The sequence below is a fragment of the Aristolochia californica genome, unplaced genomic scaffold, assembly GCF_029961685.1.
Source record: "Aristolochia californica isolate CCGP_79_NKW_82.1479 unplaced genomic scaffold, dmAriCali1.0.hap1 SCAF_5, whole genome shotgun sequence".
Classification (NCBI taxonomy): domain Eukaryota; kingdom Viridiplantae; phylum Streptophyta; class Magnoliopsida; order Piperales; family Aristolochiaceae; genus Aristolochia; species Aristolochia californica.
Genome location: NW_027182214.1, coordinates 134,913 through 206,364, shown reverse-complemented (window position 1 = coordinate 206,364; position 71,452 = coordinate 134,913). Strand labels below are relative to the sequence as shown.

Sequence of the window (71,452 nt, the reverse complement as noted above, 5' to 3'; positions counted from 1 at the left end):
GTTCCTATAATATGTGGTAGAATTTTTTTTTAAAGTAAGACGGGTATTTCAGAAATTTATCCTACTCCTTGAAAGATATAAAAAAAGGTTTATGATTTTACTTTGGAAATTTTTATAAACTTGTTTGAGGTACAAATTGGTAAAGAAACTGCATGATGTTCGATGTAACTTCAATTTGTAGCTCCTCTTATTGTTTGAGGCACTCTGTTAATGATAACTTTATTCAAATTTTTTAGAAGAATAGATTGGTAGCGTTTCATAACTGATGCTGAATGAATCTATGTTCCGAAGAAAAAACAAAAATAGACATGCGATTAAGTCATCCAAAACTATTTTTCTTAAACTTTTTCTCCGTTTTCCAGTTTTTGAATCAGAACGATCTGATTGAATATAAATGGACAAAACTAGTATTGTTTTTATGAATAATTTTATACATAATATATAAATAATTTTATGCATGGTTAATATACACGGGTTGTGCTCAATTTTATGTAGAGGTTATAACCAGTTTTATCTAAAATGTGTGCATAATTTTATATATAATATATTTAATATATATTTTATACAAAAAGTTATATGTAAGTTGGAATTCGAACTCAAGGTTAAACTCTGACTTCGGTTAAAATTATTGAGCGAGCTCCCGAACACGAACTAAACTGCAAAATATTTAAATCTAACCCGACCCGATTGCCTTCGCCGAGGCCATCTTCGTGTATAAGCTGGAGAAGCGAATCGAGCGCTTCTCCAATCCCTCTATTTGCATCCGCGCTAAGACGTGACGGACGAAGAAAGCCACGTCCTCCTTGGACGACCCGCCGGTCGGGTGGGAAAGCACGATAGCCGCGGCGGTAGAAGAGAGAAGCCCGGATTCGAGCAAAAGATCGAAGTCGGATTGGGCCTGGAGCTTCCCGATTGAGGGGCCCGCGGAAGGCTGTTCCACGCAGCAGAGCTGCTCGAGGTAGTCTTCTGTAGGGTGGAAAGGAGGTTGGGTAGCAGCTGCTGGAAGAGAGGATTGCTCTGGGTGGAGGAGGATTGGGCGTCGATCTGTGATAAGGATGACTGGAGATGAGAAATTTGGAGCTTATGGAGTGCCAGCGGGTAGTGAAGGCCCTGGGGGAGAGGGATTGAAGGAGCAGGAGAGGTAGAAGGTGGAGGATCAGATCCAAAGTGGTCGCCGTCGAGGAACACTGCATTTGCATTCTCCGGCCGCAACTAGAAGGGCAGAAGAAGAAGAAGAAGAAGAAGAAGACGACCAGTGAGAGGAACCATATGGGGAAATGAAGAACTACAGCAGAAGAAGGAAAAAGAGTAAGCAAGGGAATGCTGGCTGGTGGTGGCGTTGCAACGACCGACCGGCGGAGCAAGACGGAGATTGCTTGGTTGGAAAGGAAAGGAAAGGAAACGAAAGGGAAAGGAAAGGGGAAGAAGGAGAGCGGGAGGAGGAGTTTCTTCCGTCTGACAACAGAGCGTTCCTCGCATTAAAGCGAAACGAAGCCAGACAACTTGACTGAATGAGAGAGAAAAGATTCGGATTTGGGATTCTCGCCACACGCTGAACGAGTCTGGGCTTCATGCTTATCAGACGGACTACAGCTACACATGGGGCCCAAAAATTTGTCATTAAGTAACCCATCTTATGATTAATTGGGTGCATTGACTTAGTGGACACATCCATTGGGAATAAGGAGATGTATCTCTCTTGAGGGAATGTATCTCTCCTAAGAGGATGTATCATTATGAATAATCATTAGTGCTACACCCTTTGGAAATCTATAAATTCCTTTGTGGTCTTACAAGTGAGGTTAATGCTATTTGCACACCCACTCTGGCTGAACAGTAACTCCTCACCACCTACCTGGATGACGAGGTGGTGGTGTCTTCGTGCTCATCAAGGAAGGAAGCAGCCTCTTAAGCTCCCTTAATTAGGCTTTTCTTGTCAGTTGATTAAACTCACCTACCTGGATGACGAGCTGAGGATATCGAGGTGGTGGTGTCTTCGTGCTCATCAAGGAAGGAAGCAGCCTCTTAAGCTCCCTTAATTAGGCTTTTCTTGTCAGTTGATTAAACTCACCTACCTGGATGACGAGCTGAGGATATCGAGGTGGTGGTGTCTTCGTGCTCATCAAGGAAGGAAGCAGCCTCTTAAGCTCCCTTAATTGGCGACACGTGTGTGTTTTTTTTGGCCCGATCTTCTTCGCTTTGATGAGATGGCAAGGGATGATGAAATCATGGATGGGTGCATCGAACGGGGGAGGGATTAATAATGGAAGGACGGAAGACTCCCATATCTCTATCGCTAGCTTTTAAGCAATTTGCCTAAAAAAATACCCCCCTCCTCTTTCTCCCTATCTCCGTCTCTTGATTTTGGTCTCAAAATACTTCTTTCACGTCACGTAAAAGAAGACTAAATAAGGTTCATAAACCTTAATTTAATTTCATCGACGAATACATCTGAATGTTTTCCACTAATATGACACTTAATACTTGATTTAAAATTGAAGAAAGATTAATCCCTCTCTCTCATTGCCCCATTTACAACAAAAAAACACACGTATCCCAACAACTCTTCCACATCTATCACAGTTTACGAATGTACACAGACGGTTCACGTAACTTAAGTGAACTATCCGTGGTCTACTTTGATGGAGAGGAGCATAAAAAGACGGTTCACGTAACTTAAGTGAACTATCCGATGGTTTACTTTGATGGAGAGGAGTATAAAAAGGGGTCTAGTCTAGCAAAGGCATTTTGACCAATCTACGGACAATCGTCATGAAATTCTTCCATGTTGTTCTCAAGATCATTAGGTACTCCTTCGCTCTCTCTTCTTTATCGTATGTTAGCTTGCAGCTCGCCGCTTGGGATCCTTATCTCGTGCCCAGTTTCCTTGAAAGGACAGTACCGCAACAGAGAAAGACCGTAAGTCTCATGATTCTTCCTATTTGGTTATTGCAGAGGCGTCTGTGGCGAAGGGGGAAAGGTTGCCGGTGAATCTCCCAGGTTTATGTTCGAGAGATGATATCGGTTGAATCATTTGACCTGTATGAAATAACTCGGTCTTTCTTCTGCCGACGCACCGAGTCGATTGGTCTTGACTCGGTCTTGTTGCCTGCCGTTACGTAGCGGGAAACCCGTTATGAGTCCGTTACATGCGCCTCCGCTCTCTCGGCCGACTAGAATTTATACGAATTTAATAAATAAATAAATTTGGAGAAAATAGATTATTTTTTATATGATTTGAAGATATTTCCAAGATATATAATTTTTATACAAGGAATAGCCCCCCTTGAAGATACCGATCACGAATAGTAATGCTCAGTCATGGCTGCTCACCACCTACCTGGATGACGAGCTGAGGATATCGAGGGGAGACGGTGGTGGTGTCTTCGTGCTCATTAAGGAAGGAAGCAGCCTCTTAAGCTCCCTTAATTAGGCTTTTCTTGTCAGTTGATTAAACTCATGTGAAGGAAGAATATGGTATGAATGGTATGAATATTACGGGAATCACTTCCCCTTCTGCGTCAGTGGCACATGCTTTTGTTCTTCCTACGACTTTCAATAAAAAAAAATTTGAATATAAAGGGAAACAAAAAACAGGGTAAAGCTATAGGGTTTGTACTGTTCGCACTGATTAATTGAGATGTCAACATCACAAAGAAGTGTGTTCCCCATTGATGAAGGTATATGTAGCCTTTTGTTCCCTCCTCCTCGCACGTCTGAAGACAGTAGCATTTGAATGAATATGTCACTGGAAGTTTCATAGTCCCTCAAACAACTTTTATCTTTAGGACCACAGGAGAACAACCTTTTAACTGCAGCTTCCAAGCACAGCTTTACAGGATGACAGGATCACAGCTACCATCTTGCTTCTCTCAAGTCTTACCTGTAATAAACAATGTTGGGTAAGGGAAATGTGTAATAACTTTTTACAGAGTAAAATATGTCCTTGGTTCTTCTTTAACATTCCACTGTAACCTAAATTCATGCATAAATTGTATTTCAATCAGCTACAAATGAATGTTCTCCAAGCTTTCTATGAGGAGTTGGGAAAACTAACAAGGAGAGAATAACATAAAGAGTTTCATTTTTTGTTTTCTGAATCTATAAGGAAAAATCATTTTCCTTTTTCTTCTTCTTTGTAGGAGGCAAGTTATAGTTTGAATCTATAGTGCAAAAGTTTGACACAAGCTTTCTTTGCTATTGAGGTAGTTATAGTTTGAAAGATATAAAAAAAGGTTTATGATTTTACTCTGGAAATTTTTATAAACTTATTTGAGGTACAAATTGGTAAAGAAACTGCATGATGTTCGATGTAACTTCAATTTGTAGCTCCTCTTATTGTTTGAGGCACTCTCTTCATGATAACTTTATTCGAATTTTTTAGAAGAATAGATTGGTAGCGTTTCATAACTGATGCTGAATGAATCTATGTTCCGAAGAAAAAACAAAAATAGACATGCGATTAAGTCATCCAAAACCATTTTTCTTAAACTTTTTCTCCGTTTTCCAGTTTTTGAATCAGAACGATCTGATTGAATATAAATGGACAAAACTAGTATTGCTTTTATGAATAATTTTATACATAATACATAAATAATTTTATGCATGGTTAATATATACGGGTTATGCTCAATTTTATGTAGAGGTTATACCCAGTTTTATCTAAAATGTGTGCATAATTTTATATATAATATATTTACTATATATTTTATACAAAAAATTATATGTAAGTTGGAATTCGAACTCAAGGTTAAACTCTGAGTTCGGTTAAAATTATTGAACGAGCTCCCGAACAAAATATTTAAATCTAACCCGACCCGATTGCCTTCGCCGAGGCCATCTCCGTGTATAAGCTGGAGAAGCGAATCGAGCGCTTCTCCAATCCCTCTATTTGCATCCGCGCTAAGACGTGACGGACGAAGAAAGCCACGTCCTCCTTGGACGACCCGCCGGTCGGGTGGGAAAGCACGATAGCCGCGGCGGTAGAAGAGAGAAGCCCGGATTTGAGCAAAAGATCGAAGTCGGATTGGAGCAGGAGCTTCCCGATTGAGGGGGCCGCGGAAGGCTGTTCCACGCAGCAGAGCTGCTCGAGGTAGTCTTCTGTAGGGTGGAAAGGAGGTTGGGTAGCAGCTTCTGGAGGAGAGGATTGCTCTGGGTGGACGAGGATTGGGCGTCGATCTGTGATAAGGATGACCGGAGATGCGAAAGTTTGGAGCTTATGGAGTGCCAGCGGGTAGTGAAGGCCCTGGGGGAGAGGGATTGAAGGAGCAGGAGAGGTAGAAGGTGGAGGATCAGATCCAAGGTGGTCGCCGTCGAGGAACCCTGCATTTGCGCCAGCAACTAGAAGGGCAGAAGAAGAAGAAGAAGAAGAAGAAGACCAGTGAGAGGAACCATATGGGTAAATGAAGAACTACAGCAGAAGAAGGAGAAAGAGTAAGCAAGGGAATGCTGGCTGGTGGTGGCGTTGCAACGACCGACCGGCGGAGCAAGACGGAGATTGCTTGGTTGGAAAGGAAAGGAAAGGAAACGAAAGGGAAACGAAAGGGGAAGAAGGTGAGCGGGAGGAGGAGTTTCTTCCGTCTAACAACAGAGCGTTCCTCGCATTAAAGCGAAACGAAGCCAGACAACTTGACTGAATGAGAGAGAAAAGATTCGGATTTGGGGTTCTCGCTACACGCTGAACGACTCTGGGCTTCGTGCTTGTCAGACTTGGACTATAGCTACACATGGGGCCCAAAACTTTGTCATTAAGTGGCCCGTCTTATGATGGGCCTCATGTTAATAGAGTCAAGCGTAAGGCCTCCAATTGGGTTTGGTATGGGGTTTAACTCAATATAAGAATAATCAAGACAGTTAATAATGGATCTACGTTCGGGTATACCATCAATAACCCATCAAATTTTACCTGATTTAGGATACGATATATTGGGTAAAACCAGAAGATCATATCGGGTTTTAGGGTAAAATCCGATATGTAAAGAAAAACCGATACACTTCATGAAAAAATGAAAATGAAATTTACCTTATAGGTAAAATGAAAAACCCCTCCTTATTTGGAGCCACCGAAGGAGGGATCCTTCTTTATTAAATTTGCTCCATTACCCACTAATTTTGATACATGCAACTGTCTCCTTTGAATGAGAACTTTATGTAACACATTTATTTATGAATGAACTTTCATAATACTTATTCAAGATCTCCTCTTTACGTGGCATTGCCTCACCTTTCTTCTCCCGAAGGGGAACCTTAGGTCTCCTCTCACGTGGATCCTGATAGCATCCGAAACCCATGAGGATGGGTGGCATCTAAACGAGCCCGTTCACAAGCGGTTCGAGTTCGGCTCGGTTCCAACTTGGTTCGATTCGATTTATCTACATCTCGAATCAGATAAGTCTCGACCGAACTCTCGCAAGTTGGTTAATTTTACATGTGTTATTACTTAAATGCCCCTCCGAAGAACCTTGACCCGTTTGGTCAAGTTATTACGCTCGAAGAAACTTTTTGAAAATATAATTTATTTATTTTAAGAATTTAATATTTTGAGAACCTATATTTCAAGTCCTTATAAATTATTTCCGAAAGACTTGTTTCTAGTTAGAAGATTTATTCAGAGAGAAGGAAAGAAAGGAAGAAAGTTGTAACATAATGAAAGTTGTTGGTCTTCAAGCTTTATCATTTTGTGCATCGGGATTGCAAAAAAGAGAGTCATGCACAGAAGAAGATTTTTTGCCTCCTCTTGCAGCAAGAAGTGGAAATTAATTGTAAACCCTTACCATTTGGCTTTGACTCCGCACAACCATCTCTCCCTTTTTAACCCCAACTTCTCTCATTATTCTGCATTTATTCATGTATATATAGCCAATACGAAACCATATAATGCCCACGCCCCAAATTTCATGAGTTGCGCCAGTTTTTCATCACCTCGTTCTTCACAACTCTCATGTAAACTCTTCTCTATTTATTTCTCACACAAGTTCAATTGTACTGTATATTTTAGTCTATGTTGATGACATCATTATTATAAGAAACAATAATCAAGTTATGACAATGTTCGTCTACCTATTTGTTTGAAAATTCTCACTCAATGACCTTGGCTCTTTGACTTACTTTCTGAGTATTGAAGTTGTTCCTTATTCTCAAAGTCTATTTTTGTCTCAACGTCTGTATATCTCTGATCTCTTTGCTCGCACACGTATGAGAAATACAAAGCCTGTAGCTACACTGTTGGAATTATGGTTTCAAATATATTATTTATGAAATAAAATTACCATGATTTTATAAGTGTGGGGCCCACTTCTAGATGTTTTGTCATTGGATGTTCAGTACAGGGAATAATGGCCAGCACATTCCCCTGTAGAGGTAGATTAATTGGGTGCATTGACTTAGTGGACACATCCATTGGGAATAAGGAGATGTATCTCTCTTGAGGGAATGTATCTCTCCTTAGAGGATGTATCATTATGAATAGTCATTAGTGCTACACCCTTTGGAAATCTATAAATTCCTTCATGGTCTTACAAGTGAGGTTAATGCTATTTGCACACCCAGTTTGGCTGAATGGTAGCAACTTTATCACTTGTAAACGAATTATCAAAGGTTATCTTATGAACTTCAAGTTTTAGGTGGGGGGGGGGGGGGGGGGGGGGGGGGGGGGGGGGGGTTAGTCAACTTGAAGGACGAGATGATTTTCATCCGCATAACGCCCTTCAACACTAGAAGTCATTAGTGGAGCGCAGATGAAGCTTCATCTCGATGTAGGGGATGAAGGGGTCCTTCATCTCCACGGTTTAATTTTGATCATCTGGAAGAAGGCCTTGTTTGATCTTCTTTGAATTGAAGGACGGGCGACGCTAGTTTTTTTCCCTCTCTCTCCTCGTACCCCCCCCCCCCCCCCCTCGCGCATCGTCATTTCTCTTTTTTTCTTCCTCTCTCCTGATTTCCCTCTCTCGTCTCCCTGGGCCCCCGACGTTCCGCTGCCATAAAATCGATCAGATTTTCGTCTCCGGCCACCGTCTCCGCTCCCTCTAGTCTCCGACCGCATCTCTCGGTTTTCTCTCAGCCTGACCCTCTCTCTCGCACCCCCTCTCTCATCTTCGTGACTCCCTTTCTTCTCTCGGACTCACTTCTCTCTCTCTTATCCCTCCTTACCTCCCTTTCATCTCTGTCTTTTCCCTCTCTTCTCTCTTTCGGCCTCCCACTCCCTTCTCTCTCTGGCTATTCTCCTTTCCCCCGAAAATACCTTCTGATTTCGTTCGATTTCCCCATTTCCATTTTGATTTTATTCGATTTTGGACATTTGGGCATCAATTGCTTAATTTCTACTTCAATTAGGAATGGATTTCCCCATTCGGCATCAATTTCACCCTTCGCCTTCGGTTTTCCCCAAATTTCATAAGGTATGTCTAAACCCTATTTTTTTCATTAAATTAGTGTTTTATTTTATTTAAATTTATTTTTAGTGCCTAATTGGGGGTTATTTGTGCATAATTGTGGGATTTAGGGTTACGGTTTAGGGTCTAAATGCTTGATTCGTGTTAGGGATTATTTTTAGGGTTTGGTGCTCGGTATTTAAGGGTCTTGTAATTAGGGTTTAGGGTTTATGGTTAAGGATTTAGGGTATTTAAGGGATTAGGGTTTTAATGTTTAGGGGATTTAGGGTTTTTAAGGTTTTGGGGGTTTTGTGTTTTTAATCTCTAGGGCTTTATGGTTTAGGGTGTAGGGTTTAGGGTTTAGGGCTTTTAAGGTATTAAGTTCTGGAATTAGTGTTTAGGGTTTAGAGTTTAGTACGTGATAGGGTTTTTAAGGTTTTGGAGGGTTTTGTGTTTTTAAGCTCAAGGGTTTTTTTGGGTTAGGGTCTGGAATTATGGTGTAGGGTTTAGGGTTTAGGGCTTCTAAGGTTTAGGGTACCGTGTTATGGAATTAGTGTTTAGGGTTTAGAGTTTAGTAGGGTTTAGGGTTTAGGGTTTTTTGGGGTTAGGGTCTAGAATTATGGTGTAGGGTTTAGGGTTTTTTGGGGTTAGGGTCTGGAATTATGGTGTAGGGTTTAGGGTTTAGGGCTTTTAAGGTTTAGGGTACCGTGTTATGGAATTTGTGTTTAGGGTTTAGAGTTTAGTAGGTGATAGGGTTTGACTTTAGGGTTTGATGGTTTATGGTTTATGTTTTATTAGGGGTTTTTTAGTCTAATTCAAACAAGGTTGAGTCGCCTACACGGGCGTCCATTAGTCAAGGAAACCCGACCCCCTTCACTGACGAGGTACAGTTCGTAGTGACTGCGAAGTTATATTGGACTCTACCAGGGGTGTTCGGTGAATTTGGACTTGTTGTGTGTGTTTTCTCATTGCTTAGTGCATATGCAGTAGTGAAAATAGTTTAATTAATTTTGAAATATTTTAGAATGTGGTTGAGGATTTTTGAAGTGCTTTGGAATATTTTTGCCATGTGGTGAGGAGATTCGGGTGTTATACATATCCACCACATGGTATTTTCTTTTTATTGTGGTTTCGATTTAACCCTTCAGCTTTGATTTTTCTCAAATTTCATAATGTAAGTCTAAGCTCTATTTTTTTTTTATTAATTTAGTATTGTATTTGATTTTCCTTATAGACAGCTACTTGTGATTGATCTATCCTACTTTTGATATTGTTGAGAACTTATTGACCAATGCCATTTCAACCATTGTTCTAAGATTTTGTTTTCCAATCTTTTTTTTTTGGAGTAGGAGACTTTTGAGTCCGGAGGCCTGCTTGCGGGCAAGATTCATAATTTTTAGATTGTTAAAAGTAAACTAGTAAAGAATTGGCCCTTTTTTTTTTTACCATAATCACGAATTTATTCTGGATGTTCTTACTTGCATGCCAGGGCAATGCGAATGATGTAACAATTGCAGTATTGAAGGAGTTGCCTCCTCTACAAGAGAAAGATCAATCAAGGGGAAGATTTGGAGATCAGTTCATAAGGGGAAATGGGCGAGGAACAACTAGCATGAAGAGAAACAATTATAGTTTTTAAATTTATAATGGATTTATAGTTTTTATTTGGGCGATTGTAAATTGATAGTGATATTTTATTTAATTTTGTTGTGTTTGATTATTGTATGGAGTTTATTTATAATGTTATGCAGTGTATGGAGTGTTTAGACTATTTTATGGAGTGTATATAAACAATTCCATGGAGTTTTTATGGAATGTATAGACAATTATATGGATTGTTTATGCAGGTATTATGTATATTGATTATGCCCAATTTTAAGTAGAAGTCATGCCGAATTTTATACAGTTATTATATGCATAGATTAGGCTCAATTTTAAGAAGAGGTTATGCCCAATCTTATACATATATTATATATATAGGTTATGCCTAATTTTATGTAGAGGTCATATCCAATTTTATGTAAAATGTATACAGACAACGACGATTGCGATGGTCTTGAGGATGTGGGTAGCCAAGTAACATGTTTTCGGAGGCAAAGTGCATTAGAATCCACAAGAACCGCACAATTTCAAGATGCCATATTGACTTCCATGTGGAACGATAAATGATGGTTGTATCTTATCACTTTTGAACATACGTCGTTTATATGTATTAACCTTGTAACTTGATGATTTTAATATTAAAGGCACGAACTCGTTATTAGAACAATATTTTTTTAGGTTATTAATAAAGTTGTATTTGTATTTATTTATTATTTTTGTTCAATTTTATTACTATATTAAACTTCATATTTAAGTCTCTGGTAAATAAAACATAATTAAAGTATGCATTTGATTAATTAATTAATTTTAATTTTGTCAAGATATATTATTAATTAATACCATGTAAAAAATCTATCTTATGTTATTAATATAATATTTTTTTATTCATTAATCATATTTATTTTTTATTTACTCTATTGTATTAGTGATTTAATAGTGGTAATTAAAATATTGTTAACTCAAACACTTGGTTTAATTAACTTATTTTTATAATTTATAAAATCAATGGTTTTAAATTTCGAAGATGAAGATGAAGATGAACTTGTCCACACTAACATCTTATTTCGAAGATTTCAAAGATGAACACCCATTTCGAAGATGAAAATCATGTAGATGGATAAGATGAAGATCAAATTTCCAGTTTGTTGACTAACCCCTCCTTATATTCTTCAAGATGAAAGGTATGTTCTTTTTATTTTTCTTATTTCAATTTTATGATATATGTATGGCTCTCATGATAAGGAGAATTATGGAGAATTTAATATCTATTTCTATGATGTTAATTTTATTATTATTAGACGTCAAGTCTAACATACCCCGCTAGCCACAATATCTACCCTCACATATCAGTCTCACACGATACTCTCTGATGCATTTGAATATTAAACTGTTGTTGGATTTATAATATTTGTCTCTTACTTGCCCTGACATTATTTATGTAGTAAATAATTTATCTCACTTTATGTATTACCTACTACTTATCATAGGGATATTATTAAACTATTATTATACTATCTCCGTGGGACTTTAGATCATAGTATTATCGTGTAAGGGCGATCTTTTTTGTCGATTCGAAACGGGAGGGGCGGTGAAAGAAAAGGGAACGTGAAGAGACGTAGAGACAAAAAGGGAAGGCCTAAATCGCAACATTGATTTAGCGCATCATCAAGGCGATAGCCTTATCGCCATCTTTCTATTTCTTGTTGAAGAGAATCGTGAATCGTGGGAGCGCCTTAAAGCTTTGACCACAGGCTTCAAGTACTGTTGTAGTTGTCATGGCGTACTCTAGTTTTAATCATAAGGCCATCTTCGCACGACATCATAGGATCTTGTCGCTCTGATCTTCTTTTTTTCCTTGACTTTTACGTACCTCACTTAATAGGGGTCAATTGTCAAAGCTATTTTTCTTAGATTACGCCATGCCACCTCCCTCGCTTCACATCACTGGAATCAGCACTAGGGAGAGCGCCACAGAGCTATCGAACGCGACGGACGAAGGGAGTTATCCGTCGTCTACTCGTCGCCGGCCTCCGTCACAGCCTCGACGTCGTCGGCATAACCCAGCATGTACCCACCGCCGGCCGACGCGGGCAAAAGCCGGTCCGGCTTCCTCTTATGAATGCACGACTCCGGTGCGAGAACCAGATGTCGGGTGATGCCATCGCATCTTCTTCTTCGACGCACGGTGCCGGGTTGCGAACCGGCGGCCGACGCGTGCAGAGAGCACAGTCGATGCTCTGGCGGGCAGACGGCAAGGTCGGAATAGCCGGAGAATGAAAAAAACGGCGCTCAGGAGCTGGCTTCGCTCTACCGAGAGCCTTCCTAATGCCCAGCGCGCACAGCGCCGGTCGACTTCCACCGACGCACGACGCCGTACGCATCTTTTGGAGGTCACAGCCACGACTCCTATGTCTTTCGGCGTTCGTCGAAAAATCGACATCTGCGCTCAAATGGGTGCGCCTTTAGTGCGTCTGGTTTTTCAACCATCGGCACACTGGACGCTTCCCTCCACAGAAGAGAGTCACGCACAGAAGAAGATTCTCTGCCTCCTCTTGCAGTAAGAAGCCGAAATTAATTGTAAACCCTTACCGTTTGGCTCTGCTTCCGCACAACCACCTACTATGAAACCATATAACTGATAGAGGGAAAGATTTCTGCATTTATTCACATACATGATAAGAAACCATACAACTGATAGAGATAAATATAACGATGAGAGAAGTTGACATTCTCCCAGCCAGTCGTCGCCAATGGAATCTCACCCACTGTGTTTCCTTGCTAAATCTTGCAGAGTTTGAGTGCAAAGCCTGTGCACACAATTATCGACATCGACGCTATGGTCACTGCGATGATAATCCTTATGCTTGAAATGGGTGGATGAGGATGTGGATGGAAGGTAGCGAGAATCAGCAGGGCTCCACCGGATATACAAGAGGCCAACATTGCCAACATACATGCTACTGCCAGTACCAATTCTACCAGACTATTCGCTTGAAAGCCAGACGACCCCATGAGAACGGAGATGAATCCAGCGATACAGATCCCAGTTGCCCATATGCCAATCTTCTGTGCCGTTTCCAGAATTTGAGCGTGATCATGTGCTGCCGTAGCGGCACGTACTTGGACAACTGCTATCTGTAAAACAAGCCGTGCGATGCTTCTTCCCCTCTTGCAGTCAGAAGTGAAAATGAATTGATGAGATTAATGCTGGGCAGCATCATATGAGCACAAAGTAGAAGATACTACTTACAGGCTGAGGATTTTCTGCTGCTTCTGCGCGTGGTGGGCAACTGTTGGGTGCTGCTGGAATCCATGCGAACGTAGAGTCTCCGAATCGTACTCCGGCCTCAATATCCATCGATTTAGGATTTGAGGGAGGATAGAAACACAAGATAAGAAGAAACTGCTTGAAGTCTTGAGTAAATTTGAAGTGCTCGAATAATGGTGGATCATTTTTATAGAGCTCCTTGATCACCTTCTAGAGAAGGAACTGGTATGAATAAGAAGAAGATGACGCCCAGATCTTCTAGAGAACGAACAAAAATCAACATGGTGAAAAATTCCACTTTGACCGGTCCACTCTACATCTGTACAGCGTCACCAATTCGACCCGTCAGCAGCTAAAAAAGATGCCACATCATGACAAAAAATGTGAATAAACAACTTTTTTATTTTAAAAATCGAATTTATCAATACGCTTTTTATTACCTTATATTTAAAATAATTATTATAAAAAATACAATAAATAATTTAAAAATTAACTCTTACCTATTTAATACCATTTATTATCAATAAAAATATTTATTAATTAAAATTATATAAATATTCTATATAAGAGTTTAAAAATAAAATTTATCGTTACACTTCTTTATTATATTATATTTTAAAAATAAAAAATAAAATAAGTATTCTAATTAATTTAAAATATTACAGACATATTATCGATTTAAAATATTTATAATTTTAATATATTTATAAATAGAAAAAATCTTACTCTTACCCATTTATTATCGATTTAAAATATTTATAAATTTAAAATATTATAAAAAAAAGTTATTTTAGAGTTTAAAAATAAAATTTATCTGTACACTTTTTATCACCTTATTTATAAAATAAAAAATATTAAAAAATATTAATTAATTAAAAATCTTATAACACCTTTTATTACCAATTTAAAATATTTTAAAAAATTAGAGTTTAAAAATAAATTTATCGGTACACTTTTTATTACCTTATATTTAAAACAATAAATTATTAAAAATTCTTACTCTTACTTATTTAACATGATTTTCTTATCGATTTAAAATATTTTTTATTACAAAAAGTTGAAAATTTATTTTTGAATTTAAAGATAAATTTTATCAGTACATTTTTTCCAAATTTATCGATACACATTTTATTATCAATTTAAAATATTTTTAATAGAAATCATTATTAAAAAAATTTACTTTAGAGTTTAAAAATAAAATTTATTGATACATATTTTGTTACCCCATATTTACAATAATAAAATATAAAATTAGCATACAAATTAATTAAAAAATTTACTCTTACCTATTAAATACTTTTATTATCGATTTAAATTATTTATTAATTTAAAAATGTTTTTATTATTTGAAAAGAAAAATTAGAGTTTAAAAAACAAATTTATTAATACACATTTTATTACCTTATATTTACAATGATAAGCAAGGATGGATGTAAAAGGAAGTTATATATTAATAAATGATTTTACATCAAAATTTCAAAGAATATAAAAATTTATGTTTTTTGCCACTTCCTTCCTTCCAACAAGGACTTGGTAGTCAAATAACTATAATTACTAGTATGGCTTCTTTTTTCTATATCATGACTTGAATTGGTGTTCTCTCGCTGCTTAAGCCTAACATCCTCACGAATTACCAAACGCCCTTGAGTTGATGATCCAAGGGTTGCTCTTGTCTTTTGTCGGTGTAGGAGGTTAAGTGAGTCATTTTCCAATTGATCGAAAAGGTCTTCTGCCAAACTCTTACCTGCTAGATAGGTTCTACAAATTAATTTGGAGGACCCATTCGAGCTTTTGATTGATTATTTCTAGATGGGGAGATCAAATATGGAACCTACATGAAAGGAGGAAAAACAAAACTTAACGCATTCAACTAAGTACTTTATATGTTGAAATGAAACAAAAAATATAGAGGAAATGATATTGGCAAAGAGACAGATATAAGTGATCAAACCAGTTCGTTGTAGAGATCAAATGCAGTGATAGAAAAATAAAATTGGGAGGTAAAAATGTTATTTGAGTTTGACAAATCAAATAAAATCTTCGAATACCCCAGGAAGAAGCCCATATGACTTCGCAATCACTAAAAACTTTTCCTCATCAGTGATGGGGGTCGGGTTTCGTTGGCTAATGGACGCCCCTGCAAGCAACTCAACCTAGTTTGAACTAGACACAACCCACCCTCCATTACCCAACCTACTCTTAATCGGAATCTCTACCCATCCCTAGGGGCAAATGGAAACTCAATAAAACATAGACAAAAAAAATACCATGTGGTGGTTATTTATAATACCCGAATCTCCTCACCACATGGCAAAATCATTCCACAACACTTCAAAATTATTCTACAACATTCTACAACATTTAAAAATCAATTGAACTAATTCTATTGCAGATGATTAGTCCTAACAATGCAAAAACACCCCTGGTAAAGCCCCATATGACTACGTAGTCACTACGAACCGTACCTCGTCAGTAATGGGGGTTGGGTTTCATTGGCTAATGGACGCACCTGCAGGCGACTCAACCTAGTTTGAATTAGACACAAGCCAACCTCCATTACCCAACCTACTCTTAATCAGACTCTCTACCCATCCCTAGGGACACATGGAAACTCGATAAAACATAGATAAAAGAATATCATGTGGTGGTTATTTATAACACCCGAACTTCCTCACCACATGGCAAAATCATTCCATTGCACTTCAAAAGTATTCAACAACATTCTATAACATTTAAAAATTAATCAAACTAATTATATAGCAGATCACTAGTCCTAACAATGAAAAAACACACCTAAGTCCAAATTCACCGAACACCCCTGGTAGAGCCCCATATGACTTCGTAGTCACTACGAACCGCACCTCGTTAGTGATGGGGGTCGGGTTTCGTTGGCTAATGGATGCCCCTGCAGGCGTCTCAGCCTAGTTTGAACTGGACACAACCCACCCTCTATTAGCGAACTTACATTTAATCAGACTCTCTACCCATCCCTAGGGATACATGGAAACTCAATAAAACATAGACAAAAAAATATCATGTGGTGGTTATTTATAACACCCGAACTTCCTCATCACATGGCTAAATCATTCCATAACACTTCAAACTTATTCAACAACATTCTACAACATTTAAAAATTAATCAAACTAATTTCATTGTAGATGCCCTAAACCCTAAACACATTCATCAAGTCCAAATTCACCGAACACCCTTGGTAGAGCCCTATATGATTTCGCAGTCACTACGAACCATACCTCGTCAGTGATGAGGGTCGGGTTTTGTTGGCTAATGGACGCCCGTGTAGGCGACTCAGCCTGGTTTGAACGGGACTCAACCCACTCTCCATTACCCAACCTACTCTTAATCAGACTTTGTACCCATCATAGTAACTAGGGCTAACACAAGAAAACATAAACAAAAAAAAACAAAAAAAACATGTGGTAGATATTTATAACACCCAAATCTCCTCAGCACATGACATGATTATTCCGTGACACTTCAAATTTATTTAACAACAACTGACAACAAAAAAATCCTTCAAATCTTATCCCAATAGAGTAAACTGCAACTTCATAAATCAGAAAATTAAACTAAAGTTAAACTAATAACTTCAGAAAATATAACATTCAATGACATAGGAATCCGTAAATTAAAATACAAAAAATAAAAAAATACGGAGAGGGAAATTCAATCAATTTCAATTAAACTTTACAATAATTTTAATTTAGCTACAATTGACAAAAATTTCATTAACATAAAATCAATAATTAAACAGTAAATCACAAAAAAAATCAATATATTAATTAAACACCTAAATTCAAATAAACTTCATAATTAAACAAAGTAATTAGACTCAATTAGCAAAAACCCTAAAAAATCACCTTGCTAGATCGGCTTCTGAAATTCAAATTCATGTTTGGAGGGTGAGTAGGGCTTCGATTTTGAGAGAAGTGGCGGCGAAAGAGTGAAATGATAGAGTATTAAGAGAAGGGGACCTGAGAGGAAATTATAGGGTTCGGTTTTGAGAGAGGGGGCTACGAGGAGATGAAATAATAAGCTTCGATTTTGAGAAAGGGGTGCATGAGAGGATGAACCAATGGGGAAAAGAGAAGAAGAGTGAGATATGTGGCTGAGACGAAGTCTGGGTAAAGAGGAAGAGAGGGCGGTTGAAATGGGGGCGTCGAGGGCGAGGGATAGGCCGAGCAGCGGCAGCAGGGGAGCAGTGGGGAGCGGCGTCAGTTGGCACGGCGAGAGGGCAAGAGGAGATGAGAGGAGAGTAGAAAGATCGAGCGGGGAGAGAGAGAGAATGAAAAGAAAAAGTGATAAGGGCTTACATGGCACGAGATGATGTGGCATCTTATCCGGCATATGACATGTTTGAATGGTGACATGGCAGTCGATGTGTCTATCTACCCATGTGGTATTGATGACATAACGACACGTAATCAGTCAAAGCTTATGTGTCACCTTTTGACTGTACACATGTATAGTAGACCGGTCAAAGTTAGGTATTTTTTAAAATAAGTTTAATGTGATGTCATTTATCCAAATAAGTTTACGTCCACTTGTTGATAGTATGCACTTGCATTAGAATGACCGTGTCGCTCAAAGCTATCAACCGTTACACTCTGGAAAGTGAGATTTATTCATGTATATATAGCTGATATGAAACCATATAAATGCCGACTACCCAAATTTCTCATTATTCTCTCATCCAGTCGACGCCGATGGAATCTCACCGTGCTTGCTTGCTAAATCTTGCAGAGTTTCAGTCCATAGTATGTGGACACAATTGTCGCCATCGACGCTATGGTGACTGCGATGATAATCCTTTTGCTTGAAATGGGTGGAGGATGATGTGGATGGAAGGTAGCGAGAATCAGCAGGGCTGTAGCTATGACCACCGAAGGATGCGTCCGACGTCGGTTAATGCTATCATAGTCGGTGATGTATAATAAAGGCATCTAAAGTGTGTATCTTTTTTCGTCATTGGTATAGTAATTCGGGAATTTATGACATCAGCCAAGGGCAGGTGCGCGAGAGGAGAGATGTGCGTCCGTTTTCGATAATCACCACTTGAGAGAGTGGCACATCATGTAATATCGAGATCAAATAATTTTGGTCTGGATATTGAAGTTTTGGCGGTTTATCAAACATCAATCGAGAATTCAAATTGGCATGTGAGGTCATGTCCTAGCGCCGTCCATGAAAACGTCATGTTCATGTGCGACCGCCGTCCATAGCCGCCTCACTCAAAACAATATCTCCAATTGAACTGCGATTTGATCACATAGGGGGTACACGCAATTACACTTCCCGGGCAGGCGAGTCAACGGACCCTTCTTCTCCCCAAAGTCGTTTCAGAGGCTAGACAAAAGCAACTTCCGTCCAGGATAAAGACGGGCAAAGACGGGCCTACAAGTTGTGATTATTGAAATCTGATATTTACCTTCGTTTTTAATAGTGAACGGAATGGTCCTTATTTTCGCCCACTCCAAGTGCATCGGAATGGTCAGCTCCAAGCAAAATAGAGAGTGGCACTTGAACCGGCCGTGCGTGCCCTTCTAGAAGGAACTGGCCATAAAAACCGTGTTTTTATGCAAAAATCATCTCTACTTCCAAAAATCATGTTCTTCTTATTCACTCTATTGCCGGTGGTCTTTAGCGACAATCGGTCCGTCAAGACCTCCCGTCTTGGACTGTTCAAAATCATGTCTCACAGATAGAGGTGGCATCGAGCCGAGCTGAGCTAAGCTGAACTTTATTTAAATATTTTGAACTCGAGCTCCCGTCGAGCCTAGGCTCGAGCCTAAAATTGTTATCGAGCTCGAGCCTAATAATTTTAACCAAGTTTGACCCGAACTCGAGCTTCAACATTCATTTAAAACTATTCAAAAAATACAAGTCTCGAGTTCGTGATCTAACATACATTTAAAACTCTTCAAAAAATACATGTCAAATAAATTGTATATAAAATTATACATATATTTTATATAAAATTGGGAATGACCTCTACTTAAAATTGGGCATAAAGGTGGCATCGAATCCAATTGAGTCCGAACCTTGTTCAAGCCGAACTTGATTTAAATATTTTGAACTCGAGCTCGGCCGACCCTAGCCTCAAACCTAAAATTGTAATCAAACTCAAGCCTAATAATTTTAACCGAGTGCGACCTCGAGCTCTAGCTGAGTTCGAGTTTAACCTACATTTAATACTCTATATAAAATATATGTCAAATAAATTAAATATAAAATTATGCAAACATTTACAAAAAAAATGATAGGGGAAGTTCAGGATTGAATTTTAATAATGGATTAGAACGCACTAATATTAATCTTTTTTACTCCAAATGTTGTCTAACTTATTTTGTAATTTTTTAATCTGGCTATAAATTTACTATGGCCTCCTTAGTGCCCCCAGGTGAAAATTTATATTCTAGGAAAACTATAAATGTTTTTTCCTAAGATACATATTTCCAAAAAAACGTTTAAATAAAATCCTATCACTATTAGTGACTTATTAGAAAATTACAAGAAATATTTTAAAATTTTATTAGGAAACTTAAATGGACCTCTTATTGCCTCTTTTAGGGGAATAAATAAAATTTAATAATCAATCTAATATATTACTATACTTATTGATAATTTTTTAATCAAATAAAATGTCAAACACAAAATTGCTATGAAAATTGTCTCATGCTAAAATTATTACAGCATCAACTGACAAATACTTATTCAAAAATTTTCTATACAGTTTTTTAGCCCATCTTGGCAAGAAAATCTTACTTAGAAAATTAAATGATTTTTAATAAGAATTATCAATTAGAAAAATGTTTACAAAAAAATGAGACACTAATAGTCCTTAGAAACTTATTTATACTAAAATGTACTGTCAATTTCTTTAAGAGCCATGAGAAAGGAGAGTTCAAGATTTTTTTTTCTTTTTTTTTGCACTTTATGATCTCGCACATGCGAAAGTCGCACGAGCGAAAGTCGCACGTTAAAAATACATTACAATGCATTCCCCTTTTTGTTTTTCCTTATATTAGCCTTAGCAAACCCATCATCAAAGGGAAAGGGGAGGGGGGGGGGGGGGGGGGACGAGGAACGACACCGGCGATCGTCGGGGATAACGGCTGCGACGACGAAAACAAAGGCGAAGGCAAACGAGGGGGAAGAAATCGAGCGGCGAACGGAGGGGCACGACAGTGATAAGGGGAGGAAGAATTTTTTACCCCTCGCTCTCGCTCCCACTTCGGTCCGATCCTGTTGCCCGGATCCGAATCCCGCACTGCTCGTTAAATTAATGAGCCAAACCTCGATTCGGTCGAGCTCGGATCATTAATTCAAACAAGCCGATCCTGGATCTAGAACTCGGCTCGAGATTCAGGTATACCGAACCGGAATCGAGCCGAGCTTGAGCCACTCATGAGCCGGCTCAGTTCGAAGCCACCCCTAGTCACGGAGACGATGGTCGCATGATTTAATTTCCTAACTTAGGAAGCGGCAGTGGCGCAAATTGGACCCGACTTGGACTTGCCATAGACCAAAACTTTACTCAAACAGGACCTGTGTCTTTGTTCATGGTCGATACTAACTTCCAGTTTAGTGAATCTTCATCCTCCTCTAGTCTGGTAGAGTTGACCGAGAGAATGACTGAAGCTTTGAGCGAAGCTTCAGCTCCAACCCAGACCACCAATATAACAGCACCGTTTGGAATCAAGTTGGATGACACCAACTATGCACTTTGGTCCCAGCTTGTCGAAGTGTATATCTCAGGCAAAGACAAACTGGGGTATTTGAATAGCGATTTCCCTCAACCTCCTCAGACGGATCCTACTTTTTGACTATGGCGCACTGACAATGCTATTATCAAAGGATGGTTGATTAATTTTATTCATTCTTCCATCATTTGCAACTTCATTCGATTTCCGACATCCAAGATGGTCTGGGATGCTATTGCTACTACATATTTTGATGGCAATGACACCTCTCAAGTATATGATATCCGAAAACATGTGACACATTTCAAACAGTTTGATGGCTCTCTTGAAAGTTTCTACTATAATCTCTAGGTTCTTTGGAGTGAAATAGACTTATGTCGACCAAATTCGATGGAGTACCGAGTCGATATACAATGGTATAATAACTTGGTTCAAGAAAAGCGAGTATTTGTGTTCTTGGATGGTCTTGATGTTCGTCGAGATCATATCCAGAGTGATGTTCTCCAAATACAACCTTTTCCAACCATGTAGCAAGCCTATGCTCACGTCCGCAAAGAGACTAATCGTCAAGTAGTGATGATGACAGGTAACTCTGAAGATTTTCCAGGAGCAGTTTTGACATCTAAAAGCGTCAAACATGGTTCACATTCTCCAACACACTCCGAGTCTATCTCTCTGCATAGTGGCAAGTCTGGTTCAAACTTAAAATCATGAGCCACTTCAAATCATAATGGAACTAGATGCTCTCATTGTGGGAACGCGAAGTGTACCCATGAGACCTGCTTCAAACTACACAGGTATCCTGATTGGTGGCATGAACTCTAGGCTAGAAAGCGCCGAGATGCGGGTGGGAATAATGACAACACGGGTAGTGCTGCAATGGCTGCAGTAGAGCCGAATCTTTTCCTTAATCCAGCCAACAGTTCAAACTCTACTCTAGGTAATGTTCTTCTTGGATCTAATAGAGAGGTTAACTGCAATACTTGATTTGGGAGCAACATAACATATGACGTTTGATGCAAATGACTTCTGTTAGAACTCTCCTTCCCCACGAACTAACATTAACAATTCTAATGCAATTATTTATTTGGTAACAGAGGCAAGAGCTCTGATGTTGTCACCAACCCTACCTTTCTCTAATACTTTACTTGTGCCCACTCTGTCTCACAAGTTATTATTCGTAAGTCAAGTTACCAAATATTTGAATTGTATTGTGCTTATATATCATGCATTTTGTCTTATTCAGGATATTTTCACCAAGGAGATCATTGGGTGTGGTCGTAAGAGAGGAGGGCTCTATTACATTGAAGATTTCAGTATGGGCCGAGCATATCACATGCGCCACCTGAGTGATCTCAAAGTGGAACAAATTTGGTTATGGCATCATCGGTTAGGTCATCCTTCGTTTGGTTATTTGAAATATGTGTTTCATGATTTATTTTCGGACTTGTCAATTATGGACTTTAAATGTGAAACTTGCATTCTAGCTAAAAGTCATCGAGTTCATTATCCTCTAAGTTCGAATAAAAGTAAGGTCCCTTTTGCTTTGATTCACTCTGATGTGTGGGGTCCCCCTAAAAATACATTGTCTGGTTTTCATTGGTTTGTGATATTTGTTGATAATTGCACTAGAATAACTTGAGTTTATTTGTTGAAACATAAGGATGGGGTCTTTTATAGGTTTTAATCTTTTTATAAAATTATTCAACCTCAGTTCTCTACTAGGGTTCAAATTCTTTGATTTGATAATGGTGGGGAATATGTGAATCAACAGTTCTATGATTATTTTCAAAATCATGGACTGATTCATGAAACATCATGCCCCCAAACTCCTCAGCAAAATGGTATTACAGAGCAAAAAAATTGCCATATTCTTGAAATTACTCGAGCTCTTTTACTTGGAACTTATGTGCCTAGCCACCATTGGATTGATGTTATTGCTACAATTGTCCATCTTATTAACTACATGCCCTCCAAAGTGCTTAAGTTCAAGACTCCACTACAGGTCCTGTCAACCTATGTTTCATTACCTACGGTGTTGATGCTTCCACCTTGATTTTTTGGTTGCGTTGTGATTTTTAATCTCCAAAAAAAAAAAAAAAAAAACAGTGCATAAACTTGATCCTTGAACTATTCAATGTCTTTTTTAGGATATGCGGTCCATTAGAAAGGGTACCGATGCTACGATCCAACTACTCAATGTACATATATGACTATGGATGTCACATTCCTGGAATCCTATCCTTTTAACTCTCTCACCGCATCTTGTTCTTCTCTTAAGGGGGAATATCAGTGAGGTAAGTACTCATGCTACATGTCAAAATTCTAATGATGCAATTTTTGTTAGTGGCTATGAATTACCTGTTAGGCATAATCGGGGAAAACCACCGAACATATATTCTCTGAAGTGAAGGAACAAAAATTGCCAACTATGTATCTACAAAAAAATTGTTTGAACCCCTCGTGAACTTTGTAAGTGAATTCTCCTCACACCATATTCCCACATGTGTTGATGAAACACTAAAAGACCTAGGTGGGTTCAAGCTATGAGGGGAGGGAAGGATGGGAGGGGTGGGGGGTGGTTCGTCGACATAAATTAGGAGATTAAGTTCATCCACATTACTTAGGTCATTCAAAGAAGTTGTTAATGGTGCACCAACGTCGGCTTTAATTGAATGAAGCCCGTGATTGGGATGAAGCCGCCCCAGGCCTAAAGTATGGAATCCGCCCGTTTTTGTGAGTCAACCACTTGAAGTCATCGGGACGCGACTTTTCCTCCCAAATTTTTTTTCTTCTCCCACTCGGTTTCTTCGTCTACGCACTCTCTTCGCCCTGTTGAACTCGCTTCTCCCTTCTCTCCTCCTCTCGGCCTCCCTCTCTCTCGCTCTCCTTCTCCCTCTCGTTGCTCTCTTTTCCCCTAAAAATCCGCCTGATTTCTTTCGATTTCCTTCGATTTTCTTCAATTTTCCCCATTTTGGCGTCAATTTCTTTGATTTCGCCATTGTGCTTCAGTTTTCCCAAAATTTCATAAGGTAACCCTAAACCCTATTTTTTTTTCAATTAATCTACTATTGTATTTGATTAAATTTGAATTTATGTGTAAAATATTTGTATTGATTGTTTAGTTACTGCATAATTTTGGGATTTAAGGTTAGGGTTTATGGTATTTAGGGTTCAATTTCGTCTTTAGGTTATACTTTTTGGTTTAGGGTTAGGGTATTTAGGGTTTAGAGTTTTTTTAGGGTTCTCGGTCTTAAGATTTAGGGTTGTGGGTTTAGGGTTTTGTAATTTCAGGAATTCGAGTTTAGAGTTTAGTTTACTTTCTGGAATTAGGGTTTAGGATGTTGTACTTTTTGGAATTAGGATTTAGGGTTTTGTACTTTCTGGAATTAGGGTTCAGGGTATAGGGGCTAATGGAGGGTGGGTTGCGTCTAGTTCAAACTAGGTTGAGTCACCTACACGGGCGTCTATTTGCAAGCGAAACCTGACCTCCATCACTGACGAGGTATGGTTCGTAGTGATTGCGAAATCATATAGGGCTCTACCAAGGGTGTTCGGTGAATTTGGACTTGATGAGTGTGTTTAGGGTTTAGGGCATCTACAATGGAATTAGTTTGATTAATTTTTACATGTTATGGTATGTTGTTGAATAATTTTGAAGTGTTATGGAATAATCTTGCCATGTCGTGAGGAGATTCGGGTGTTATAAATATCCACCATGTGGTATTTTTTTTTAGGATGAATCAAACTGTATTTTACAAATTGGCAGAGATACTTAATAGTAGAGGATTTTTGTGAGCCACAAAGACAATCTCAGTGGAATAACAACTTGCATATTTTTTCCTGACTGTTAGTCAACAACAAGCGTATAGTATCACAACAAAGATGTTTGATAGATTGAATTGGGCAACAAGTAGGTATTTTAATAAGGTGTTGGATGCTATTCTCAAACTTCGATCTTATTACATCAAATGGCCTTCGGAATGCACTCACTCGAAGATTTTAAACAATTCAATGTTTTATCCGTACTTTAAGGTAACATCACTTGCCCTCTAATGAATAATTTTAGATTAATATACAAAGTTAGTATACTAATTGAAATAATATAATTAAGATTGTATTGGGGCTATTGATGGAACTCATATCAAAGCGAACATCTCACTTGAATACTAACAAAGGTTCTGGAACAGAAAGGGCTATCTCTCACAAAATATGATGGCAACATGTACATTTTCTATGTAATTGACTTATGTACTTGCTGGATGAGAGGGATCAGCAACCGATTCCCATGTACTGAAGAATGTATTGACTCGTCGAGATAAACTCTTTGTACCTGAAGGTAAATAATATATTTTTATGCATTACTTTTTTATTTATTATTATCTTCAATTATTTTATGTGAAATATATTTTCTATTGTAGGTAAATATTATCTAGTCGATGCTGGTTATGCAAATCTTCCAGGATTTTTAGCTCCATATCGAGAAATTTGTTATCATCTACAAGAATTTGGAGATAATCTTCCTAGAGATGATAAATAATTATTCAACTGAAAGCACTCATTTTTAAGGAATACTATTGAGTGAACTTTTGGTACTTTAAAAGTTCAATTTCAAATTTTGAAAGGAGCTCCTCTGTTTTCTTTTAGTATCTAGATAAAAATTGTGGTTGCTTGTTGCATATTACATAATTATATGCGTAGAGAGGATTACAATGATATGTTTGAAACGAAAGATGATGATTCGGGTGATGAGCTTGGCGGAGGAGGTGATGCAGTCCAATTAGTAGGTGTAAATAATTATGTAGATAGAAATGATAGCGATGATCTTGTGGATGAGGACAACCAATCAACAAATATTTTGAGGCAACGTGCATTAGAATCCATAAGAACCGCACAATATCGATATGCCATAACGACTCACATGTGGAATGATAAATGATGGTTGTATCTTATTGCGTTTGAACATGTATCTCGTCGTTCACATGTATTATGATAGTAACTTGATGATTTTAATATCAAAGACACAAACTCGTTATAGTCCAAGGCATAAACGTTTTATGTTGCAAATTGTGGACTACTATGAGTAACTCCGTTTATTTTCAAACATGTACTAAATTTTTTTATTTTATATATATGTTATTAATAATCTATCTTAGGTTATGGATAAAATAGTATATTTATTTATTTATTGTATTCATAATTTTATTATTATATTAAATTAGATATTTAAGACTAGTAATTAAAATATAGTTAAAGTAAGTATTTGATCAATTATTATTCAATAATTATCCTATTTTTTAAATAATTAAAATAATCATTTTTTTTATTTAGTGGAAATAAATTATGAGTTAGTACTACGTAAAAAATCCATCTTGTGTTATTAATAAATAGATTAATTAATTTATTTTTATTTTTTATATTATTTTTACTTTGTATTTATTTATTAGTGCACAATTAATTGTCACTCGTAATTACTGTGTTAATATACAATAAACTACAATCATTAATTAATATAATTTAATATTTAAATAATTAGTATATTTGTATATTTTAATTCTACATTTAATTACTTATTTGTGTAGCAATCATGTTTGTTTTGGTTAAGATGGTGTTTAAGTATACATGTTCTATTTAAGTATATTATTACAAGTTACTTATTCTCTTGTTTTGGTTTTATTTTTTATTTTTGGGTATTAACACTGGAATCTATTTTCCAAGTTACCTCATGTTGACTAACACCCAACTTGAAGTTAAAGTTGAATTAGATCATTCAAGTGAATTTGAATTTGAAGTTGAAGTAGTAAATGTTGACTAACCCTCCTGAAGGAAGAAATGGAGGCAGTAATGAAAAATAAGATATGGAGTATTGTTCAGTTATCTGAAGGTAAAAAAAGAGTTGGGTGTAAATGGGTATTATCTTTCAAGTACAAATTCGATGGATCAGTTGAACGATACAAGGCAAAGTTAGTAGCAAAATGATACACACATATATACAACGTAGATTATCAAAAGACATTATCACCGGTGGCCAAATTAAGTATTGTGAGAGTATTGCTATCTCTTGCAATTAACCTTGATTGGCCATTACACCAGCTTGATGTTAAGAATGTTTTTCTCCATGGAGATCTTCAAGAAGAATTCTACGAGGATGTTCCTCCAAGATATATCGCAAATTCAAAAGCAAGAGTGGTGTGTAAGCTACAACGAACGTTGTATGGCTTCAACCAATCTCCTAGAGCTTAGTTTGGGCGATTGAGATTGGCAATGATGAAATATGATTTTTGACAAAGTAATTAAGATCATACGTTATTCTTAAAGCATCAACGGGGTAAAGTAACAACTTTGATAGTTTATGTAAATGATACGATCATTACAGGATATGACATAGAAGAAATAGCAAGACTTCAAGAACAACTGGCAACAAAATTTGAGATGAAAAATTTAAGAGGGCTTAAATATTTTATGGGAATTGAAGTTGTTATATCTAAGCAAGGGATATTCCTTTCACAATGACAATATATCCTAGATTTATTATCTAAAGTTAGACTACTGGAGTGTAAGCCTATAAATACCCCAATAATCCAAAATCATTAAATTAGAGAATACCCAAAACAAGTGCCAATAGAAAAAGGAAGGTACCAGAGGTTAGTTGGAAAACTTATGTATCTCTCCCAAACACGACCTGACAATAACTATACAGTAAGTGTAGTAAGCCAATTCATGCATTGTCCAAATGCAAATCATATGAAAGTTGTGAATCAAATTTTAATGGAAGGGTTAGGGCAAAATGAGGGGAATATATTAATTTATTAAATTTTGATACAAGGAATTTTTAACTTTGAAGCGTGTTAGAAATAAAAATATAATATTTGTAAAAGATCATTAATAGGTTGTAAGGTTGTAACCATTTGTAAACACGTAGTGGCACAACTCTTTGTAATCTTTGAGAGTGTTCGAAACTATTATTATGTAAGTGTGGCACAAACCCTTTATTTTTATTTTTAATAGATAGTACATTCTTTTCTTGTTGCTCTGAACTTTTCACTGGAATTTGCAATTTTCTTCTCTCATTTTTTGTCTTTTTCTTTTATTTTTTTGGGTGGTAGTAGGAGGGAAAGAGGGGATGAGGGTAGGGTTCATCTATTATTATCTTCGATACATAAAATTATACGTATATATATATATATATATATTTTTTTTTTTTTTTTTTTTTTCGTGTTTTTCTACTCCATTAACGACATTTGTATATAGACTTTTGTACCCCTTCAACTATCTTGTTATTTTAAAAATAATGAATATACAACATGCCATATTCTAATTTTTATTTGGTTTTTGGGGTGGGAGGGAGATTCCATTACTATTTTCTAAATATAAATTATATATTGTTGCACATTATTTTGAATTTACATTATGTTTCCTATTATTTTTATTTTTCTCCATCGACATCATCTTTATCTAGATTTCTTCACCCTACAACTATTTTGTTAGTTTAAAAATAGATAATTTACAATATGTCATCTCTTAAAATTTATTTTATATTTTCATACTATTTATTTTTCTACATAAAACTCCTCCGTACATAGTAGCCCTCGATCGAGAACTCTAATTATTTTGTTGCATCTAATGATATTTCTTGATTAACATTCCTCCCTTAGTTAAAAATAACAAAAAATCATAGAAATGTATAGTTAGAATTCTAAATATAATAATAATAATTATTATTATCATGTATTCCCGAGTATTCGGTTTTTTCAAGTATTTAAAAAAATATTTTAAATTTCTCAATGTAATTTAAAAAATATAAATTCCCATTAGTTTTTGTTAACTAGAATTTCCTCTTTTGAAATTCTCTGGACTTCAAACCCTTATTTGTGCAATAGATCAAAACTTGCTTATCGAAGCCAGTTTTCTCAGGGACTGAGCACTGAGGGCGCCTTGCCGACCTCTTTCGGAATCGTTCTCTCCTTGCGCGAGCTGGGACTTCCATACCTAGCTCAACTTTGGGCGACTCTTTCACCCTTTTTTCCCAGATACAATCCGTGTCTCTGCGCTCAATTTCCTTCCGGTCGTTTTCGTGCGCGCAAACTGACCCAATAACCTATCAATCCGTCCGGCTGTGGGTCCTTTCTGAATTTTCTGCTTGCGATCTTCAGCTTAGGAGTATCGCAGGTGAGTGTTCTTCTTCCATCATTCCATGGGTAATAATAATTTTGAAGACCGTTGGATCTACAACGGAGTGTAGTTCTTCTTTCTGTTCCCTCTTATTATTGTTCGTTTCTATTGTCTCCTTTGATTGCTTCAATAACGTAGTTTCTGGAGGGGTTGGGTCTTGTAGGAATTAATTCTCGACTGTTTGATCCGAATGTCTGTGTTGTATGTATCGAAGGGTGTATACTGAGGTGGTGAGTGTTTGTGCCTTTTGTAGTGTTAATGAGCAAATGAATTCATTCTCAGTCACAAGGAAGAAAACCCCTTTTCAGAAACACAGAGAAGAGGAGGAGGCGAAAAAGAAGGTCTTTTTTTGGATAATTCACGTTATTTTTATTTATATTTTTCTGGGGCACAGATGCCAAAATGGGTATGGTTGGGTGTGATTCATTCGTTCCGCTTATGCAGAGAGCAGAGGATGAAACTGCTCGATTGTATGCCGAGTTTGTCGAGTCGTTCCAAGGAGATAACGCACCTGGTTCTAAGGCATTTGTTAGAGGAGGAACGATTAACCCAAATGAAAAGCCGAAGGCTGATTCTGAAGGTTAGTTTTAGGAACCTTGTTCCTTTTTCCTGTTCTTGTCTTTTCAAAAGAATTGCTTTCTTTGTTTTTATTCTCGATGGATATTCGAGTTCTTTACTTTTGTGAGGCAAAGTATTGAAAATATGGCCGTTTCTATTTATTCAACGATGGCAGGTGGAAATTCCAAAGAAGGGGTAAACGTTCCAAAGAAGGGAACTAGGTAAATGAAATGTGCTTACTGGTTTTTTAAAGATGGAATTTTGTTCTTTAATCACATTACACTTTAAGGTCAAAGGAACTTGCAATTTCACTCAAAAGAAGAGCATTATTTTCATTATTAAACTTTGGCAATATTAACTCGTTGCTTTGAGGTGGCATATAATGCTCTCTCATGGGGCTTGGGTTTTTCCACTCTGTAGTCACAAAAATCTGTAATAATGTAAATGCTAATTAGATGGATATTTCAGTTCGTTTCATATTTATGTACCCCGTTCTGCAATCTAGAGAGCCCATGGGAATGAGATGGGTGGTTGCTGATTTAAGCATGACATTGAGGGAAGGGATATAGTTTTCCGTATGTCGGTTACTGCTCTTTTCCATTGACTTTCGAGAGAATTCTTTATGCAATGCTGATGGGGGGAGGGGCTCACATTAAAGAGGTGCAAACTGTGCAATTTGTTTTAGTTGACATACAAAAGGAATGTTAAATTGGTATAATCTGTGTCATTGGTATAGGCAAAAAGACCTTGCCACTTGCATTAAAGGAGTACTTGTTATGCTATTATCATTATTATTTTCACCAGTTCAATGTAGTACAAAAAAAAAAAAAATTAATAATAATAATTATTATTATCATCATTATCTTAAATTTGAGAATCTTATTGAGTGGTGTATTCATGTAAAAGAAGAATCTGATTGAATGGATGGATAATAAATCCCAAAATTCGATTGCTACTTTGCATCAAAATTTATACTCAGGGATTCTAAATTGTCTCAGCTCTCTGCTAAAAACATCATTTATAGGAAGGAGCAGGTAGCTTATTTTTCATGATTTTTATGCTTATGTTAACATGTAACATATATATGCATATATATATATATTGTTTATAAAAATTGTATACATATACATATTGTATATAAAAACATATGCATATACACATACATACATAAGTTTTTTTTTTTTTTTTTGAAATGACATACATACATATGTTAATACACCCATATAAAGAATTATGTCTATGAACATTAATGACAACTTTTTGTGGATGTTATTCACTGCACTTGTTGTTTCTGGCATTTGGATGCAGACAGAGCAAATATATGGCTTAATATTAATTGTATGAACTCTCAACTAGATTATTTCTTGTTTGATTACTGCCCTAGATCATGAAGTGGGTTGTTGAGACTTGTGTAGTTTATCTTTCAGCTAAAAGATGCTAGTCACTTCCATGGGCCACTGGGCAATTTGATGCTTTTTCAATGTCCTTGCTGATGTTGTTCACTTTTATTGGACATCAGTTCTTTGGTGTTTTGAGCCTAAATGCAACATCTAACTCTCAATTGTGGGTAATGTCTTTAAAAGTTTTCTGGCTTGCTTTTTATTTTCTCAGTGCACATTGTAGTTCTCAGGTTCTTTGGTGTTTTTTTAGAGAGAGAAAAGAAGTGAAACAAGAGAGATGAGGGAAGAGAAGGAGAAAAAAAATGCTGCCAAAGAGTACAGTGTCATTAAGAGTTAGACTTGATGCCTGACCTTAAGTTAAATTGTCCAACACTTCCGCTCCAGTTGGAGTGTCTATACAAGGAAAACCCTTGCTTGTTACTAGATGACATAAAGTCCCGCTTTGGAAGAGCTTTAGCAAAGACATTACCAATATGATAGCCGACGTTACATATGGTGTGCCAATTGTGCCACTCATTACTGCATCACAAATAATTGGCAATCCAATCTTAATCTGTTTAGTCTGTTCATAGAACACATACACTGGGTTATTTGTAATATATTGCCCGATTGATTATCATAATCTACATCATGGGCTCTGTATCATTTAATCCAAATCCTAACAACATCAATTTCACCCATATTAGTTGACACAGAATGTGATTCATTGTTCAACACTCAACTTTACACTAAATTTGGCAACCACAAACTGTTGCTTAGTCTTCTAAGACACTAAATTACCTCCAACGAAAGTACTATATATTGTAGTTGAGTTTCTATCCACCTTTGACTTGGCAAAATTTGCATATGAAAATCCCTCAATCTCTAGATGTCCATGAAATTTATACAGTAACCGTTTACCAAGCCCACCATTTAAATACCTTAAAGTTCTCTAGACTGCCTGTAATTGTACCTTTCTTGACATCTCCATGAATTGGCGTACAACTCCAATAGCATATGAAACATTTGGTTGTGTTATAGTAGCATACTCAACTATAGTTTTCTCTTTTAAAATAACAATACTGATCATCATGAAGGATCAAATTAGGATCCATAAGTGTCTCAATCTCCTGAGCTCCTAGAAGCCTATACTTTTGCAATGTAGCTATAACATACTTCCAGTAGGATAGAATAAGACCTCTCTTGCTTCTCACCACTTCAATTCTTATAAAATACCTCAATTGTCCCAAATCCTTGGTTTGAAAATGTTTTGCATATGTTTCTTCACCTCTTCAATACCATTCAAATCATTGCAAGAGATGACTATGTCATCTACATATATAATCAAAATCACTATTGTATGTCGTCTAAACACAAACACCTGGTCATAATGGTCACATGAGAATCCAAATGGCGTGACACCTTACTGAATTTCTCACACCATGCTCTTTGGCTCTATTTTGATCCATAGATGGCTTTCTTTAGTTTATATACTTTCCTTTTCTCCCCTTGTGCAACATATCTAGGGTTTTTTTATTTTTTATTTTTTTTTATGAACATTCTCTTTAAAATTGTTATAGTGAAAGATGTTCTTGACATCAAGTTGAAACATAGACTGTTGTGGACTCAATAGCACACCGAGTCACACAACGAAGAAGACAACAACAACTCACTCAATAGGATTTAATTCTTATATTTCTTTGAGTAGGATTTATTTCTTATATTTCTTTGAGTAGGATTTATTTCTTATATTGTTTTAAGTAGAAGTTATTTCTAATTACTTTATATGTAAGGGCATTATGGGGAATTATTATAACCCTAACCCTAAAACTCCCTATTTAAGGGATAGGTATGAATGAAATAGGCAAGCTTTGAGATTTTAGAATAACCTAGTCTAAATAGGTTGAGATCACCTCTTGATCTCGAGTTTAGGGTTTACTCCAAAAATCCAACCTATCCTTCACCCTCCATTGCCATCCATCTTCACCCAAATTCATCCACCATCACCCCTACTAAGAAAAGGAGCTTCTTGCCCCTTTTCCAAGCCCAAAGAAGAGGTCTATCCTCCCTCTTGGTAGCAGCAGCAAGAGAGGCCGAATTCCTCCCTTACCAAGCAGCAAAGTGAGGATTTTTATCCTCAAATCTTGAGAAAATCCTGTGCAACGTGGGAGCTGATCATAGCATCAAAGAAGAGGTATTAATCTATCCCAAACTTGTGTTTCAAGTTATTTAAGAAAGAAGGATTGCATTCTTAGCTAGAGCAGCAACAAAGAGGGCCAAACCCTCTTTGCCGTGACCAAAAAAAGAGAGCACCTTGCTCTAGCAAGGACAGTATTGCTGTGGGGTCTTCTACCTAGCACAACAACTCGGTAGGACCCTCAAAAGAGGATCTTTCCTCCTGGCCAAGCACTGGTTAAGGAGAAATACTCGTACACAGACCCTTGACGTGAAGTGAGTAAATTCTGAGTGCTGGATTCACAAATCCCACGCTGTGTTACTCGATCCATGACCCGGGACCGTAACAACTTGGTATCAGAGCAGGGTAACATGGGGGATCATATCAGCAATGAAGAAATCCAAATCAGGATACAAAAGATAGAAGATAGCCTTGAAACAACACAACCAGTGTTGGGAAAGGTTTGTGGTTTGGAAGAAGAGATGAGCCGAATCATTAGCATGCTACAGGAGTTGAGGACAGAGAGACATCAGAGTCCAGAGGTGCGAGAGGTTGCTCAACCATATCACAGAAGAGGGGAGTAGTGGCCTGGGCGCACTGCTGTCCAAGCACCTCAGCATGGAGGCACAATCCCAAGGTACACCAAGTTAGAGTTTCCCTCTTTCAATGGTTCTGTGGATCCTGTAATTTGGTTGCATAGATGTGAAATTTTATTTTTGAACCAAGGGACTACTGAATGGGATAAGGTGCAACTAGCCTCTTTCCATATGACAGATGAAGCCATGTTATGGGTGACTCAAGTAGAGAAAGAGAGACCGGGAATGACTTGGGGGGAATTTAAAAATCTATGCACAGTTAGATTTGGGCCTCCCGCCAACAGCAACCCCTTGGGCGAGTTGGTCCTATTGAGACAAACGGGTTCGGTGGAACACTATCAAAAACTCTTCCAGGAAAAGTTGGCTCGTGCTGGAGAGAGGGTATTGGTTGACCAACAGGTTTCCTTATTCACAGCAGGTCTCAATGAGTATTTACGGCTAGAGGTAGAACTCCTTATGCCCACGGATCTAGCTCATGTCATGAATATGGCCCGAGCAATGGAACAACGACAATAGTTGCAGCACCGTAAGCCGGGTTGGTCGAGTGAGAGGAACACTTCCTCCACGTGGCAAGGGCGCCGCTATAATTCATCTCAGGGAGCATCTACAACAACACCATCTAGACACACTCCGACTACGACTCGGGTAGCCGATCCCCGCCCTGGTAATTCCCTACCGAGCTTTATAAAAAAATTGACGAGTGCGGAGATGGCAGAAAGGCGGTCCAAAAATCTCTGTTATAACTGCGATGAGCAGTATCGGGTCGAACACCAATGTAAACGATTATTTTGGCTCGAGATGGAGGATTCAGAGGATCCAGAGGAACTAGAGGATATTATCGAGGAGGAACCACCAGAGATATCCTTGCATGCTATTACTGGGCAGAAATCGCCTACTACAATGCAAGTCCGAGCTCATGTCATCGACCGAGAACTGGTGGGACTAGTTGACTCAGGGAGTACACACAATTTTCTGAGTTTGACAACCGCACAACATCTCCAGCTCCAGATACACACTCATCCGACAACCACCGTCTCAGTGGCCAGTGGCGAGAAGGTCCCTAGCTATGGGATTAGTACGGCGGTAACTTTTTCCATTGGATTTACTTCATTTAATGCGGAATTTTTTGTTATTCCCCTAGCGGGATTTGATATGGTTTTAGGCATTAAATGGTTACAAACATTGGGGCCCATTCTGTGGGACTTTTTGGCTTTAACCATGAGCTTTGATTTGGCCGGAAGTCGGGTGCTCTTACAGGGTTGTCAGGTGGACAGGACCCACCGCATACACACTTTGCAGACACAGGATCAGCCTGCCAGTACTAGTGATGGTCTGGTTGAGGAGTTCTATGACCTCTTCCAGGAGCCTTCGGGGTTGCCTCCCATGAGGCACTGTGACCACAAGATCTGTCTGAAACCAGGTTCTGAGGTAGTGGTCGTGCGACCATACCGTTACCCACACCTTCAGAAGGACGAGATAGAGCGTCAGTGCCATGAGATGTTGAAACAGGGTCTTATTCGTCCCAGCCGCTCCCCGTTCTCTTCACCCGTCTTACTTGTGAAGAAACATGATGGGACATGGAGGTTTTGCGTGGATTATCGGGAGTTGAACGTGCAGACAGTAAAAGACAAGTTTCTGATTCCGGTAGTGGATGAGCTTCTAGATGAGTTACATGGGTCGTGGTTATTCACTAAACTCGACCTCCGTTCGGGATACCATCAGGTCCGGATGCACCCCTCTGATATCGAGAAGACGGCGTTCCGCACGCACCATGGCCACTTTGAGTTCGTCGTCATGCCGTTCGGGTTATCCAATGCACCCTACACGTTTCAAGCTTTGATGAACGAGGTATTTAGCCCCTATCTTCGAAAATTTGTTCTTGTATTTTTCGATGATATTTTGATATATAGCAAGTCGGTTGAGGAGCACTTGGCACACTTGAGGATTGTTTTCGACTTGTTAAGAGCACATCAGCTCTATTTGAAACACTCCAAGTGTTCCTTTGCGGCTTCACATGTGGGATATCTGGGACACATTATCTCACATGAGGGGGTTACGGTGGATCCCGAGAAGATCCGAGCTATTCACGAGTGGCCGCAACCACAGTCGTGTTCTGCATTACGGGGTTTTCTGGGTCTTGCGGGCTACTACCGCAAATTTATTCAGAACTATGGGCCAGTGGCAGCACCATTGACGAGTTTACTCAAGAAAAATTCCTTTATTTGGAATGAGGGGGCCACCACGTCATTTGTGGCACTCAAAGCTGCCCTCGCATTCGCACCAGTATTACAACTTCCCAACTTCGACGAATTGTTCGTGGTAGAGTGCGACGCTTCGGGCGTGGGCATGGGGGCCGTTTTACAGTAGCTGGGCCATCCTATTGCTTATTTTAGCAGACAGTTGGCAGTCCGCCATCACAAACTGGCAGCCTATGAGCGCGAATTGATTGTGTTGGCCAAAGCGGTCCAACATTGGAGGCTTTATCTCTAGGGCCGGGCTTTTCTCATACGCATGGATCACTACAGCCTTAAATTCTTACTAGAACAACGTTTGACGACGTCGCCACAGCAGCACTGGATCAGTAAGTTGTTGGGGTTTGACTTCTCGGTGGAGTATCGTACGGGGAGATTAAATAAGGTGGCAGATGCCTTGTCACGGTGTTTTGAAGATCAGCAGTCGGTCTATTCTATCAGCCAGCCAAGATTTCTCATTATGGACTTGGTGCGAGAAGCACATGCTACTAACCCTGCACTGCAGGAACTGCATCAGCAGATCTCAGAAGGGACAATGAATGTGAAGTGGTCCATCCAGGATTCACTTATTTATTACAAGCATCGGATTTTCCTTCCACCTGAGTCCGAGTTGATTCCAGCTATTCTCTTGGCCTACCACGACAGTACACACGAGGGGATCCAGAAGACCTTGCATAGAATTCGAGCTGATTTTTACTGGCAAGCCATGAAACCCTCTATTGCGACTTATGTGGGCGACTGTCAGGTATGCCAGCGCAACAAAGCCGAGCACTTGAGTCCAGCCGGTCTTCTCCAGCCTCTGGCCCTTCCTACGCAGGTTTGGGCCGACATTTCAATGGATTTTGTGGAAGGCCTACCCCTGTTAGCCGGCAAATCCGTACTTTTCGTAGTGGTTGATCGATTCTCCAAGTACGGGCATTTTATACCGATGGCTCATCCGTATACAGCAACACGGGTTGCTCAGACTTTCCTGGAGCAGATAGTCCGCTTACATGGCATTCCAGAATCCATTGTGAGTGACAGAGATGCAGTTTTCACGAGCACCTTTTGGCGGGAATTGTTTCGCTTGAGTGGGACGAAATTGAAGTTCTCCTCCGCCTATCATCCACAGACAGACGGGCAGACTGAGGTGGTGAATCACACCATCGAGATGTATCTACGGTGCTTGGTGGGGGATCGTCCGCAATAATGGGTTCAATGGCTTCCGTGGGCCGAATACTGTTACAACACTTTGTTCCACTCTGCATTGCAATCCGCTCCTTTTCGGGTTATATATGGTCGGGATCCACCTCGCCTCCTCTCGTACAACCCAGGGTCCACCCGCGTGGACACGATTGATTAGGCACTCATAGACAGAGATCTATTGCTACAGAATATCATAGAACGGCTAAGACGTGCCCAAGCTCGGATGAAGGATGTATACGACAAAGGCCACCGTGAGGTCTCTTTTGAGGTTGGAAAGTATGTGTGGCTACGGCTCTAGCCCTACCGTCAGTAGTCTCTAGCGGGACCTCCACGTCATAACCTCTCACCCAGATTTTTTGGGCCGTTTCCCATTCTTCGACGCGTGGGACCAGTCGCCTATCAACTCAAATTACCGGACACAGCCAGAATTCACGATGTGTTTCATGTCTCTCTTTTGAAGCCGCATTCCGAAGCACAGCCTACATCCACTCCATTCCTACCACCGGTTGATCATGGCGAGGTTATTCTTAACCCAACTGCGGTGTTACGTGCACGGTTGACCAATGATCATTGGGAGATTCTCGTTCAGTGGACTCAATAGCACACCGAGTCACACAACGAAGAAGACAACAACAACTCACTCAATAGGATTTAATTCTTATATTTCTTTGAGTAGGATTTATTTCTTATATTTCTTTGAGTAGGATTTATTTCTTATATTGTTTTAAGTAGGAGTTATTTCTAATTACTTTATATGTAAGGGCATTATGGGGAATTATTGTAACCCTACCCTAAAACTCCCTATTTGAGGGATAGGTATGAATGAAATAGGCAAGCTTTGAGATTTTAGAATAACCTAGTCTAAATAGGTTGAGATCACCTTTTGATCTCGAGTTTAGGGTTTACTCCAAAAATCCAACCTATCCTTCACCCTCCATTGCCATCCATCTTCACCCAAATTCATCCACCATCATCCCTACTAAGAAAAGGAGCTTCCTGCCCCTTTTCCAAGCACAAAGAAGAGGTCTATCCTCCCTCTTGGCAGCAACAGCAAGAGAGGCCGAATTCCTCCCTTACCAAGCAACAAAGTGAGGATTTTTATCCTCAAATCTTGAGAAAATCCTGGTGCAACGTGGGAGCTGATCATAGCATCAAAGAAGAGGTATTAATCTATCCCAAACTCGTGTTTCAAGTTATTTAAGAAAGAAGGATTGCATTCTTAGCTAGAGCAGCAACAAAGAGGGCCAAACCCTCTTTGCAATGACCAAAAAAAGAGAGCACCTTGCTGTGGGGTCTTCTACCTAGCACAACAACTCGGTAGGACCCTCAAAAGAGGATCTTTCCTCTTGGCCAAGCACTGGTTAAGGAGAAATACTCATACACAGACCCTTGACGTGAAGTGAGTAAATTCTGAGTGCTGGATTCACAAATCCCATGCCGTGTTACTCGATCCATGACCGGGACCGTAACATAGACCATCATTTGTTCACAATAATAGATACCAATATTTGAACAAAACTAAGTCGCACTAGAGGAGAGAAGTTGTAAAAAATTCAGCTCCTTAAGTTTGTGTATCCTTTAGCTGTCAACCTGTCTTTATAATTTTTTATAGGTCCATCGGGATTATGTTTGATAGTATACACCCACCTACATCCAACCATTGCTGCCACATTTCTTAGTCTGCCGTATTACTCTTGCTTGTATTGCTTTATCCATTTTTTTTCACTCCAGACAACTCAAGTCTTCTTACAAGGACTTGGGAATAGATGAACAAGATAATCTTTTCTTATAAAATTTAAAAAGTTATAAAAAAGAGATGGATAAAGTAGGACTTATATGTAGAAGATAGAAACCATGGGATTAGGGGTGGACACGGGTCAGGTTTCCCGAAACCTGACCCTGAAATCCGAACCTGAAAAAAATCTATAAAAAATCCGATACCTCAAATCCGATCCTAACCTGATCCTCATTCTAGCTACCCCATCCCCGCCTCATCCCCTCTTCGAGCCTGCCCCGTTCCCATAAACCCGACTTAAACCTGACCCATCCCCATAAACCTGACGTAAACCCCACCCATCCCCATAAACCCGACGTAAACCTGGCCCATCCCCATGCTGTCCCTATCCTATTTAATATCCGCGCCTCATGCCCGTGGGTTGGGTTTGGGGAAACCTGTCTCCGATCCAAAACCCATCAGTTTTTTTTTCCTGCCCTGTGAAACCCGAAGCCCAAAACCTGATTTGAAATTCGATCTGTGCCCACCCCTACATGGGACACATACTGAGAGATGGGACCAACCCCTTTTGAAAAGGTAGTTGGTATATCCAAATAATTGTTTGAAGGGATCCTCAAACGCAAATGACAATGGTGGGGATAAAGAAGAGGACTCAACAACTGGCACAATGTCCTTCTGAAGGAGAACTTTGTTTGCTGAAATTTCTGGTGTCTTGCACTGGCATACTTATAGGGGTTTGTCTATTAGTAACTTAGGCAGTGCAGTTGGTTGATCCCTCCCCTGAGCAAGTAAAGGCCCAAGCTCCTGGATATTAGACTTTTGAGGAGATACATTAATCTAGGAGAAGAAAGGAGTTCCTAAAAAAGTATGATATCAGCTGATATATACATTTTCCTTGATTTTGGATCATGTCACCTTTTTGTTGACATTGTCAACCCAAGAAATGACACTTAATAATTTGGGAGTACGTATCTGTAGAATAATCAAGGATCACAAAAGAATCCCATGTCCTCTTCCACCCCACACGTCCTCCAGATCCATCAATTTTGTTTTAATTTGGGGTTGTGTTCTGGGCTCTGACTGCAGTACTTTAGACTGATTGATCAGGAGCAGGTGTAATGGCACTTTCTGCTTGTATTACTCAGTTTGCATCTGTGCTCCGATGACATCATACTCAAGTCCTAACCCATTGAGAAATCTGTCGGCTATATTACTCTTTTCTATCTTATGCCGTTCTTCCTTATCTGTGATAAAAAGGATGCTAAACACAAATTTCCGGCAATATCCTTTTCATCTTTTGCTGAAGTACTCAGTGGCACTTTAATTAACACGTCTCATATTGAAAACATATGTCTTTCTTTCTTATGCAATTCTTCCTTGTCAGTGACAAATGATTGTAAATGCTAATTTCCTGCGATACCCCTCTCATTTTGCCAAAGTACTCAGTGACACTTTTGTTACCCCTTTTCATATTGAAAAACTTGTTGTATTTACAATTCATACACCCTAGAAAGATTATTCTCCTGTGAGACAATAGAAACCCAGTGGATTTTATACAAAAAAAGAGAACATAGAAACCCAGTGGATATGCATATGTCCGCAGCAGTATACAAATACGATTTGGCTGCTGATATGAGGTTCCATGCTGTTCGTTAACCATATCATAACCTGGAAGTTACTTGACCCTCATTTTCCAGTCATGGTCTGGGGGGTCCTCTTGAAGATACATTAGTTTCTTTGAGCACCCAAAATATATGAACAGATCAAGACCACAACAAATAAATTATTGTTCAATTTAATGGTAGTAATTTGAATGGCTGACAGGTTCTTAACATCAGAGCTCTCTGAATTTCAGGTTGGAGTAACCACTTCCCTTTGATTAGCTATTGTATGATGCTAAATACCACAACAGGACATACCTAATCTCCCTACGAAAAGAAGTTTGCATAGATTGTATGTCAATCCTCTTCACAACTACTTAGTTTAGGCAAAAACTGCACTCAGTATCAAATTAGGTCGGCTAAGATCATGCCAAAGTACTTCTATTTTCAAACTCACAGTATAACCAACCACTTTAGGTACCCAACCAGACAAACCAGCAGATTCTATGTCGACTGAAGGGTGCAATCACATAAAAAACTGATTAAACAACACAAGAAGCCATTAACCAATTGATTATGGCACATGAAAAGAGAGGAATCTGCCCTTAAAGTTTCTTAAGCTGAAAAAATCCAATTTTTATCTTTCTAGAAAATGACACAGGCTTAGGGCAGGGTATAGAGTGAGAAAAATTTCACTTGACTTGGTCTTATTGCTCTGATATAATGTCGGAAATCACAACTAGAAGATTTAAGGATTGAAAGACAGATAAACAAGAGGGGTGAGAAAAGAGGACAAGAAGAACAAGTGCTGTAAAAGTGTAAAGTGTCGAGCGCTGTGTTGTTAGGAATTGTACCCTTAACCTGCTTTTATTAGTGGCTTAAGTGAATTACATAAAAAGACAAAAATGCTCCACTTACCTTACATGTCAATATAACGATGAAGAAAATAAAGACAATACTTAAACACCACTTAGTGGACTGGACAGATGTATGCAAGCCTGAATGGCTAGGGGGATTGGGAATTAGGACTATTAAGGAAACCAATAATGCTGTCCTTCTAAATTGGTGCTAGAGATGTAATATTTACGAGGAAGTGGTGTAGAGATGGATATTGACTAGTAGTTAAGCATGCAAGAAGGAGACTGGTGGCTGCAGAGAGGGAGGGAGGGAGAGTGGGGGAAGGGATGTGAGGAATCTCTCAGCCATTTGTACAGCTCTTTTTCCACTGCTTCAGAAATTTTAAAAGGAAATTAAGTTCTATGCGAGGAAAGGGAATTCAGTTAGATTCTGGATCTATTGGTGGCTGGGAAAGGTTGCATCCAGAGTACATAGTGACCCATTGACCTTGAACCTCACTTTGAACCCATTACCCATTTCTGTTAGTTATTGACACTAGAAGATTGGACAGGCACACGGCTGGCTGGCACCTTCACTTTGCCATGGGGGGGGGGGGGGGGGGGGGGTAAATCTGAATGAGATTAGTAGACACACTCATTTTAAAAGAAGAAGACAAGACTAGTAGATGCACTTTGCAGCTGGATGGGATCAAGTTTAAAAGTCAAGAGGAGATAATTTGGACTCCATCAGAAAGTGGTGATTTTTGCCTATCAAACATTGAAAGGATGGGACAATAGTGAGGCAGCTTGCGCTTGAAAGTTATCTGGCCCTTCAAAGATCAGATTTGCTAATTTGGAGTGCAATCCATGGTAAAATAATCACGTTTGACAACCTTAGAAGAAGAGGAGCAAATGTTCATGACAGCGTTTGCACTTCATGTGGAAGTGAAGATGAATGAGAGTGAGCCATTTGCTGATCCACTGACCTTTCGCTTGGAATACATGGATGCATTTCATAATCAAGATAGGAATCCACATTTGCTTACTTTACTTTGTGACTGCTGAATCTTCTCAAATGGGGAAAGGAATCTCCCTCCCAAAATTGTTAGACAGCTGTTCTCGGCCTGCATTCTGCATGAACCTTGGGCGCTTGAAAGGAACAGGCAACACTATAACAGCAAGAGTAGCAGCCAGGAGAGGGCGATTGAGGGTATTTCTGGGGCTGTTCAGGTCTGTATCAGAGAAGGAATTCAAGCCTGGATCAGTTCCTGGAAGGAGTTTCAGTGTATTAATGGGGGAATAATTGGAGTCGGTTGCTTAGATGTCCCTTCATGAGAATGTCCCTTCATGAGAAAGTTCAGGTCATTGAGTGGGTGCCCCCTCATCAGGGTGTAATCAAATTGAACTTCAAGAGGAGTGCTCATGGTAACCCTGGTTGGGTGGGGATTAGTGGTTTTTTCAGAAATAATGAGGGGATCACAATTTCTTCCTACTCAGGCATGTCGGAATTGTTTATTGCACAACTGCTGAACTTCAAAGTCTTCGGAAGGTTATTCTCTTATTCAAAATATTCCATGTGAGATCAGCTTGGGATTGAAGGGCATTCAAGCATGGTCATTTGTTGGTATTTCAAAATGGTCGAGCCATCTTGGAGGCATTGGTAATCCTTTCATGGACATTGCTTCGGAGTTTTGTCGTTTTTGGAGCAATGCACTGAGATCAGTCAATCAATAACTAAGCAAGGAGTGTCCCTCCAATTTCTAATTGTAAAGGGACTAATGAAATGTCCAAACTATCACTAGTGTTACATTTTTCAACACAAGTTTCATAAATACATGGGATTTTCATTAAAACAGATACATGAATCTGTTGTTCTTGCACTCTCATTGAAGCACTAAAAGTTTGATGTCGATATTAAGGTGATTTTTGCTTTTTTAATCTTGCAAAATCTGTCAGTTCATAAAAAAATGTAACCTACTTTTCAGGTATGTGCCGTCTTTTATACCTCCTCCTTTGGCTGCTAAAGGAAGGGATTCTGAGAAGAAGGTTAGATTTTGTTTCTTATAATCTTTTACCTTTTGATGGCTATGCTATATATTTCCATTTTCTTGATTAATTTAATTACTGGTTTTGTTATTCTCTTTTGACTGCTTTTGGCTCCTTTCTTTTGATATTAACATTCTTATGATGGAAAGTAGGCAATGTTTTTGTTATCTGAGTATCCATAACCTTCTTCATTTGAGTATACACTGCTTTTTTCTTTTGGCTGCTAAACTTTCTTCCCCCTTCTGTCAATTGCATGCCTTAAAAACTTCGGTTCAAGTCTACCTTGAAAGACTTTTTTGGCTCATTAGCTCACGAGTTTTCTTGCTACATAGTACTAGTCTTTGTAACTGGTGCTTCATCTATGGACATGGATTTTGATGGTGGATTTTCTCTTTTCCTTTTCTAAATTTGTCGATTATATCTTCTCAAAATTTTTTTGTCGATTATCATAGATTGTAATGATTTTTTTCTGGAGATAAACAGCATAATTTGCTCTAATTTGGTGCGCTGCAACTTGCAGAAGGAGGAGGAGAAGCCAAAAGAGAGAGAGAAAGGGAAGTCACGGAACATAGACCATTTTATGGAAGAGCTGAAGCTTGAACAAGAGTTGAGGGAGAAACGTAATCAAGAACGTGAGCATTGGCGCGAGGGCCGGCACAGTGATAACTCATTGGTACCAATGAATCAATAATCATTTTTTCTTTGTTAGTTGGCATAATTGTTAGTGGTTGGTAACCACACCAAGTTGTGATTTTTTGAGCCGTCTGTCCATGGTAGTGCACCTTCATGAATTTATTAATTAGCAGAATAATTTGTCCAACAATGAACCTACTTTATTCATTTGTATCTTTAATCATTATTAATAGGTCCAAATTGTGGACTTAGATGTGTGACTCTTTAATGCATTTAACATGTAAAGTACTTATTATGTATTTGTTTTCCTTTTCTTTAATATAATTCTTACTATATATAAAAGAACATTCACCTTCCCAACATTATATATACACATGCCCGGTTTTATTTGACTTTATGTCTTTTAATGGAATTTAAGCTTTGAAAACCTGAAACTGGCATGTCATGCAGCCGGCAAGTCGGTTTGATGAGCAGCCAGATGACTTTGATCCAAGTGGTAAGCTTCCTGGATCATTTGATGATGGGGATCCACAAACAACTAATCTTTATGTTGGAAATCTCTCACCCCAGGTGAATTTTAGTCATAACTTGTTTTTTCTTTTTTTTGCAAATTTGTTATGTATCTTTTATGGTAATGTATCAGATAGTTTTTTCTAACATCTCATTCCTATGTCATGCCAGGTTGATGAGAATTTTCTTTTGAGGACATTTGGTCGATTTGGCCCTATTGCTAGTGTCAAAATTATGTGGCCTCGAACTGAAGAGGAACGACGGCGACAAAGGAACTGTGGCTTTGTTGCTTTCATGAATAGAGTAGATGGGCAGGCAGCAAAGGATGAAATGCAAGGTCTGGGGATCTTTCTTACAAATGACATTTCTCAATCTCCATATTTAAGGCTGTTAGAATGCTTTCTGAGAAAAAAACTATTTATTAACAAATTTAAGTATTTCCAGGGGTTGTCGTTTATGAGTATGAATTGAAGATTGGGTGGGGTAAATCTGTTTCTCTTCCTGCACAGGCTCTGCCTGCCCCCCCACCTGGGCATATGGCAATTAGGAGTAAAGAGGTTGGTTGATGTCTCCATTGTTTCTTGTAAAGTTTAATCACATACTCTCTCTCTTTCTCTGCTTCTTCTTTCTTCTTCTTCTTTCTTCTTCTTCTTCTTTTAATAACCTAGGTTGGACACTCAAGGTTTTCCATGTCTGAGTAATCAGTTTGAAATGTTAGTTCTTCAGTGTCCCCAAATCTGAAGTGAGAATGTTGTAAATCAGTTGACTTGTTTTGTAACTAGAGATTGTTGAATGCTGATCTGACAGGGTGCCACTGTGATCTTGTCTGGCCCGGATGCGCCTCCAGTTGCTTCAGTGACAAACCAAAGCTCTGAGTTGGTAAGCCAATTGCATCCTTTATTTTCTTTAGTTGTTGCAACTTACAAATTTTCATCAAATATTTTTTCTCTCATTTGTTCTATCTTCTTAATTAACTGAGTAGAGTTGAATCTGGTTTTTTAATTACTATGTTTGTATGTGTTCCTGGTTCTTCAACAATTTGTTGACAGGTACTTACACCGAATGTTCCTGATATAATGGTTATCCCTCCTGAGGATGGTCACCTCCGCCATGTAATTGATACAATGGCTCTTCATGTCCTTGATGGTGGATGTGCTTTTGAACAATCAATTATGGAGAGGGGTCGTGGGAATCCACTTTTTAGTTTCTTGTTTGAGCTTGGATCCAAAGAGCATACTTACTATGTGTGGAGGCTTTACTCATTTGCACAGGTACTTAAAATCATGAAGACTGGTGATAGACCTTAGTTGTACAATATTCTTTTTTTAAAAGGTTGTTCAATATTTTCTTCAAGGAGGAGTCTGAAAAGAAAAAAAAATTCAGTTGCATTTCTTTCCATTTACGAGTGCTTCTGGTCTTCTGACAGGGGGACACTCTTCAGAGATGGCGGACTGAACCATTCATCATGATAACTGGAAGTGGGAGGTAATTCACTCTCAGGAGATTCAACTCCATCACTCATAATTTTCACCAGTTTTTCTTCAAAGCTTGATCCCTTATTTGATTGTTGCTGTGCTTGTGATCTTCTCATAGATGGATGCCACCGTCTCTACCAACAGTTAGAAGTCCTGAGCATGAGAAAGATTCTGGCAATGCTACATTTGCAGCAGGAAGAAGCAGGGTAAGTAGTTTTTGGTGGATTTTGTTTGGGGACTATTGATTTTTCTAGGTATTGTTTTTGGACAAAAAAGGAATACCGATCTTTTTAACAGAATTATTCTTCCAAAGTTTTTCTTCTCGTCTACAATCGGCTATGCAATCCTTTGTTGAGTTGAAGATTTTCTTCTAATTCAACCTTTATTGATTTGCTGTTCAGCGAGTAGAGTTGGAGCGCACACTGACTGATAAACAGCGAGATGAGTTTGAGGACATGCTGAGGGCACTGACTTTAGAAAGGAGCCAAATAAAAGAAGCAATGGGCTTTGCATTAGATAATGCTGATGCAGCTGGCGAGGTAATTTTAGTGTGGCCACTTTGAAATTTTCCTTGTAATGAAGTGACTTATGTTGTTTTGCTGTATAATCAATCTCTCTGGGAAAAGGTAGATTTCCAATTTCCGTTTAGGCAACTGCATCTAAAGTGTCTTATTGGAGAATAAGACCTGGAGTTCTGTGCGGATGACTGATCCAATAGTAATTATTATTGCTTTTAATGCATGGCCCCTGCCCTGACGTCCTTCATGTTAAGGTGATTTTTTTTGTTCGTTACCGATTATGTTTTTCAAAATTTCTTGTATTTTGCAGGTGGTTGAGGTTCTTACGGAATCTTTGACACTTAAAGAGACTCCAATACCAACAAAAGTTGCTAGGCTAATGCTTGTGTCTGACATTCTTCACAACAGTAGTGCCCCTGTGAAAAATGCATCTGCATACCGTACAAAATTTGAAACTACACTACCTGACATAATGGAGAGTTTCAATGACTTGTATAGAAGCATCACTGGGAGAATCACTGCCGAGGCCCTTAAGGTACCTACAAATTGTTTTATTTCATTAACCTTTCCACAAAGTATGCTATTGCATTCACACGCACTTCATTTTTCTATGTGGATCTTAACATTGCCTGCTACATTGTTCATGAAATTATGTAGGAAAGAGTTCTCAAGGTCCTCCTGGTGTGGGCAGACTGGTTTCTTTTTTCTGATGCATATGTAAATGGACTTCGAGCAACTTTTCTTCGATCTGGGAATTCAGGTGTCATTACATATCATTCTATATGTGGAGACACCCCAGAATTAGAAAACAAGACCAGCTCAGAGGATTCTGGTAATATAAGCAAACCTAACCAAGATGCAGCTTTGGCAATGGGAAAGAATGCAGCCATGAGGGAGCTGTTAAGTCTTCCCCTAGCTGAGCTTGAAAGGCGCTGCAGACATAATGGACTCTCTTTATGTGGTGGTCGAGAAATTATGGTTGCAAGATTGCTTAATCTTGAAGAAGCAGAAAAACAGAGAAGCTATGACCGTGATGATGATATAAGATATGGGCAAAGCCATTCTAATTCTGGTAAATATGCAAATAACTTTGGTCATAAAGAGACTGGCTCTGCAGGGGAGCTCATAGGCTCATCTGGGTGGAATCAATTTGCAGATGAAGGGACAAAATCACAGGGGAAAATTTCTAATACTACTGCATCATTGGCTCAAACTCTTGCAATTCCAGCACCTGAACTGAAAGCTTTCACAACAGGTAGGAAAGAAAAATCTGATCCTGTCCTGCCTGCTTCTAAGTGGGCCCGTGAGGATGATGGCAGTGATGATGAAGATGGGAAAGGTGGGCATGGTCTGGGTTTAGGCTACTCGTCCTCTGGTAGTGAAAATGCAGCTGATGGTCCCAGCAAGGCTGATGACCAGGATGCGGCTACTAATGCTGTTACTCCGGTCTACCTGGACAGTAGCATGAATGAAGAATACAGGTAGTCTTATACCCTTGCATTGATATTTTTGTTGGCATCGTTCTTCTATTCTTTGATGTACTGTTCTGGACAAATGTGGGTTCTAGTTCCACTGGTTTTAGTGCATTATTTTTACAAATTATTCCTGAATGTTTATTCCTATATGTGATTTAAATGCAAGTCGTTTCATAACAACTACTTGTGTAAAAAGTTTTCTGATGCATGGAACTTGTTTGCTCTATACAGAAAAAACACAGGTAATATGATTTACACTTCCTTCGTCAATTCAATTTTATTTTGCTGAAAAATTTATGCTCCATGTTTTCCTCTAGATTTTGAAGCATTTTATGGAGGCATTGGATTTTAATCTCCCTATTGTGGTTTAGTTGTTGAAATTTTTTGACATGGCATTTACTTTCATTGTTAAAATTCTGTGCTCCTTTTGGGTAGAAAGTGCTGTGGTATTACACAACTTGGATGTTAGACTGTTAGGACCTCGTAACATATAGCGATCCTTATATAGGTGCATCCAACCTTTTTGCTGGATATAAGTAACATATTCACACTCTACACACAGAAGGATATTCTTTTACTTCACTTTTTTCTCGTATTCACGGAGACATCAGTCACTAGTCTGGAGACCTTAAATGTTTGTATGTCATAGTCTTTCCTTATAATGCATGAGATCAACGACATAATATAACATATCTTTGTGTAATTAGTTGTTGTGACTTTTCAATCCTGCAGGCAGAAGTTGAGGCGTCTAGAAGTTGCTGTGATAGAATACCGTGAATCTCTTGAAGAACGTGGCATAAAAAATTTGGAGGAAATTGAGAGGAAAGTTTCAATTCATCGGAGACGGCTTCAATCGGAATTTGGTCTGACTGATGCTGCTGAAGATGTTCCTGGAGGAAATAAACTCTCTTCTCGTAAGCTGTCATTCATTAGTAAATTATTATAATGTAATAGAAAATTTGGTCTGTGGCTAATATAAATGCCCTGTCCCTACTCAATACCACACTTATCACCCCCTAGCAGCATGAGTTGCCACAGGTCTCCTGCCTTACATATATCTAAATTTCCTTCATGATGCATTGCTCTACCAGTGTGGTACCTCATCAAACTTTTGGTCCATGGGTCATTGCCACTAGGAAGTAGGACCTTTGCTCTTGTTGTGTTTTAGCAATTACTCTTATTGTCAGTTACTTAATGACTTGAATCTTTCTGTCATCATAATTTAGAGAATTTGTTTTCATTTCATATGGCACTAAATGTGTTGTTATTGATTGGAAAAAGAGTAAAACAATTTGAGACATGACTTCTGAGTCATCATAATTTAGAGAATTTGTTTTCATTTCATATGGCACTAAATGTGTTGTTATTGATTGGAAAAAGAGTAAAACAATTTGAGACATGACTTCTGACTTCAAGTGAGGTGATAGCAAACTAAATATTGTTAGTATGGAGTCTAATGTTGCTCCACAATTTTTTAGTTGGTTGCTAATTTGCTCAAGAAACAATCTATCATAAGCGATTTGGTCATTATGCTTACTTTTTCAGAGTGATGATGTATAAATGCATGCTCATGGAATTGATAAATTGCAGAGAGATCATCCCAGGATGAAAGAAAGGACTGGCGTGATGAAACTCGAGATTTATCAAGGAAAAGGCACCGGAGCCAAAGCCAAAGCCGTAGTCCAGCACGCAAGTCAGCACTCAGGGACAGAGAGAGGGAAAACGAAGTTGACCGAGATAGAGATAGGCACCGTGATAAGGACAGAAATCATGACCCAGATTATGAAAGAGGGAGGGATCGTGAGAAAAGTGGGAGTAGAGAGCGAGATGATAATGACCGTGAGAAGTCCAGAGACCGAGACAGAGAGAGGGATAGGGATAGAGATAGAAGAAGGAAGGGAAAATGACAGTGAGAATGGACATTCTGTAAGATTTGGCAGTGCGACTCTAAGTGGGAGCTGATAACCGATGGATCTTAATGCATGCTTCATGGCTAATTGATCCACCATAAAGCCATGTGCTTCGGTAGCCTAATGGATGTAATTCGTGCTTGCCATAGAGTGTTTTGCTACTATGCTGTGAAGCCTGGAGGACATCATCTCCCAGAGTCCTGGAAAATCCGTAAGTTATCATAGTGTTTTGGCCTTTCAATAGTCACTTATCAAATTGTATCCTAGATGGCAATTGTTTAACAATTAAAAAGGGAGCTTGATGCTGCTGGTAATAGAGTTTTGTTTCTAACATCTGCCTGCGCATCATGCATGACATGACTGGGTTGTAGTTAAATTGTTGGGCAAAATTGGTCACGAGCATGGCCTTGTGCCTTTTCAGGAGTTTACTACAGGAGTTGAATCCCTTAAAAAATACTGACTTTCATTTATGATAAATTGATTACTGTATGAGGTGTTTTGGTTTTTCACTAGGCTTGATTGATTCTTTTGGGAAGGATGACTCGGAAGGCTATTAAATGGGCTATACCCCCCAGCCAGTAATGATGGCTGGGACTTGAAATATGTGGTGTGTGATTTGAAGGCTTGGTCTGCTGCACTTGGCGTCCCATGTCCACAACTAGTTTTTTGAGTTGATGTTGGTAGCTTCTAATTTCTTTATTTAATCATGGCTAGTTTTGCAAAAGCGAGATTTATGGCATGATGTCATGGTACAGTAGAGCTTTCGAAAATGAGTTTGTAAGTTTGTACTATGTTGGACTTGTTGCATGAAGAAGCTGTATCTTATTTGAAACGTGGAGCTTCCCTTGTTTACCAATTTCAACTTCAACGTGGAGCTTCCCTTGTTTACCAATTTCAACTTCATTTTGGTATATCCCTATAGTTTTGTTTTTTTTGTATTTTATCATGAAAAATAAGCTGTTCTGTACAATGTTGGAGTTGAGTTCTTGAATCCTGTTTTCTGTTTAGTTTTGATCTTCAGGACTTTCCCATCTCCAGTTGGTTTTTTGAGGGATCAGTTTCTTCCCTGATTTAATTCTGCAGGGTAACGATGCGGAGAGTAGCTCTTTCCCCTTGGACCCAAACATTTTGTTTAAATGTATTGCAGAACAATAACTCTAGGCATACACTGCTTCTGTTTGAGTTTATACAGTGCGAGTGCAACGCCTGCTGCTTGAAAAGAAGTTACTGTTCGTTCTGCGGGAAAAAGCCCAACGCAGGGAGTTGTATGTGCTTTTTAAATCTTTGAAACCAGTTAAATTATTCATGAGCTTAGGCTTGGTTTTGCATAAAGAAGAATTTATGCAGGGAGATGTTGAATCGGACATAAACAAGAACAAAGTTGAATCGATGGCACTTCCCCACGGCTGTGGTTCTCTCTAGCTAATCCCCTGATTGACGGGGCAGTAAAGTGAGCTTTTCCGTGAAAAGATAAGAAACCTTAAAAAATTAAATGAAAAATAATAGGAAGGGATTTGAGTTGTATCCAGGCAGAGACAGGAGTGTTAAATGGGGAAACAAAAGAGACTCCTGATATGTATATTAGTCTATGTCAAGCAGGTTTCCATGCTTTGCGCAAATGAAAGCGAAAGAGCATCGCATTTGTTTGTGGAAAAGCCTAAAAGGGGGGTTGAATTTGCAGCTTGGTTTTTTTTTTCGTTTTTGACTTCTCATTCTTCAAGAAAGTTTGAAATAAAGAAGGGGTTAGGAGTTTTGACTGGGGAAAAGAGGCAGCAAAGTTCTTTCCTCGCATGTTCCTGTTTTCTTTTCTTTTCTCTTCTTTTTACTATGGAAGTTTTTAACAAAATGTTATAATCTAAAATATAAAAACAGGACATTTGAGCATCGACCATCCCCTTCTTTACTCGATCAATTCTTAAAATTTATTGAAGAACAAAATCAGAATTGCGATTAATCTCAAAGGACGAAGGTACATTTAACAATTGCATGATATCATAACATTAATTTCCGGGTAGTTTGCTAATTGATTGTAGATTAACTGCAGAAGAAAACATTTCAGGCATTGCGTAATTAATTGAAGGGAGAGAGAAGAAAGAAGCAGAGATCATAGGAAGGTGCTTTACAGCTCTCTACCTGCATATCTCTTTACAGCTTTTCACGAGCAATAAAGAATAAATTACATGGGTTTTATAAGAAAGTTGTTCTTTTTGCCGCTCCAGAAAGCAGAGGCGGCAGACAACCCAGTCCACTGTCACACCACTACGTGCTTTTCTTCTCTGTTTCTTAACCTTGGCACTTTCATAAAGTATTAACAAGCCATGGAATGAACAACCACCTCCATTTCCGCCACCAATTCCGATTGAACAGGTGCTCTGTAGTGACTCAGGAGTCGCCCAGAACAACTCTTCCACTGCTTACCAAAGGCTTGACTAATGTTGAAAATGGATTTGGAACTTGATGGAAGAGGGTTTTTTTTTTTCACTTTCTCCATGATTGGAATGTTAGTAGGGGTTGCAGAGGAGGACCCTGTCCCACACTCCCACACTAGCATTAGACTAGAATTTAGAGATTAAACTCTGCAAAAGGACCTCCTTTTCTTTTCTTTTTTCAGTCGGCCTCTGCCATTCAACAACACCATCATTCCATATCTCTCCCTTGAATACAAACTATAATGCTTGGAACAAATTGATTTCAACATCATCATCATGACCAGAAATGCAACAGATATCTCTCATGTGAGTCGAACCCAGAAAAGAAATGGCAAAGAACTGGAAAAAGGAGATGGTGACCCACATAACTGGAGGAAAAAGTATTCACATCAACATCAATTCCTCCACCCAAGCAAAGAGAAGGCAGAGCCAAATGGCAAAACAACAAAGAGAAATCAAGTATGACTTTGATTGATGATACTTCACTGAGAAGCATAAGTATATTTCTTGCATTGCAGTTACAGAAATATTCCACACAAACCAACCAACTCAAGACTACAGATGCAAGCATGTATAAGAATACCATGACACAAGCCAAACAAAAAAAAAAAAAAAAAACTGGCTGGCTTCATTACATATCAAACTGAACTACATGACGCATTTTAACAAACATGTACAGTATCACAATTCACAAACCATAAAAAGAAAAAAGGAAAAATCACTCCACGTCCTGTATGATCCTAACAACATCACACTTTGTAGTTTGGGCATTGGACACTCCTCAACACTTATCAACCCTTTTCCTCTAATGGCGGAAAAATGTCAAACGAATAAAATAAAATTGAAAATTTGGAAAAGACTTGTCATATAAGAAAGAACCCAGGATACTCCCTAAAAAACCGCATCCATTAGTCATACAATATTAGCAGTAGAAACTCTTATTCTTCTTCTTTCTTCTTTTCTTCTCCTGCTACTCTTTCCTCACGAGTGTTGTCCTTCTTTGATGTATGTAATCTCGAACAGTAATAATATATAATATTAATAGAAAATCAATGGAGGTGTTTCTTTGTCACGGGAAAATCTGTTTTTCCACTGCGACAGTTAGATCAAATTCCAACGAATGCCTGCAAAAGAGATCCAGCAGACCCGTACATAAATTTTTTGCTTCGACTCTGTTTTTTTTTTTTGTTCCTTTATTGTTCCCAGAGCTAATGAAATCAAATTATGAGCTTCCCAATGCAGAGTGGGAATTGGGATCACACAAATTCGAGGTCTTTTTCCGCTTTCCAGTCCACAAGTAGGACTACCAATTCAGGAGTATCATCAGCAAGATGTGTACTGATTGAAACCGGTGAAGAAATGGAAAAACTGAAAAAAAGCAGTAAAAAATTAGCAAAAATGGGGGAAATTTTCACTGACCTTCTTCTTGGGTTAGTAGAGTGAGGCAGGACTAGTCTCTCCATCCTCGGTTCAAGATGTTTTTCAAGCGGTTTCCGGCGAGCTTCTGCATAATTTTTCTGGCGCCTGGGACCTCCATGTCTGCAAGCGCCTGCAAATGCTTGCAGGCACCGGCTGCGACAAGCCTTTTCCGCGCGCCAACTCTGCCCAGCAACAGAGCCGAAACCACCATCATTGGGAATTTCTTGCAAACCCTTTCGTTGTTAGGATCTAACATCAGCACCAGCTTTGTAATGCTCTTCTCGTCTCTAGCCAAATCCTTCCTATTCGCTCTCACCACGAGCAATGATACCAAGGCCCGCGCCGCAACCTCCTGCAGCCCTACCGGCTTTGGCAACTCCAGCATTTTCACGAGAGAACCCATGCAGCAGGAGATTGCCCGCTTGGTGGAATCGTTGAGGGAGAGACTGCAGATGAGGGAGGCAGATATTTGTTGCAGGGAGGGGTTCCCTTGCTTGATTAACTCCGCTAGCTGCAACAGGAACCCTGCCGACGACGAAAGAGCTCTGGCTGTCGAAGGCGAAGGGGAAAGAGCATAAATTGCTCGCAGAGAGTGTTCTAGAGTGTCTGGATTAGGGGGTTCTTGCAGTAATTCGAGAAGCTTCTGCAACCCGTTTTCTCGTTCTATCAAAACCCGGAATTCGTCGCCGCAGGAAGCTAGAATCGAAACGCATTTCGCCGCATTTCCCGCAGTGGGGCCTTCGGCCGCCAGCAGCTCGACCAGAACGGGGACCGCGTTTTCCTCCACCATCGCATGCTGGACGTCCTCCACGGTGGCGACATTCATCATAGTGCCGGAGGCGTGGGTGCGCGTGGCGGGGGAGCCCGACCGGCAGGCATCGATGAGAGCGGTGACCCCCCCGTAGGCCGAGATGGCCCATGCATTCTCCGGGTCGGAGGTGATGGCGTAGACGGCCGCGGCGGCCTTCTCCTTCACGGCGGAGGAGCCGGACTCCAGCAATCGCAGCAGAGGGCCCAACACCCCTTCTTCAAAAAGAATCGTTTTTGCAGAATCCGACGCAGTGGTGAGAAGGGCAACCGCGGAAACGGCCTGTTCGCGGATAGAAGAAGGGTAGCTTCCGGAATCAAGAAGATGGATCAAGTAAGGGAGATCACCCTCATCAGAGACAACATGGACATTCTTGCCTTCGGCTAGGCCGTCTTCGTGTAGAAGCTGGAGAAGCGAATCGAGCGCTTTCTTCTTAAACTCCAATCCCCCGATTTGCAACCGCGCGAAGACGTCACGGACAAAGAAAGCCACGTCCTCCTTGGACGACCCCCCGGTCGGGTGGGAAAGCACGATAGCCGCGGCGGTAGAAGAGAGAAGCCCGGATTTGAGCAAAAGATCGAGGTCGTGGAGATGAAGCGCAAGCGAAGAAGAAGCGATATCGAGATCGGATTGGAGCTGGAGCTTCCCGATTGTGGGGGCCGCGGAAGGCGGGTCCCCGCAGCAGAGCTGGGCGAGGTACTTGGTCTTCTGGAGGGTGGAAAGGAGGTTGGGTAGCAGCTGGTGGAGGAGGGGATTGCTCTGGGTGGACGAGGATTGGGCGTCGATCTGTGATAAGGATGACTGGAGATGGGAAAGTTTGGAGCTTATGGAGTGCCAGCGGGTAGTGAAGGCTCTGGGGGAGAGGGATTGAAGGAGCAGGAGAGGTAGAAGGTGGAGGATAAGATCCAAGGTGGTCGCCGTCGAGGAGCCCTGCATTTGCATTTTCCGCGTACAACTAGAGGGGCAGAAGAAGAAGAAGAAGACGGCGACCAGCGGTAGAAACCATATGGGGGAAATGAAGAACTACAGCAGAAGAAGGAGAAAGAGGAAGCAAGGGAATGCTGGCTGCTGGTGGCGTTACAACGACCGAACGAACGACCGGCGGAGCAGGACGGAGATTGCTTGGTTGGAAAGGAAAGGAAAGGAAAGGAAAGGGAAAGCAGACGGAAGGGGAAGAAGGAGAAGAGAGCGGGAGGAGGAGCTTCTTCCGTCTGACAGAGTGTTCCGCACATTAAAGCGAAACGAAGCCAGACAACTTGACTGAGCGAGAGAAAGAAAGGGTTCGGATTTGGGATTCTCGCCACATGCCTGATCGACTCTGGGCTTCATGCTGTGAAAGCTTGGACTATAGCTACCCATGGCCCAAAAACTGTCTGCCATTAAGTAGTTAGCCCATCTTATGATGGGCGTCATGGTAATAGAGTCAAACGTTAGGCCTCCAATTGGGTTTGGTATGGGCTTTCCCACAATAAAAGAATAATCAAGACAGTCAATAGTGGGTCTACGTGTAATTACCCATCATATTTTACGTGATTTATGATATGAGAGATCATATCGGGTTAATCCGATACGTATTGAAAACCTGATATCGGGTTAGTGAAAAAATGAAGATGAAATTTACCTATAGTTAGGTAAAATGAAAAACCCATCCTTATGTGGAGCAAGTGAAGGAGAGATCCTTCTTTATTAATTTTTGATACATGAAGGTTAGTAATTAGAACAATATTTCTCCCATTATACCATGTAATAATATTTTTTAGTATTATAGAAAAAAAGCTCATAATTTTTACATTAAACTAATGTTAATGTTGATTAATAAAACCAAATATCAAATTTACCTTAGTTTACTAACTCTAAATAAAATTTGACTAAACTCATTAAGCAAATCCAAGTCACATACTAATTACTTTTGTGCATGCTTTTTCGACCCACTTAATAGACTTAAGACTCCACCGGGTTATGTTGAGAGTCAAACGATTTACCCTCGAATCTAAAACCTTGGACTTGGGTTGAGCCAACCCGGTTCCGAGTCCGAGTTGAAAAGCCATGATTTTTCTATATGGAACCACAGTCCATGGGCAGGAATATTCCTTTCAAGTGCTTTCTTTCCTCCGTCAAATAGATTCATTTTTACGTGGCGGATTGGCTGTGTGCTTTTTGTATAGTACGAATGCCACAAGGTTCAAGGAATATTCCAAAGAATCTCCTCTTCCTCTTCTCAATAATTCTTTAAAAAAATAAGGGAAAATAAAATACCCCCATGTGACCAGGCAATTAGACCATTGAGCTGCTTCATTGCTCTTACGCACTCTAGCCGTTACAATTTTATCAAATTATTCATATTATTTTTTGTTTATTTATCTTTTAATTTAATCATTAACTTCCTCCAGAATCTATCTTTTCAGTGTTTTTGACTCCCAGTACCTGAATCATTCCAGTCTGATTTCTTACTTCTACCCTGTAAGCAGTAGTCAAGTCTCCCCTTGGAGAATTTAAGAATATTTCTTCTTTTTGCTTCGGATCCGAATGTCTGGGTAGATTTTTGGATATTGATATATGTAGATATATACCATTCCTTCTTCATGAGAATAGAGCAGGAGATGAGGAGACCCGTCGAAGAGGAGCAGGAGGAGGAGGAGGACGACGAAGTTGTCACTCCTATGATTGTGGAGACGTCCAAGGACGGGGAGGAGCTATTTGTTCCGCCGCTCAACTTTGCGATTGTTGATCATGGGGTCTTCCGGTCTGGGTTCCCGGAAGTGGCCAACTTCAGCTTCGTGGAGACCTTGGGACTTTGTTCCGTCGTGTAAGTCACTCGCTTTGTTAATCGCTTCTGTGGGGGTGTTAGAGCCTTGGTTTTGTTTTGTTTTATATTGTTGGGTTTTCGTTTTGTTTTTCGGTTTGATTTTAGATGTCTTTGTCCGGAACCGTATCCAGAGCCGAATGCTGAGTTTCTGCGCTCAAATGGGATTCTACTTTTTCAGTTTGGGATCGAGGGACGCAAGGTAATAAAGATTGGTATGAATGATGTTTGTCTTTTTGTATTTTGAAGTGGTTTGAGCTTACTGTATCCATAAGATCAATTAACTTGTGTTCAACATGATTACGGAATATGGTGAGTTAGCATTGAACTTGTCTGATGGAGATCTGGAACTTTTCGCTGGGTGCTCTTCTGATAAACTGGAGTTAATGGATCCTTACTCCTTTGCCTGTTGTTGTTATTTCTTATTTGGATAGGAACATGGAATGTGATAGTTATGATTTGGGAAAGAAAGGAACAGAATCGTATGTTTTTACCATCTATTCCTACTGCGCTTAAGCTTCTTCTCAAATATGGAGTAGCTGTAACACCCTTGTAGTTTTTGCTTTTCTTTTTCTCTTATCTTGATTATATATCATGCATCTCAAGGTAGGGTTGGAGGATCATTAATGGAGTTATGAGTTGGACCCGACATGTTTGTTTATCTTTTTGTATTTTTAAAGCATCTATTTATTTTTTTGCACTGAAAGCAGGCTCCAATGCATACAGGAGCCATTTGTAAACATTCCAGAGGAAACGATTCGTGAAGCTCTCAAAACTGTTCTTGGTATTGTTTAGGCACATCTACATCTCTCTGTCTCTGTTGCTTATTGCATCATGACAACCATCACTGCGTGCTTTTTTGCAGACGTTAAAAATCACCCTATCTTGATACATTGTAATCGGGGAAAGGTGCGTATAAACATAGGCAGATGCTGGTTTCCATCGTCTTGCTTGAAAGACAAAATTTTCATGTTCCTGTGTTTCTTTCTTGAAGGTTTTTCATTGTTCTGTGTTTTCTTCCCTGTTCCGACATGAATGGTGGGAGGATTAGTTCTTTTAATTTTCCTCACGGTTGACATTGTGTTATGGTGTGTGTGGATGGGTGTTTACAGCATCGAACAGGTTGTCTGGTTGGATGCTTAAGAAAACTGCAGAGGTGGTGTCTATCTTCAGTTTTTGATGAGTACCAGCGCTTTGCAGCAGCCAAAGCAAGGGTTTCCGATCAGAGGTTCATGGAGCGTTTTGACGTTTCGAGCTTGATGCATTTGCCCAGCCACTTCACATGAAACTTATATAAAATTTCTCTTCTCCCAAACAAACAACTCGAGGATGCTTGCTGGTCTACTGTCATACCGGCAGTGTTTCAGATCTGTTAACGAGCTCCAGAATGACTCCCTTGAGGCTAAATAAGAGGAGTTCTTGTATCCGCTTGTAGAGCATTTCTTGGCTATTGGACGGAAATTGGAAACTGGGTATCTGATATAAAAATGGGACTATAAGTCCTCAGTTTTTTTTTTTTTTTTTTTTTTTTGTCAATTTGGATTGCCAAATGAAAACCCATATCCTGATTTGAATGTAGGAAACAAATACCCAACTTAAAATTTGTATCTTTCTTTCAGAAACCCATTCAAAATGGGACGGAAGGAGAAAGAAAAGGAAACCGGAAGAGATGTGCTAACAGAAAGAAGTACATACGCGCTACACATGAAAATTCCTGCAAATCGACTCGGTAGATTAACCAAACAAAAAGACGACGGACTTGAAACCTGAAAATTTCAGTTACTGTAGGAAAAACAAGAAAACAGCATCTGATAAAGCAAAAAAGAATCAATAGCTGTATTATCGAAAACCCAGATCATCATTTGTAAAAGAAATTTGAGAGAGCCAGCCATAAAAAGTCATGTGGGAGAGGAATGCATCAGTCAATGGTTTGGTTTCCGCATGGGAAGATGGTTTTTGATTCCACCCACCAAACATCAGTTCAAAGTGAAGAAATAAATCAAACATCACTTGCATCTTCCTCCTCACCGACGTGTTTACTCAATAAAAAAAAAAAAAAAAAACATCAGCCCTGAAAAGATGCAAAAGAAAATGAAGAGACCGAAACAAAGAAGGAAAATGATACGAAGACTGCAAGATGTGATCTTTGCCACCGAGTCTTGTCGTTGAACGGCATTCGGCGGCCTTTCCCTCGAAATCTATCGCCTGGATTGGGAAAGAACCCTAGGCATTTTATAGGCACGAATATAATTACTTTTATACCCTGAAGGTTTATCAGAATAGAGGTGGGAGGCAGTATAGGGTTTAGAGTTTCAAAAATCGGTACAATCTTTGGTTTATCTAAAATATATTTTAATTAATTAAAATAAAAGAAATATACGTAGAGATACCTGTCTAATATAAAGAGATAGATTATGGTGTTAATAATGTGCCTTAATTATAAAAAAATAACTTTTTAAAAATCAAATTCCTTAAAAGATCGATTCAATTTGGAGGGAAAAGAAGTTGTACTCAATTTTAAAAAAAAGTTATTATTATCTCAATTTTTTAATTTAAATTTTAATTAGAATAAAAATCTCAAAATGATATAAATATGAATGCATGGGATAATAAGTAAATAGAAAAATAAGAAAAAAATGATTTTTTAAGTCATTCATGAAGATCAGGTACACCGAAGCTTATCTCGATTTAGGTCCATTATCATTTTCCCTTTAATTTAATAATATATATATAAATATATATATATTATATAAATAAAAATTTCAAGAAAAAATGGGCACACTTAATATTTTTCTCTTATTAAGGAAAAAAAATTAAAAAGTATTTTTATGTTTTTACTTTGAAATCAATTACTGGGAACTCTGTTTGATTCTTTTAATAAATGGATGAAATCATTCATATATGCATAGAACAAGAACAAAAACAGAGAACTGAGCCTTCACAGAATAGTTCTTTGGCATCAATGATTGAAACCACTCACGTTAAAGACTAGAAAGCTCTGCAGTCTGCATATAATTTCCCTTTCAGATTCAAATCACTGAAATTTTATTCCAAGTTGCTATCTGCAGCATGCACATGCCTATCTCCTTCTTGGTTTTTGATGACAGACTCGTTTCGAGCTCACAAAGTACTGCTACTACCCCTGCTAGTGCACATGCTAGCTTGATTATTTTATTGCAGAAGAAAAGAAGAAGATGAAGAGGATGAAGAGAGTCCCGCAATCAAGGAGGGGAAAGTGTTTCAGCTCCGCATCCTTGAAAGTGAGAAGACTTTTGTGGTTTCTGATAAGATTGGCATTCCAGTTCCACCCGTTGCATCACTGTTCTTAGTCCTCTTTCGGTTCACATGGCAGATTCACAGTCAAAAGAAAAAAAAAAAAAAAGAAACCCCTTTTTGCTCTGTTTTGTTTTGTTCACAGTTCTTTCAATGCCAGCGCGAGTTGCAGGCGCAATCCATTGCGTAATAGAAGAAACCCTCCATTCGTTCTTCCCCAAAAAACAGGAAAGCTACGAAAGAAAGTTGAACGCTGGCTTCGGCATTCGAGCACGGTCGCAGTGACACATGGTTTGTTCTGCGTTCATGAATGAGCTGCAGGCCGGCCGTCCGTGATCTTTCGAGGACCCCACTGAAGATGGCGTTTCGTGACATCAGTGTCATGATTGCTTCACAAGGGGTGTTCTGTGTTCTGAGTTCTGAGAGGTGGAAGAAGAAGGCCGGAGACCTCATTTGGTTCCCCTGTTCCCACCTCCATTAATTCACTTGAAGCATTTGAGCGTTGAGATTGACCTTACGATGTACTACTCTCTTTGACCGTGCTAAAGTAGGGATTGGTTTCTGAATTGGGCTTGGAGAGGGACGATTGCAACAGTCAATGACAAGTCCCTTTTCTTGGTGAAACGACGGCCACCGGCAATCTTCCTCTTCTTCTTCTTTTCATCCTTTCCTGTTTTTTCTCCCTTATTTATTTCGTTCATCTACAAGGAAAAGAGCAGAGTTACAGACATTGGTGGGAACTGGGTAGTGGCATTTTCGTGTGTAGAGGCCATGACGCCAGTTTCAGAGGCTGACCACTCCCTCTGTTGGAAATTTATTGCAGCTGAGACGCAGAAAATACACGAGGGATGAAGACGAGGACCACCTTCCCAAAAACACTACCAAAGAAAATGTCAGATATTATCGTTTTAATTCTATGTTAGACAATACTGGTACCTCAGAATGCTAAGCACAGTAATTTACCATTAATTCCAGTCACAGCCAGAAGCAAGAATCATCTTCATCTTCATCTTCATTGTGAACTTCGAAATTTTCTCTGATCTTGTCCAGTACTGTAGCATTTAATTCCAGTTTACCCCCCCAAACTCTGTCATTTATTGTTGCTGAAATCTTAGGAGGATATGATCTTAATGCAGCGGTATCAATTATGATCAGCAGATGCCAGTTGATGAGTAAAGCAACAGATCGCTGGGTATTAACTCTCTGGAAATGATAATTTATGAAATTGAGTCTGGTTTGAAAGACTGGGATGAATTGAATAGTCTGTTTGGACTGTTTGTACCTCCTTTATTCTATTCCAGGGTATATGTAATTATGTCCAACAGACCCTATTGTTCTCTTCTGTCTCCTGCTTTTATTGAAAGAAATTGACAGCTCGTCTCCCATTTCTACGAAATTCCCGATGTATCCTAATTCTCACCAACAGTTTTTATCCTCATCTCTATAAATCAATGCTGCTGCACTTTGTTTCTTCAACCTTGGTGCGAGACCGGAAGCCATGGCTACCAGAGCAGTCAAAAGACTTGGGGAACTTCCTGCCGCCATGGATTGGACGTTAGACCGGCTTTCTCCGCTCAGCTCAGTGTGCTCTTCATCGTCAAATGAAAGAACAAGACTGAACTCTTGACTAATTGATGGCGGTATCTCTTCCTGAGCTTCTTCTCTTCTTACCTCTCTTTGTTCTCTTCGTTTCGGCCACCTTCTTCTCTATGACTTTCACAGAGTTTTCTTGACCTTGCAAGCCCGATATCCTACCGGCCAGAGTAAAATTCCTGGTTCTTCCTGTGCAGACGGTGAAGGCAGCAAGTTCCAACCTCCTTTATCTATCCCTCCTGAGCTCTATCTTGAAATGTCAATGTTCATATTCATGTATAATGAAATATTTTTTTTTTAAAGTTTGTTAACCATGAACAGAGTTCTTCGATCTTCATCTCTTCGTGGAAAACGCGTGCATTGTTTTTCACTTTCACCTACTTTCGTCTGGTGTAAAATAACAGTGAAATGGTGAACGTGGGCGTGTCGTGTCACAGTAGCTGAGAGCGGATGAGAAACCGAGCGGCAAGAGAGACATCTTAATAAATTGAAGCAGTAATTATTAAACGCTGGAGTCGGACAAATGCAAATATAAGTTTTTACTATTCCTCCATGCAGCGCTCAGGCTCTGGTTTTTTTCTGAAAGTTCCTGCCAGTAATGACAGCAGTGAAAAAATACAAAAGAAAGAAACGCCAAATTCTCTCATCCTTCAGTGTCTGAAATTAAATGATGTACAAATTCATCTGAGTTCAGAATGGGTATCATCTGTTAAGGGGGGGAGGGGAGGGAATACGAAACATAAATAATAAAACAACAACAACAAAAATGAAGCTCTCTGCCCGCGTACTTATTTACCACAAAAAGAGAAAAAAAAAAAAAAAACAGAGAAACGAAGCCTATCCCATATCAACTTGCAAAAAGACGGGCAGTGGTGGGATTAGGATGTCCAAATGAAGATAGATCACAAAAAAGCGAGGGACAGAAAATGAAATTTTTTTAAATAAAGAGATCATCAGGAAAATATATTGTTAGTCTGGTTGTTCCAGATATTGTCCTGTAGCTGGTGCAGTGTGCAATGAAGACCCAGTTTCAAGTGATTGATCTTCGGCATATGATGGAGATGATCCCGCATTTGGGTTCTGCTCCACCTTTGCAGTGCAAGTTCCTTCAGATTTTGATAATCGATCGCCTTGAGGTCTCCATGTTTTGCGAGGAGAGGATTCTGATGAGGACCAGGCTACAGGGGAGCTTCTCTGGTAGGGACCAACAACAGATGGGTCTGGAATAGATAATGCGGGCAGGATGTAATTATAGTATCCTGCCAAAGGGTGATCATACTTGCAAGCAGAGCCATACTTGCAAATCCCATACATACCGTAGAAATTACATATGGCCTGACCCTTTAACACAATTAATAGACACCACAAAAACAAAAACCTGGTCAGCTGATCAAGAGAACATATACAGAGAAGAGAGAGAGAGAGAGAGAGAGAGAGAGGCCTTACAGGTCTAAGTGGAAGACCGAGGGGTCCAACAGTGCTAACAGCCAACGGAGCAGCATTTCTCTCCTTTGGGTGGTTATACTTGCAGCTTTCTCCAAATTTGCAGGTTCCTGTCTTCATGTAATACTGGCATTCCGGCTCATCTGGTCTCTCTGGGAGATTTATAGCAGATGTAGGTGACAACTGGAACTGTGCACTTGAACCAGGTTCACCAGGATGATGAAGCATAGAGTTATATGCCACCAGATTAGATCCATCACTGGATGAGACAGGGCTTAGAGCACCCTGATAAAGGCATCAATCAGTATATATTACATAAATGCCACTCGGTTGGAAAAAATGTTACAGAGTTCATCAGAGGCATCAAATAAAATAAGCCATGTAGCATATGCAGTCTCAAGGAACGTACCATGCATTGCTAGGACCTGTTCAGTAAGACCATAACTACTCAACTGGGGGAGATAGCACGTTGCTGACAAATATGACCTAATTTTGATATGCAAAAAGTGAAAACAACTTGTAACAGGATACTGTTATGATCATTACTCTTATACAGATCAAAACAACACTTGTTTCCCTCTCTGTTGACCACAATTTCAATGAATTTCTTCCGTTGGTCTCTACTTTCCCATTTCATTTCACTGTAAACCATCTCACAGCAAAATGGTTCTCCCATTATCTACTTTTCTTTTTTTATTTTGTTTCTTGAGCGGTTAACTAATTTATTAAAGAAAAGAAAATCAAAGGCCTCCAAAATAGCAGAGAAGAAAAACAAATACATCCAATCGAGAAGTGGTCAAACAATAAAAATATGCAAGGAACTTCCAACAATGACATTACAGGTCCATGGGCTAACTACATTATGACTCAGACCTTCAATGTCAAAAGCAGTTGCCTGAGTCTGCCTCTTACTTTTATGCCCAAAATGTAACAAGCAAACTGCTCTGCTTTCGTAAGACATTGATCTTGATGGGCCCAGATTTTCCACATCAATAGTTGCACAGGAGCCATGCAAACTTCCATCAATGTCTTTCGATCAGACATTCAATCCAATGATCTCCTCAAGTTTTGTATCAAAGCATTCTCTTATCCAGGGAAAAACAAGAATGGGAAAAGGCATTATAACTGAAGTCTTGATTATACTTAAACTTTTGAGAACCTCAACTGGAGTTCAGCATATCAACGAATAATGCAGGCAGGATAAAAATTAATTCCTAAGCAAAAACTGTAACTGGAGCTGCTGGTACTGCTTACAGTAATTCATCAAAACCCCAAAAGAGTAGCCAACTAAATCATCCCAAATAAACAAATATTAACTGTACATATTATCTATAGGGAACACAAACACTAAATGTCAGCAGATCAAACCAAACAAAAGCAAGTAGCCAATTCTTCCAAAGAAAGTGATTCATCAAACATCAGCTTTGAATGATTAACAACTTACAGTGTAGGTGCTCCACCCTGGTTGTGCAGGGATCACACCTTGAGAAGAAGAAAGAACAACAGGCATGTATGCTGGAGGAACTTGCACATGAGTCCCAGATACATAGGGTGCCCTAGGTAAAGACCATGCAGGAAGCCCACCAGCATAAGGTAGACTAGAAGTAGTTGACGATCCTGTAGAACCATAAGGAGCACTCCCTGTGACTGGTAACAAAGCTCCTAGTGTAGCAGGCTGTGGATGATTGAATTTGCAGGCAACTCCAAACTTACAAGAGCCAGTTCGCATGTAATATGAACATGATTTCTCTTCCTGAAAAAAGGGTGTAGTACAATATTACCATTGCCTAGCTGGTCTTTTAACTATTGAAAGGGGAGAATAATACACACCTAAGAGTGACACTACTAGCAGCTGCAAGCATATGTAACTCAAAAGAGAATACTAGCTGAAAAGTAGAGGAAAGCGAAAAAATACGTGAAGTTCAAATCACCAGGTACCTGACGCATGGGTAGGCCAACTATATTGAGAGGAACCTGTCCTGCATCATGCCTGTCTCGTGGGTGATGATATTTACATGATACTCCAAACTTGCATGTTCCGGTCTTGAGAAAATACTACAAATGAATACAAAACAAACAATCCATCACATTTTTTCATGGCACACTTCAAGAAACACAACAACTAGAAGACCAACTCCCTTGACTGGTAAACTCTAGAACACTAACTGTCTCTCAAGAGTGTCATCACTAAAGAAAGTTATCAATCCAAGCCTTAAAGGAAGAACATTATTTGAGATCAGGTGTGATCAATTGCTCATACTTTAAGGCTGTAATGCAACAAAATGATGTTGAAAGACTTGACATGCACTAATATCTGGGGAATACTCTAAAGTCACAGAGGAACTATAGCCGATTGTTGCAAGTAATAACAAAAGCATGCTATTTTATAGGGGGTTCCAATCACTCTATTGCTGTACCTTTACCTGATTCATAAAATTCCGGAAGATAGGAGCTGATGGTCCCACGAAGATAAAACAAAAATGTAACAAATACTCATAAAGAAAGCGGTTGGAACTTCATCTAAGTTTAAGAACTTCAAAAGTTTAAGACAATGAAAAACAAGAACCTGACAGTTAGGTTGCCCAATTCTCTCCGGGAGTTCCCCTCTTGACTGAGTGGCCTGCAACGAAAACAGAATATGGCATTATTTATAAATTGCTAAGCCAGTCGAAATGGTAAAAAAAACAGTTCATTAGACACAATGATTTGCCCACGTGACCAGACAATTAAAGAGGCGATTTCAAATCGAATAACAGAAAACGATCACCTGTCCTGCACCGGGCGGATGATGAAAGCGACAATTGTTTCCATAACCGCACTGTCCTGTTCTCACAAAGTATATGCAATCAGGTTCGCCTGGACGGATCGGATACAGGCTCCACCGTGAATCCGGTCCATCCTGGCTATCTTGAGCCTGAACTTTTAGTCGCCAAATGGCCTCTGCTCGCAGACGACACAAAACCCACCAATGTTTAAGCCCTCAAACAGTTATTTCATCAATGAGAATCAACAGAAACCCACAACAGGAAATCCGAAGACAAATGCAGCATCCAACCAAAAAACGAAAATTCAATAAGAGATACGAAGGCCGGAAGTTAAAGGGCGTCGTAATACCTTCGATGTTATCTGCAGTCGCATTAACCGTCTCCGAGACGCCATTATTTTTATTCTGTCGATTATCCGGCATCGATGAAGAAATAAGCAATCACACAAGTCCAGACAGCGATTCACATCACACAAAAACGCACCCTTCCAATCTGAACTACCACGGAAGCAATCACCCCAATGCGTCCTTTCCGTTCCCTCCCCTCCAAAATCCGCAATCGTAAAAGAATCTCGAATTCTCCAAAAATACAAAACACCTGCACCTCAATCTGCAACCTCAAATCATTAAAAACCCAAAATGAAAATCAACCAGGTAGTGATCGATCGGTTCGACCGCACCCCACCTCCAAAAAAAAAAAAAAAAAACAAATCAGCAACACAGATCCCGATTCGGTTCGCAAATAGCAGAAATCTCGGGGATCTTTTCCGGTTCTCTGATTTTCTCTGTCTGGGTTACCTTTTTTTCAGTAATTATGGGGCAGGAGAAGAGAGAGGAAGGGACTGAAACGAGAAGCAGGTTCCTCGTCCTTTTGCACCTTGCACCGTATTCCAATTTTCTATTTTCAGTTTTACTTTTTTTAAATTTCTGGTTACTGGAGAGACTGCTGACTGCGACTGGCGATTTGAAAAACTATAAATTAAAACTCCTCCCGTTTTTACTCTTTAATTTTAAACCGAAGTTTCTGTCACGAGGCGGAGAAGGAAGTGAATTACCCGAGCGTAGTCGCGCGCGAAAGCGTAGCCCGCGAGAATGATGACGTCACCCGAAGGTTTTCTGATTACTCCAAGGGCCCCACTGCAGCTTTTCTATGGTACCACGCCGTCTTCGTGCTGCTCTCCGAATCGCGCTCCTGCTCTGTAGCCCTACCTGGACCTACCACAGATGGATGGCCACTTCTGTCCATGGAGCGTCACATATTTGCACCGCTTTCGTGGTTCTTCCCCATGGGCAGAATTAATAAAAACAAAAAAAAAACTAAGAAATATAGGACTAATTAGTTTAGAAGGTCTTCACATTTGACCATATAAGGAGTAGTCTAATTGGTTTTCTAGCACGTTTGATTGAATCCTAATCTTAAACCTTAAACCCTTCACACGAAATGTTTTATAATAGATCCTATTCCAAGTTTTCATATATATATATATATATATATATATATATATATATATATATAAATAGATATTCTTTCAATTTGATTTTCCATGTAACCATGTGATGATAATTGGAACAATAGGTTCTAAATTGGATAAATATATGATTTGATATTAGATATAATTATAATAATAATAATAATAATAATAGAACTAGATCCATTTAAACTAAATTGGGTGTATTTAATTTTTAATATAGTTATCAAATTTAAATGAAATGATTTAAAACTAGAGTTTTTTTCATTAAATATTTGTCTATGATCTCATGCATTTATGATTGATGTTCATTGAGTTGCTAGTTATTTTTTATGTTTAATAATAAACTTAATATAATTGCATTATTGTAAATATATCAAAGTCAATGTTATTATTTATAATTATTGTAATTTCTGAAAAATTAAAAATGGGTAACTAAGCTGGTTGCCCTTTCCTTCTAAATATTCGTAATTGGTTCGATTTCAACTATATTGTTGTATTTAACCTATTCATTACAAATTGTAGCATCGATAGAGGACATTGCGGATGTCACAAATATGTCATTAAGTTCACTTTGTAGGATGAGTAATATTAAGCATTTTATATATCTAATTAAATAAATACATTTTATTACTTATAATTAAATGTGTATTATTTGATTACACTATAGTTTTACAAACTTATATACATTGATAATATTTAATTTATTTAGCTTATTTATAATTTTTATTTTATTGCTTAAAGAATAAATTAGCTTGAAGTAACAAAAACCAATAGAGACTTTAGAGTGGCTTAGTGTCTTAGAGATGTAATGTTTGAATCTCCTTATGATTGGGGGATTTGATCAATTAATAGCCAGCCTACGCCATTAATGCAATTTCACCGTGCTTAATCTTGCAGTGCTTGAACGCAAACCCTGTACACACAATTGTCGCCATTGACGCTATGGCAACTGCGATGATCGTTTCCATGATCGAAATGGGTAAACGAAGATGAGGGTGGAAGATAGCAATGCTCCACCCGAGAGACAGGAGGCAAACATTGCCAACATATATGCCACTGCAAGTACCTTCTCTACCGGACTCGTCGCTTGAAAGCCAAGTGATCCCATGAGAACAGAAATGAATCCAGGGATAGAGATCCCAATCGCCCTTATGCCAATCTTGAGTGCCGTTTCCATGGAACCGGAGTTGATCCTGATCTCACTACTTGTGAATTGTAGAAGAGTGTGTAGGTTGTTATCGTTGCAGGCTGAGGTGCTTCTGGAAGCGACGATAACTTTGACTGTAGTTTGTAGTTGCTATCGTTTTCGCCTCTGTGTCATTGTTTCGATTTCTTTCAGAATAATTTATTCGAGAAGCGTATGGGATTTGCTGTCAATCTGTTCATAAATCCTATGGTTTGAGGAGGTCAAAGCGACCCAAAGGGATTTTAGTGTTACGATTATTGTCCCGCTGTATTTTTCATCTCTTCTGTCTTTTCCCATCGTCTGGAAGCGCTTCCACAGTTCTTTTCTTCTTGGGACAGAAAACTGAAAAGGCAGCCGTCCAGTCTTCTGGACCCTCCCAACCGACAGCTTGAATATTCTAACGGCCTTCTGCCTGACGTAATCTCTTCTTTTGTTGTCAACTTTTGTCTACGTTAGAATGTAATTTAGTTTTACATATGGATTTTTGTCTTCGGTAAGAAAATAAAATAAAATAATTATTTTATCTATTAAGAATCTAATGAAAGCATGAAATATTCCTAAGATAAAAAATCTACTAAAACATTAATTTGTATGTAGATAATAAATAATAATTTTACCGTAATATTTAGAGTTTAGGGTTTACTTATAAGTCGGCAAAATAGGAAGAAAATAGACTAATTAGTTGGGAAACTTGCAAAGGGGGGTAGACTCTATATAAACGAATTTAAAATATTTTATATTTTTTAGAAAATTGATAAATTTAAATAAATTTTAATGATAATATAAAATAATCAATTAAATTATAACATCATCTGTAAAATTAAAATATAAAAAGAACACCCAACAGTTAAATCAATTAAATTATAAAATAAAAAAATTTTCCAAAGACCTAACTCGACTTTACCCACCCAGTTCTGAATCTAAATCGACCAGATCGAATTCAAGAAATTTCTGGTTTATGTCTTCATGTAATCTAAACCCACAAATTTTAACATACAATGAGTAATAAAAACAATAGACTAGAGTTAGTTAATTAGAGTTAAGATTAAGGTTAATTCATGTCATTTTCTGTGGATAGCTTAGCTCACTCTTTTAAATGTCATTTAGTCAAGCCGCCCCAATCTCCCTGTTGGACTCCTTTGCCTAATAAATTGCATGAAAGACGACAAAGTCCAAATGCTCTAGATTTCATCAAAACATTCAGACAAAAACACAAAACGTGATCGTCAAGAAAGTGGTAACAGCAAGTAAAACCACAACATCAATCCAGATTTTCACTCTAATAAGCAATCCATCTCATTGTAAAATTATGGGCAAAGAAGCCAAAATCACTTTAAAAGAGATTAAAATTCTCTTAAGAACAACATGCTTGGACCAAAGAGAAGAGAGTGGTAGCCTTTAGGAAGATGAACCAGGGCCGGATGTTTGCAGATCGACCTTTATTCAGTGAGTCCCAAAAACCAACAGATCAGAGGGGACGAAAGTAGGATCTCTCTTACTTTTCTTCTCTCGAGTCCAATCACACTCTTTGGAAGGCCGCCATCCAAATCCAGTTGTTAATTCCCATAGTACCCTCGCAGAATCTTTTCATCTTTTCTCTCATCGGTTGAGCAAGCAGGCAGACAGCAGCTTTCTTTGACAAAATGATTTACCTAATATTGACGTGATCAATGTGAACATTCATTACTGATTTCAACTGCCGTTGGCTCTATAAAAATGATCCACCCTGATTCGAGCACTTCAAATTTACTCAAAGACTTTACAAAGACTTCAAGCGGTTTCCTCTTATCTTGTGTTTCTATCTTCTAAATCCTAAATCCATGGATATTGAGGCCGGAGCACGATTCGGAGACTCTACGTTCGCAAGGATTCCAGCAGCAGCAGGAAATCCTCAGCCTGTAAGTAGTATCTTCTACTTTCTGCTCATTTAACGCTGCCCAGCATTAATCTCATCAATACATTTTTCACTTCTGACTGCAAGAGGGGAAGAACCATCGCACGGCTTGTTTTACCGATAACAGTTGTTCATGTACTTGCTGCCACAGCAGCACATGATCACGCTCAAATTCTGGAAACGGCAGTGAAGATTGGCACATGGGCGACTGGGATCTGTATCCCTGGATTCATCTCCGTTCTCATGGGGTCGTCTGGCTTTCAAGCGAATAGTCTGGCAGAAATGGTATTCGCAGTAGTATGTATGTTGGCAATGCTGGCCTCTTGTATCTCCGGTGGAGCCCTGCTGAT

General features: G+C 39.1%; 4 protein-coding genes across 9 annotated transcripts; 2 read left to right on the top strand and 2 right to left on the bottom strand.

Moving 5' to 3' along the window:
* The first annotated feature begins 28,900 nt into the window (after positions 1-28,900).
* Positions 28,901-50,351, top strand: LOC137965757 (protein RRC1-like). 3 transcript variants are annotated; one of them, XM_068812095.1, is made up of 19 exons: positions 28,901-29,130; positions 29,387-29,474; positions 29,578-29,713; positions 29,867-29,912; positions 43,437-43,497; positions 44,018-44,170; positions 44,581-44,700; positions 44,812-44,977; positions 45,085-45,197; positions 45,448-45,519; positions 45,690-45,911; positions 46,067-46,125; positions 46,234-46,321; positions 46,517-46,654; positions 46,944-47,168; positions 47,291-47,705; positions 47,790-48,114; positions 48,841-49,022; positions 49,699-50,351. In XM_068812095.1, the coding sequence occupies exons 2-19, from the start codon at positions 29,400-29,402 to the stop codon at positions 50,013-50,015; spliced, it is 2,913 nt and encodes a 970-aa protein (XP_068668196.1). In that variant the 5' UTR covers positions 28,901-29,130; positions 29,387-29,399; the 3' UTR covers positions 50,016-50,351. The 3 variants fall into 3 exon arrangements, with proteins under 3 accessions (XP_068668196.1, XP_068668195.1, XP_068668197.1); XM_068812094.1 differs by having other exon boundaries at positions 47,291-48,114; XM_068812096.1 differs by lacking the exons at positions 28,901-29,130; positions 29,387-29,474; positions 29,867-29,912 and having other exon boundaries at positions 29,631-29,713; positions 47,291-48,114.
* A 1,651-nt stretch (positions 50,352-52,002) lies between these two features.
* Positions 52,003-55,927, bottom strand: LOC137966100 (protein ARABIDILLO 2-like). Of its 2 annotated transcripts, none has more exons than XM_068812586.1 (2): positions 53,867-55,927; positions 52,003-52,815 (listed from the first exon to the last, which is right to left on the bottom strand). In XM_068812586.1, exon 1 carries the CDS (start codon positions 55,614-55,616, stop codon positions 53,898-53,900), a length of 1,719 nt encoding a protein of 572 aa, XP_068668687.1. In that variant the 5' UTR covers positions 55,617-55,927; the 3' UTR covers positions 52,003-52,815; positions 53,867-53,897. The 2 variants fall into 2 exon arrangements, with proteins under 2 accessions (XP_068668687.1, XP_068668686.1); XM_068812585.1 differs by lacking the exon at positions 52,003-52,815 and adding an exon at positions 53,058-53,571.
* Positions 55,928-57,256: 1,329 nt separating this feature from the next.
* Positions 57,257-58,943, top strand: LOC137966231 (inositol diphosphatase DSP1). The gene is made up of 5 exons (XM_068812800.1): positions 57,257-57,480; positions 57,586-57,679; positions 58,204-58,261; positions 58,343-58,386; positions 58,590-58,943. The coding sequence occupies exons 1-5, from the start codon at positions 57,257-57,259 to the stop codon at positions 58,761-58,763; spliced, it is 594 nt and encodes a 197-aa protein (XP_068668901.1). The 3' UTR covers positions 58,764-58,943.
* Positions 58,944-63,106: 4,163 nt separating this feature from the next.
* On the bottom strand, positions 63,107-67,419 carry LOC137965723 (zinc finger CCCH domain-containing protein ZFN-like). Of its 3 annotated transcripts, none has more exons than XM_068812045.1 (8): positions 67,349-67,419; positions 66,901-67,160; positions 66,554-66,726; positions 66,353-66,406; positions 65,725-65,841; positions 65,231-65,539; positions 63,790-64,071; positions 63,107-63,684 (listed from the first exon to the last, which is right to left on the bottom strand). In XM_068812045.1, exons 2-8 carry the CDS (start codon positions 66,971-66,973, stop codon positions 63,313-63,315), a joined length of 1,380 nt encoding a protein of 459 aa, XP_068668146.1. In that variant the 5' UTR covers positions 66,974-67,160; positions 67,349-67,419; the 3' UTR covers positions 63,107-63,312. The 3 variants fall into 3 exon arrangements, with proteins under 3 accessions (XP_068668146.1, XP_068668147.1, XP_068668145.1); XM_068812046.1 differs by having other exon boundaries at positions 67,236-67,389; XM_068812044.1 differs by having other exon boundaries at positions 66,901-67,389.
* Between the last annotated feature and the right edge of the window lie 4,033 nt (positions 67,420-71,452).

Bases quoted from the DNA above. Each gene is read 5' to 3' on its own strand.
- LOC137966231 (XM_068812800.1), top strand. From the start codon at position 57,257: ATGAGAATAGAGCAGGAGATGAGGAGACCCGTCGAAGAGGAGCAGGAG. The intron at 57,481-57,585 runs GTAAGTCACTCG...GTTTGATTTTAG, and splicing joins TTGGGACTTTGTTCCGTCGT to ATGTCTTTGTCCGGAACCGT. The intron at 58,387-58,589 runs GTGCGTATAAAC...GGGTGTTTACAG, and splicing joins TACATTGTAATCGGGGAAAG to CATCGAACAGGTTGTCTGGT.
- LOC137966100 (XM_068812586.1), bottom strand. From the start codon at position 55,616: ATGCAAATGCAGGGCTCCTCGACGGCGACCACCTTGGATCTTATCCTC.
- LOC137965723 (XM_068812045.1), bottom strand. From the start codon at position 66,973: ATGCCGGATAATCGACAGAATAAAAATAATGGCGTCTCGGAGACGGTT. The intron at 65,842-66,352 runs GTTCTTGTTTTT...ATTCATTTGTAG, and splicing joins TTGGGCAACCTAACTGTCAG to TATTTTCTCAAGACCGGAAC. The intron at 63,685-63,789 runs GTAAGGCCTCTC...ATTGTGTTAAAG, and splicing joins TCGGTCTTCCACTTAGACCT to GGTCAGGCCATATGTAATTT.
- LOC137965757 (XM_068812094.1), top strand. From the start codon at position 29,400: ATGAATTCATTCTCAGTCACAAGGAAGAAAACCCCTTTTCAGAAACAC. The intron at 47,169-47,290 runs GTACCTACAAAT...GAAATTATGTAG, and splicing joins TCACTGCCGAGGCCCTTAAG to GAAAGAGTTCTCAAGGTCCT. The intron at 48,115-48,840 runs GTAGTCTTATAC...TCAATCCTGCAG, and splicing joins AGCATGAATGAAGAATACAG to GCAGAAGTTGAGGCGTCTAG.